The sequence below is a fragment of the Nomascus leucogenys genome, chromosome 12 (genome assembly GCF_006542625.1).
Source record: "Nomascus leucogenys isolate Asia chromosome 12, Asia_NLE_v1, whole genome shotgun sequence".
Classification (NCBI taxonomy): domain Eukaryota; kingdom Metazoa; phylum Chordata; class Mammalia; order Primates; family Hylobatidae; genus Nomascus; species Nomascus leucogenys.
In genome coordinates this window covers 69,453,461-69,525,549 of record NC_044392.1, presented here as the reverse complement: position 1 = coordinate 69,525,549, position 72,089 = coordinate 69,453,461, and positions in this window count along the sequence as shown.

The following is a 72,089-nucleotide window of genomic DNA, read 5'->3' as shown; positions in this document are numbered from 1 at the left end:
TAAAATAAAATAGAAATTTACACCTTTATGCCAGATGATGAATTTACCCTGAAAATATCTATTTTTTTCTATCAAAACCCAATATAAAATGTCAATCATTAATGCAAAAAAAGTCAGTTGACTCATTTTTTGCAGTATATATTATAATTTATAATTTTTTTCTGTTAGGTTTTATATTACGCATTGCAATAATTTAAGAAGCTTTAGATATTTAGTGATTTAATTTTGTTATTCTGTGTGCCTTACTTAAAATACTGAGATAAATTTCAATGGAAGTTTTTCTTTTAAAAGATTTCAAATCTTAATTTATGATCTTTTTAATCCCATTTTCTTCTCTTTTATTTTTTAAATTGACATTGGCACTTTGTCATAATCATTTTTTAAATAATCTTGATAACCTCAATGTACAATTGTAGGAAAATCATGACATTTACCTACTGTCTTTTCAGGACATGATAGTACCTTTAATATTTGTTGCACAGTTATTTTTTAGCTATTACATTTGTCACCAATCCCCTGCCTTTCTAAAATTCTTTTTTATTCTGTATGTAAGGTAGGATTTCATGTCCCTGGCTTTATAAACTTGTCAAAGACTATAGTAAACACTCTCTTTGAACACCCTAATTCTTACATTGCATTCCACCAGGAGCTCAAAGCATGAATGTAACAATTATAACTACTCACTGAAAAACTTTTTTTTTTTCCTTTGAGACAAGGTCTTCCTCTGTGACCCGAGGTGCAGTGCAGTGGCTCTGTTACAGCTCACTGCAGCCTCAACATCCCTGGCTCAAGCAATCTTCTCCCATCAAGCCCCTGAGTACCCGGGACCCAGGCAAAAACCACTACATCTGACTTGAAAAGTAAGTATGTCTTCCTATACGGTCTTTATTTCTGTATGTATATCACTATTTGTATTCATTATTTTTAGTAAGAAAAATGTAAAAGTTCACAATATAACAGTTGCATACATGATTCCAAGGTGAGTAGAACATATAGATTCTACTTAGAATAGACACACCTCTTACCCATGTGATTGCTATGACATCCTAGAAAAATAATTGGACTTTACTTTGATTCATGTTTGTGTTCTGACTTGTCTAATTACCAGCAAGATAATCTATTCTTACAACACATCTGTGGGTGATATTTTGTCAATGTTTGTGGTCCCCTACGTTTTTATGTTGAAACTTAATCACCAACGTGATGGTGTTGGGAGGTGGAGCCTTTGGGAAGATTATTAGATCATGGCAGTGGGTCCCTAATAAATGGTATTAGTACCCTTATGTGCCCTTGTAGAATAAACCCAAAGGAGCTGATTCACTCCTTTTACCATAGAAGAACACAGTAAGAAGGCTCCATCTATGAACTAGGAAATGGGCTCACACCAGACACTGAATCTGCTCCCTGCTAGATCTTGAATTTCCCCAGCCTTCAGATCTGTGAGAAATAAAATTCTGTTGTTTATAAGCTGCCAGTTTATGACATTTGTTAGAGCATCCATAACAGATTATGACAAGGGCTCAGACTTACTCGATTTCACAATACAGAAGCTCTGAGAAGTTGTTTATCCTGTTGGTAATTAGACAAATGAGAACACCAACACAAATCAAAGCAAAGTGCAATAATTTTTCTAGGATGCCATAGGAATTACGTAAGTAAGAGAAGGTGTGTCCATACTAAGTGGTATCTATATGTTCTACTCACCTTGGACTGTACTAATAAAAGTGTCTAGTGTATAGGAAGACCTCATAAATACTAAAAATTATAGCTGATACTAACTTAATTAGGTAATTAATATACTAATAAATTGTTAGATAAATAATAAGAAGCCCTTAAAACATGTAACCTAAGTCATTTTACAAAAGGGCCTTGTCATTATTTACTGAATATGCATGTAATTGATCCAAACACAGAAACGCACACTGCATATCTGAGAGCTTATGTCACGCTTTTACTCTTCACTTACATTGCCCTTAATTTACTGCCTTATGCTACTACTTCTTCAACGTAAGGTAATAATTTATATAAATCTATAATACAAAATGGACCCTTTTAGTGGTGCTGGTTATAACTAATATATGAAATATTAATATTGTTATTAGTCAAATAATTAACTTTCTTTTAGCCCCAGGAAATTACTGTACTTTTTTTCAGGATAGAGACTACTTTTAATTTATTGCAATCATTCTACTAAGGTATCAATATATATAGTACACTCTTTCTCCCTAATATTTTCCATATTCAATGGAATGAATAAATTCATTTTTTCTGTTGTATAAGTAATTAAAATAAGCTTTAATTTGAATAAAAATCTTAGACATTTAGAAAGCACTAAACAAAGAGTTATTTACTTATTTTCTCAATTTAATACTGGTTAAAAAATTACTTTCCATTTTATTCGTAAGACCTTATATATTAAGAAGAAAATGGACCAATTTCATTTTTCAGTTTGGAAGCTAAACTATGTTTATTAATCCTCAACTTTAATATATTTATTTCAACAGTATCATCTTTTGTTTTTATAATATTATTCACTGCAAGTGAGTAAAAATACCTTTTCATATCCTTATTTGAAATTAATGTTTCCCTGAGGATCATCCAATCTATTTGTCCATTTTGAGGTCTTTTATAACAGAAATTTATTTACTAATGTTGACTTAATGATTACTAGTGTTGGACATAGTAGAAGCTACCCAAGCAATGTCAACATTTAGGAGCAAATATTTGGAAATAATATTAATAAATATTATAGTATAATATGATTTTATATGTATAATTTTAAATATAGACAATATATAATTAGTTCCTACATGTCCATAATTTAAATGTCTCAATTACATATACAATTACATGAGCGGTCATTTTACAAATAAGTAATACTAATGGTAAATATATTTTTAAACATATTCAATCTTCTAAAAATGAACAGTGTTTATAATTTTTTCTTGCACACTTAATGCACACACGCATGCACAATCCCTCATCTTCCACATACACAGGCTCTTTATGTATATATATATATATAATTTTTTTTTTTTTTTTTTTGAGACGGAGTCTTGCTCTGTCCCCCAGGCTGGAGTGTGGGATGCAGTGGCGCGATCTCAGCTCACTACAACCTCCGCCTCCCTGGTTCAAGCAATTCTCTTGCCTCAGCCTCCTGAGTAGCTGGGACTATAGGTGCACGCCGCCACACCCAGCTAATTTTTTTGTATTTTTAGTAGAGACGGGGTTTCACCCTGTTGCCCAAGCTGATTTCGAACTCCTGAGCTCAGTCAGACTGCCCACCTCAGCCTCCCAAAGTGCTAGGATTACAGGCGTGAGCCTCCACGCCCGGCCCACACATTCTTAAAAAAGATGTTGAGATATACACTTTAACAAAGTTGAAGACCAACATGACAATATGTACAAAGAGTTTTAGAAATACTACTAATTTTAATTCTAGTAAAGCTACAAACTCATCCAATAAAAATAGTCTTAGCATAAATGCCTTCAAAGTATTAAAAATCCAATATGTTCAGTACTGTGTTATTTGTGATCATATAAGTAGCAAATAAGCTTAATGTTCAAGATAGAAGATAAATAAAACATTGTTTATGTATACAGCTTCAGATATCACATTTTCAAAACTGCCTAAAAAATAAGATATTGTACATAATCATAATATAATTGTAAGTAAAAAAGGCAGGAAGTAAAACTCTGTGAAGTAGAACACTAATTTTTCTAAATATGCATGTACATTTATGTCTAAATACGTAGACAATAAAAATACTACATTTTTTAGAGTAGATGCTACTAGGTGATATTCACATTTTTTAATTCACTAAATTGTATTTCTCTGTATGTATTACATTGATAATTAGAAAGAAATACATATTGCCAAAAAGACTAAAAAGGTATGTATTTTATATTCTAAAAGATAGTGACATGTAAAGTATAAATAAATAGAACAGTAAGAATTTTTGTTAAGCTGAATTTAAATCAGTTTTTAAAAGTAAACCTCTGCATAAAAGGTGTATATAAAATGAAAAGATAAAGTGGGAAACAAAAAAGAATAGGCAGTCCACCAAAGTTATACTTTAAATAACTATAGTATAAATAACTAGTAAAAATGAGGAAATTGTTCATAATTGTAAAAACTCAAAAAAATGTTAAATTTTTACCTCCAAATTTGACAAAGATTATGTAAAACATGCATACTACACTATGTTAAAGGGGTAAAATGAAATGGGAAGTCTAATGCACTACAGTTGAGAGCTAAAATAAGATGGTATTTCTATAGAAAAAAATTCAAAATGAAGAGTTTGCCTTTAAAAATAAAGATATGTATATACGTATGTATGTTTTCTATACATGGAGAGCTAGTTCATCATAGCGGTGAAGAGCATGATCTATGAAACCTGACATCTTTATCTCAAATCACAGCTCTTCATTGATGAGTTTTGGGTCCATGGGCAATCAATACTTTATTTGTTTCAGGTATCAAAGCTCTAAAATGAGAGTAATGATCATTCTTACCTAATAGTATTGCTGGGAAAATTAGCTGGATTTACATATGTAAAATTTTTAGAACAGTCCAGCAAATGTTGAGCACTCTATATGCGTTATTATTACTATTTTTCAGTAGCATTACTGGTATTATTAGAATTCTTTTTTTTTTTCCTTTTTACAGATAGAGTCTCACTCTGTTGCCCAGGTTGGAGTGCAGTGGTGCAATCTCAGCTCACTGCAGCCTCCACCTGCTGGGTTCAAGCGATTCTCCTGCCTCAGCCTCCCGAGTAGCTGGGACTACAGGTGTGTACCACCATGCCCTGCTAATTTTTTTGTATTTTTAGTAGAGATGGGGTTTCATCATGTTGGCCAGGCTGGTCTGGAACTCCTGACTTCAAATGGTCTTCTCACCTTGGCCTCTCAAAGTGCTGGGATTTCAGGAGTGAGCCACCATGTCTGGCCTTAGAATCCATTTTAAATGTAGAGGAAACAGATCTGTTTAAAGAAGGATCAAAATGCCCATGTAAGGAAGAACAGTTGGAAATGTAGACTGGCTTCATATCTCTAGAGTTTTAATATCTTACTAAAATCCACAATCAATCCCACTCTAGTCTTTGCTGAGCACTGTTTATCTTTTATTTGTTTAAAACCTATTTGCACGACCATTCATTGATTTTCCCATGACTGCACCAAAACTGTCCAGGTATATTTTGCACACTAGAGAGCAACAAAAACAAAATAAGTGAAGAATCTATGGAAATAATATGTAAAAATTGACATTTTTATTATGTCATTTTGTAAAAGATATTTATAGTTTAAAGAGATATCTCTCTCTTGCTTTTCTGTCTTACCTCCGGGAATTAGAATCTTCCTTTCCCTCAAGCACAACTATATTTTTTGAAGCAGAGGTTCAAAAGAATATTGCTTGGCAAATGTGTTCTCCTTGCAGTCTGTCCAGATTGTCCTCCTTCCTAAATCAGTTTCATGTTGGGGATTCCATTTATTCAAGAGAAGTCCACTCCCTATCTATAGAACTGTGAGTTTACTCTGTGACAACTTCATGGCAATTTATGAAAATATTGGACAAGAAGTCTAATATCTTAACATAAAAGGAATACACCAAAACCGGGTGTATTTTTATAGCCATGATCAAATATATTTATACAGTATTATTTACTGTGGTAAATAAACTGGAAACCAGCTAAATATCCAACAACAAAAAAATAAACTACCTGCAGCCATAAGATGAAATATCAATATATTAAAAATAAGTTTTTGAAGTTATAGTGCCAGAAGTTTTTTTAACAAGTATACTGTAAATGTATCTCTGCGTTATGAAATCTACTATACCATATAGGGTTGTTTGTGAGTATACAAAGGGAGAAATTGAATATGTCTTTGCATGTATAGGACCAAAATAGCTTTCAGAAAACATACTATATTTTTATGGGGGTTATATTTGGTGTCTGGAAATTATGAAAATTATGGAAAATTTGGTGTCTGCCTATATTTGGTGTCTGGAAATTATGGAAATTATGGAAAATTTGGTGTCTGCCTATATTTGGTGTCTGGAAATTATGGATTTTTTTCCTTACTATGTTTTTGCATTTTCTACATTATTTTTAATAAGGAAATATTCAGTAGCTTAAATTAGCTACTCATATTTCTGATATAAGGTTGAAAATTTTAAAATAGGCTTTGTGAAACTTAGGCATGAATAAAGTCAAAAATCTGTTGCCAAAATATGATTGTCAGTATCATTCATAATGAGACAATTACAAAAAGCATAAATATTATTATATTTTCAATCTGTCAAACTGAAAAGATTAAGAATATTCGTATTACCTTATATACATGAGGATGTGGGGCAAAAAAGCACACTCATATAAGTGCTGGGGACAGTTAATGGATGCAGCATTTTAGAAGGCAGGATGGTGAAAGCAAAACACTTCTGAATGTATATAATCTTTTGCCTAGAAATCCCAGTTTAAGGAATTTATAATTTTTCTAATTAAAAATTATGTATAAAGTGATTTACTAACTTTAAAGCTGTCACTAATCATAAAAATGTATAAAGATAAATATATATGAATCATCCCTGTGACATGTTTTCCCACTAGCAAAAATCTTACATAAAAACAATGCAATGCTTTGTACTTACAAAAATATATGTGAAGTAGTAGTTAAGTAAAGAGGTAGAATATCAACCAACATATTTTTTAAGAAAAACATCCGATTTCAGAATAAAAAGTAAAATTTAATTTCAATCTTTTATGTAAATTTTTTATCTGCATAGAAAATTAAGAATACACTAAAAATATTTTGACAGCAGCTATCCGAGTAGTATTGATTGAGGTCCAGAAATTTTTACTTTCTACTGTTTTGTTTCATGGCATATATATACTACCTTTAAAATAGTATTGTTATAGTTAATAATAAGAAGAAAACAAACATGGCAGCAGGGCACGGTGGCTCACGCCTGTAATCCCAGCACTTTGGGAGGCCGAGGCGGTCAGATCACGAGGTCAGGAGATCGAGACCATCCTGGCTAACACGGTGAAACACCGTCTCTAATAAAAATACAAAAAAAATAGCCAGCTGTGGTGGCGGGTGGCGCCTGTAGTCCCAGCTACTCGGGAGGCTGAGGCAGGAGAATCACTTGAACCCAGCAGGTGGAGGCTGCAGTGAGCCGAGATTGCAGCACTGCACTCCAGCCTGGGAGACAGACTAAGACTCCGTGCTTTTTTTTATGAAAGAAGGAAGGAAGGAAGGAAGGAAGGAAGGAAGGAAGGAAGGAAGGAAGGGAGAGAGAGAGAAGAAAGAAAGAAAGAAAGAGAAAGAAAGAAAGAGAGAGAGAGAGAGAGAAAGAAAGAAAAAGAAAGAGAAAGAAAGAAAGAAAGAAGAAAGAGAGAGAGAGAGAGGGAGAGAGGAAGGAAGGAAGGAAGGAAGGAAGCAGAGAAAGAGAAAGAAAGAAATCAAACATGACATATTTGCTGCCATTAAATTTAGAGCTGATTCATTTTTCTTAATTAGTATGCTGAGTATGTTATTGTGTTTTGAGACTGAAAAATTATAAATGCCATCTCTTTTTACCAAGGGAATAAACATTTACACATTCATAATAATGACCTGTTTTGTTCAGTCATACTATTTTACTCTTAGGCTGAGTTTCACTAAATCCTCCTGTGTAATCTGGATATTATACAGAATAATAAACATTTTATTGTATTTAATTATTTTGGCAATTGAAAGCTCACTCATGCTTTTCATTTTTACTTTCTTGCTTTTAAAAATAATGATTTTTATCAATCAGAGGGAATTCTTAAAAAGATTTAAGAAACACACCTAAAACACTCATATTCTGGAGGTAATCAGAATACTCAAAAGAAATTAATACTCTAACCATGGAAAACAAAGGGTCAGTGATGTTGGATAATAGTTAACATATTGGAGGTCAGCTTCAGATATCAGCAGCAATGATATCCAAAAACTAAATATAAAAATCCTCAGATTTCAATTGAGGGTCATAGGGTAATTATTATAATATTTTTGTTACATCAATTATTGCATAAAAAGAAAGCTGTACCAAATCCAGAGTAACATAAAAATTGCAATTATTGGCTACTCTTCGCCTCCACAACTAATTTCAAAATAGAAAATGTATGTGGCAAAATAGTATCTCACTGTATGTGAATATACTCTACAATTACTTCATTTTCTAAAGGAACTTTCAGGAACAGTATGATCCATTACTAAAAATAGGCAAATTAATGATACAACTTTATACTCTAGAAAATCCTAAACACACACACACACAAACACACACACAAACTCACCAATTCTTCACTTACGTCTCAAAGAAAAAAGGTTATCAATAAACCAGTGATTGTTTCTCCGAACTGAAATTTCCTTATTCAGTATCTTTGAATATTAACAGGAAACATTAGGTAAATTTGTTTTCACATGAGCTATAGGCACTGCACATAAAGGATAAAATAGGATGACTAAATTCAGTTCTCGAATTAAAGCTTTCCAATCAATCTAATTGTTCTCACTATAATCATTTCTAGAGTTCCCTTCACTCTGTCCCCTTATTGTAAAATGTAATTTGACTTCTATAATTTGATAACCCACTGCTCACCCTGCCCCTGCCCCTCCAACACACAGGTTCACAAAATAACTCTGTGTTAGATATGATTTATTTTAACATAAGCATATTATTTTGATGTTCAATTAACAGGACAAGAGGAGATCTAAAATAAGAAATAGTTGTGATGTAAACAGTTGCTTTTTATTTCTCACTGCTCTCTTGGGGAAACCCTGACTATTAAAAAAAAACGGCAACTGGAAATCATCATTCTCAGTAAACTATCACAAGGACAAAAAAACAAACACCGCATGTTCTCACTCATAGGTGGGAATTGAACAATGAGAACATATGGACACAGGAAGGGGAACATCACACTCCCGGTACGGTTGTGGGGTGGAGGTGGGGGGGAGTGGGGAGGGGGGAGGGATAGCATTAGGAGATACACCTAATGCTAAATGACGAGTTAATGGGTGCAGGACACCAACATGGCAGATGGATACATATGTAACAAACCTGCACATTGTGCGCATGTACCCTAAAACTTAAAGTACAATAAAAAAAAAGAAAAAAAGTGGCAAAAGAAGTGCCAATTATTTATTTACTATTTTTGCGGCAATTATTAAGACACAAAAGTACATCTTGTTGACATGAGAATCTCATCTTCTAACCGGGGCTCTAACCTACAGATTCACAAATGAGTAACTACATCATAGACTCTCGAAACACACGCAAATTGGAGTGTGTTTGCATGTGTATTTCCATGGGGGTCCTAAATATTCATTGACTGCAAAAAAGTGGGGAAACTCCTTCCACAAAAGAGGTAGTAACTGAATAAAGATCACAAATCATTCTTTATTATTATTTTTTCCTCACTGAAAGCAGAAACAATGGTTGCTAGGCTCCTTCTACAAGGAAAACAAATTGTTTTCATAGTAATCATCTACATCAGGTATTGATTTCGGAATAAGAGTCAATTCTGAAATTAATTGTATTGCTTAAAGATTTTTTAAGTTATTGAGCAAAAGTCATTATACATGCCAGCCTTTTATGCCTTTAAAAGAGAGTTAGGAAAAAATGAAAGCTTTTATTTTCATGTTCAATTAACAGGATGAGAAGGGATCTAAAATGAGAAATAGTTGCAACCTGAGAGTTGCTTTTTGTTCCTCAATTCTATTTTACTAGCTGAATATATTGTTTACAAAATAATAAAGTTAGACCCTAGTGCCTCATGTATTGTCTGGTGTTAAGATAGCAGCCCTAGAAGAGGAGCTCCTATTAAATATAGGTGTAATTTTTGTTCTGTATGCACTTCTTTCTTTTCCATACAATTTCCTGAGGGGTGTGAAAATAAACATACTGAAGAGATTTCACAAGAACTGTACTACTTTAAGGTGATATGCTGTAATTTGACCCCTCCTGCTATCATTTTTCCTCCAAAAGATATCAGAATATTTCTTATTGGGTCACTGAGGCTTATATTTATATATTGAGCTTTTAATCTACAATTGTGACTGTGTCCAGATCATACACACAATACATAGTATAAATGTATTTAAATGGAACACTAATCCATTTTTGTTAATTATAACATTTGAATTTCACTGAAGCTTTATACCACATATTACAGAAATAAAACTAGAAGTCCAATTAAACAGCAGTAAAGAACCCCTGCCACAAACAATAGTAAAGTACAGTTTGTGTCTTATAAGACATGCAGAATGTTTGTCTTAGATAGAACTTTAATATTATTTTATTGTTGGCTAATAACTATATTGAGTTATAATCAGGGAGTAAAATGTACATTAAATGATTCAATTTGAAACTGTTGTTTGAAAAGCCTTTATGACTTATTATACGGACATGAAGAAAATAGGTATCCTTTACTCCTCATGAACAAGATCTATCTATCTGTCTGTCTGTCTGTCTGTCTGTCTGTCTATCTATCATCTCCCTCTCTACCTACATACCTACCTATCTTTTGGACACTCAAAAAGATAGGATCTTTTCACTGTGCTGTGGACGCAGTCACAATTATGGATTAAAAGCTCAATATATGGCTGGGTGCAGTGGCTCATGCCTGTAATCTCAGCACTTTGGGAGGCCAAGGCAGGTGGATCACAAGGTCAGGAGTTCGAGATCAGACTGTCCAATATGGTGAAACCCCGTCTCTACTAAAAATACAAAATTAGCCAGTCGTGGTGGTAGACACCTGTAATCCCAGCTACTCAGGAGGCTGAGGCAGGAGAATCGCTTGAACCTGGGAGGCGGAGGTTGCAGTGAGCCAAAATCACGCCACTGCACTCCAGCCTGGGTGACAGAGAGAGACTCTGCCTCATAAAAAAAAAAAGCTCAGTATATAAATATAATTCATCATACATTCAATACATTTTATTTATTAATATAAATAAAACAAAATTTTTACTTTTTCTGTTCCATTCTTATATTTCTAATATTTTTAAGCATTACCTAATCATCTCATTTTATTTTTTGTTCAACTTTTCTATTACTTTAATAATTAATTAACTGCTTTATCAGTCTCTGAGAAAGTTGTGGGAAAATGTCTCACTGTCATTGTGGACTTGCTAGTTTCTCCTCTTAATTATTACTATTATTTTAGGTATTTCTAGTAGTGATTTTAGTAGACTTTCAGTGGACTTTTTTGCTATTAAACATTACTTCTATAATCATGCAAAGGAGGGATTACTAAAAATCAAAAAGGGAATACTTCCGTAAAATTTACATTTTACTGAAGTAGACAGAAAATAAATAATTAAAACTGATTATTTTGTAATGTTGGAGTTGATATTGTATATAAGAAAAAACAAAGCTAGATAAAATGATAGTGTGTAATGGCAAGACTCTTAGAGGAGGTGACTTTAGAACAGAGTCCTGAGGGTGCCCAATCGATCAAATAAATCGTGTCACAGTGTTCCAGGAAGTAACTGCAAAGGTCTAGAGAGGGAACCCTACAAGCAATGTTCAAGGATTAGAAACAAGGCTATAATCCTAGCACTTTGGGAAGCCAAGGCGGGTGGATCACATGAGCCCAGGAGTTTGAGACAGCCTGGACCACATAGTGAGACCTCATCTTTATAAAAAGACCAAAAGTAGCCAGGTGTCATGACATGCACCTGTAGCCTTAGCTGCTCAGGGGACCAAGATGGGAGGATCACTTGAGCCCAGGAGGTAGAGGTTGCAGTGCACCGAGATCCTGCCACTGTCTTGACTAATGTAAGCAATGGGGACAGTGGGATAAACCTGTGAGAGGGAAGAGGCAAGACATGCAGGGATTACATTTTGGTTTTATTCAATTTAGTACTGAAAGCTACCAGTCCGGCTTTAAATCTTCTCTAGTAGATTTATGTGTGTGACTAGGTGTGCTTTTTCCATTCTTTATGTTGACATAGCCTAAGTCATTTTGCTTTACATGTCTCTTCTAAAGAGCACCTTGCTGTATATTGTTGTTGTTGTTTTTATCTAACCTGTGATGGCCCATTTTTTCTTAAATAAGGAAACAGAATGGTGATCGACAAGGTATTCCCTGGATTCAGTTGTGTGAGCTTCAGCAAATTTATTTAAATTACCTAGGCTGTAGTTTCCTCTTGTATTAAATAAGAATCAGTATATACTTATATGAAGGGTTTGCTAGGAGAAGTAAAATATTTACTACATGTAAAGCCTTTAGAATAGTGACTAGTTTGTGGAAACTGCTGAATAACTGTTAGCATGTATGATTAAGTGGATTTATTTCATTCATACTTATTGTAATTACAAAATTCTTGCCCAATCCCACACTCTCTCACACACAATTATTTGTAATATCTTATTTCGAGTTTTATTTTGCTTTGCTAGTTTTATTTTAGCTTTATCTTAGATGAATAGATGTAACTATTTTATTTCCCCTTACTCACTCAGAAGCTACATATTGTATTTCTGTTCCATTTGTGGTTACTTAATAAAAATTTTCTTAAAATTCTACTGTTAGAAATAAGAGTGCGAGGTGTTTATGAACTACAAGCGTAATGAAAATGTATAAGCAAAATATCAGTGTCGCAGCACTCCTATCTCTATACTAGTATCTATTAGTAGTTAGTACACTCAATTGTTGTCTCACTCATCCTGATATAATAACCTCTTGTGACATGGACTACTAAAAATAATTCTTAAAACAAGAATTGGGAGAAGTCACAATAAGATATTCTTTTAATCACTGGCTTGAGATGTTTAAGTCAGTGGCTTAATGATTTGAAAGATGCTTTAAAAGTAAATTAATCCCCTTTGCTTCCTTTGTTAAAAAAATTGAAGTTGTAGACTCTATATTCTAACTTTGCCCGGAAGGACACATGTCCACAGTATTCTTTAAGGGAGGACACCTGGTCCAAGGAATTGTCCTATTTTGAGACCATGGATAAAACTGTTTATTTGTTTTGTTCTCCACAGGATTTACCAGTTGCAACTTTTTTTTAAGGTTTTAGTGTTGTCTGCTTTAGTTCATTGTCCTAAATGAACGGGGTAAATACATTGGAATACCCTGCTTCCTCTAGTGCTGAGGATCCTCCACGTAACTCTAGTTCCAAAAAGAAGAATGTCCAAAATCACTATTGTTAATTTTAGCCCAAAGCTTCATTTATTAAGGATAATAGTTTGCAAGTCAGAGAAACCCATTGAAACTATCTTAAATAAGAGAAAATAGTGTTTTTGATGGGATACAGGGAGAGTACATGAAACCATTATTTATTTTTGCTTCTCTCTCACCATCTGCTTCATTCTTCTCTGACTCCACGGACTGACTTTCTCTGTTTTTAAAATTATATGATGACATTTCCAGGCATTTACAGATTCTTTCTTCAAAAGGTAAGCACATATTGAACCTGAAATCTTTTTGTAATAATTCTAAATTCCCAGGGAATGGCTATAGGTGCTATCTCATTGTGGTTTTGATTTGCATTTATGTGATGATTAATGATGTCAAGCATGTTTTCATATACCTATTGGTCATTGGAATGTACTCTTCTCAGAAAAGCCTGCTCAGGTCCTTTGCCCATTTTAAAAACAGGTAGTTTATTATCTTGCTATTGAGTTGTTTGAGTTCCTTGTATAGTTAGGATATTAATCTCTTATTCAAATGTATGGTTAGCAAGTATTTCTTCCCATTCTGTGGGTTGTTCCTTTACTCTGTTGATAGGTTCCTTTGTGGTGCAAAAGATTTTTGGTTTGATTTAATTTATCTTTTTTTTTTATTTTTGCCTGTCATATTGTGTTCATTAATGGATGAATGAGTTTAAAAAATGTATTATATATACAAAGTTGAATACTATTCAGCCTTTAAAAAAGAAGAGAATCTTGTGGCAACATGGATGAACTTGGAGCACATCGTTAAGTGAAATAATCCAGGCACAGAAAGGCAAATACCTAATGATTTGAGTTGTATGTGGAATCTAAAAAGGTCAGACTCATAGAAGCCAACAGTAAAACAGTAATTACATGAGTCTGGGTTCTGGGGTGCAGGTTTTGGGAAGATGTTGGTCAAAGTATTCAAAATATCAGTTTGACTGGAGAAATAAGTTCAGGAGATTTGTACGACATAGTAACTTACAGCTAATAGCAATGGATTGTATACTTAAACATTGCTTACAAAGTAGATTTCAAGCATTCTCACTACAAAAAAACAATGGTAAGTATGTGAGGTAATGCATATGTTAATTAACTTGATTTAGCCACTTTACAATGTATACATATATCAAAATATTATGTTGTACACCATAAATATATACAAATTTAATTTTCCAATTAAAAAAGAAAGAACACTTACCTGAGAGGCTGGCTGAGACAGAAGAATCTCTTGAACCTGGGAGGTGGAGGTTGCAGTGAGCCAAGATCATGCCACTGCACTCATCACTTCTCAGGAAAATAAGAGTTAAAACTTATTTTCCCGTTAGTTTATCTTACTAACCAACCTAAAATTTCTCTGTTTCATTTTCTGGATTATTCATAGACTTTATCAAAACACCACAATTATAATTCACAACTATAATTCTTCCTGAGACCTATGCTGGTAAATAAACTGTCGCCAGGATCTGAATGTGCCCCTCTTAAATTTACGTATTGAAACTTAATTGCCAATATAATAATATTAGGAGGTGAGACATTTAGGAGGTAATTAAGTCATGAAGGGGAGGTCCTCATGCCTAGAATTAGGGCTGTTATGAAAGAGCTTGAGGACACGTGTTCTCTCTTTTGGCTTTTTCATCATGTGAAGACAGTATGTTTTTTCTTTTGCCCTTTTTACTCCTTCTGCCATGTAAAGGGTGCAGTAGGAAGGCCCTCAAGGGAAACATAATGGTGGCACCTTGATTTTGGACTTTTCAGCCTCCAGAATGGTGAGAAATAAATTTTGATTGCTTATAAGTCATCACTATCTGGTATTTTTTTTTTTTGTAGCACCAGAAGGATTAAATGAGTAATTGGTACTAAGAGTGGAGTGCTACAATAACAAATTCTTGAAAATGTGGAAGCATCTTTGGAACTGGGTAATAGCAGGGCAGGAAAAGTTTTGAAGTGCATGCTGCAAATCGCCTAGATTGCCAGGAATGGAAAGTTAAAAGCAATTCTGGTCAAGGCTCAGAAGAGAAAACTATAGAGAGATTCTTGGTCTTCTTAGAGATTATCTAAGTAGCCATGATCAGCAGTCTAGTGAGGTCTTAGATGGAAATAAGGCAATTCTGGTGAGGTCTTAGATGGAAATAAGAAATATCTTCTTGGAAACAGGAGGAAAGGTCATCCTGGTTACAAACTGGTAAAGAACTTGGCTGAATTGTGTCTGTTTGCTCGTACGTTGTGGAAGGCAGACTTTCAGAGCAATCAGTGAAGTGTATATTTGATGGAAGAAATACCTAAGCAAAACGCTGAAGGTGCTGCATGGCTTCCCTTAATTACTTACAGTAAAATTAAAAAAGGAGAGAAACAAATTAAAGGCAGAATTTATTATCAAAAAGGAAGCAGACTTTAAGATTTGGAAATTCTCAGCCTGGTTGTGTAAAGAATAATAAAGCATATTTCGTAGAGAATACCAAAGGTGTGGCCAAGCAAACGTTTGATAAGGACAATGGTATAGATAGAAGGAAGCCAGATTCTATCCAACAGGATAATGAAAGAATGACCCTGAAAGCATTTTGAAGATCATTGAGGCTGTTCCTCCTATCACTGGCCCAGAGTACCAGAAGTTTGAAGGAAGAACACTTTCAAGCGAGGGGCCAAGGATGTCCATGGGACTCCAGGGTTCTCTGCCCAGGACTGCCTCAAGTTTCTGCTCCATACATTCTAACACAGCTCTCCTTAACTGCACTACGTGGGGCTTGGGCCATCACTCCACAGGGCACAAGGGGAAACCTGGGTGGCATCCATATGGAGTTAACTCTGCAGATGCAGAGTTAACAGTACACAGTACACAAGCTGTGGCAACATGGTTACTTCCACCTAGATTTCAAAGAATGTTTCAGAGAGTCTCGGGAACCAGGAGGAGGAGTATTATGGGGCAGGGCTGCTGCAGAGATTCCCTAATAGCTATGGAAATGCCAAGTGGAGCTGTGAAAGTGGGACCACTGCAAAGAGTCCATACAAAGACAATGCCCTACAGAGCTGTGAGACTGGAGCCATGAGAGAGCCCTCACTGGGCAATGTTTAATGGGGACATGAGGGCAGAATTACTCTTGAGACCTTAGATACGTAGAGCCACTAGCACGCAATGCCAGCCTCAGAGAGCTTTAGGTGCCTGACAGCAATTCCTGATAGCTCTTGTGTGAACCACATCCCAGAAAGCCATAGGGTGGGGCTTTCCAGGGCCTTGGAGGTTCAACCTCCACAACAATGTGTTTCGAAGTCAGAACAAGGAGTAGAAGATTACTTTTAACACTTAATATTTAATATTGTTTGCCCTATTGAGTTTAGGGCTTACTTTGGAACTGTTACTACTTTTTTTCTTTCCTTCTACTTTCTTTTGAAATATGAACATCTATTTTCTGCCTTTTCACCATTGTATTTTGGAAGTACATAATTTGTTTTATCTTACGTGTTCACAGCTGGAGAGCAATTTTCTTCAGATAAATTTTAACTCAAGTCTCATCCATATCTGATTTAGTTGAGACTCTAGACTTCAGACTCTTGAGTTGGTGCGGGAATGAGTTAAGACTGTTGGGGCTGTTGGGATAGAATAAATATATTTTGCATGTTAAAAGGATATGAATTTGTTGAGGACAGGGTGAAATACTATGGGTAGGTATAGTTTAAATGTGTCCCCTCAAATTTATGGTGAGCCTCAATCACCACTATAATGGTATTAAGAGGTAAGGCCTTTAACAGGTGATAAAGTGATGAGGGCAGAGCCCTTATGGTTAGAATTATAGCCCTTTATAAAAGGGTTTGAGGGAGTGGGTTTTTCTCTCTTCTGCTTCTCTGCCATGTGAGGACACAGCGTTTGTTCCCTTTTGACTGTTTTACCCCTTCAGCCATGTAAGAAAGGCCCTCACCAGACACTAAATGCTAGTACCTTGATCTTAAACTTCCCAGCCTTCAGAACTGCAAATAATAAATTTCTATTGTTTAGAAATTACCCAGTCTCAAGTATTTTATTATAGCAGCATGAATTGACTAAGATACCCATAGATAAGAGTGGGAGATTACTAAACATTATAGTTTCCCAATAAAATATTTGAAAATGATTTTGAAAATAATTTAATAAAAAAACTAACTCTCCTTTTAACATTTATCTTATGTCTACAACTGAAAGTTTAGAGGGTGAAGAAGATATATTGCTCACAAAACTGTAAATTTTTACATATATTTAAAGAAGTTAAAGTGAAATAAAGAAGCTAAAAACCTTCCCAAGACTTAACTTTTATCATTAAGGACAATATTTTAAATTATGTTTAATGGACTCTTGTCTATAGTTAGAAAATTGAATATTTGTGGCCAGGTGCAGTGGCTCACGCCTGTATTCCCAGCACTTTGGGAGACTGAGGTGGGCAGATCACCTGAGGTCAGGAGTTGAAGACCAGCCGGATCAACATGGAGAAAACCCATCTCTACAAAAATACAAAATTAGCTGGGCATGGTGGTGCATGCCTGTAATCTGAGCTACTCAGGAGGCTGAAGCAGGATAATTGCTTGGACCCGTGAGATGGAAGTTGCGGTGAACCAAGATTGTGCCATTGCACTGTAGCCTGAGCAACAAGAGTAAAACTCCAGAAAAAAAAAAAAAAAAAAGAAAGAAAGAAAATTGAAATAATTATTTTTTCAAGACTACAACAGCAACAATGGCAAAACTTAATTTTACCATGCAAGCCTGGTCTCCACTGGTACTTTGTCATTTTCACACACACTCACCATGTAGCTTTCCTGCTACTATTTTATAGGTGGATTCAAAGTTTTTTGTTTGTTCTCATATCTCAATATAATATATTTATTGGTGGCAACATACATTGTTTCTACTAGCTAACTTGCATTGGAGGAGATGGCAGCACTGTTAATATTTATAGCCACAGAGCTCTGGATATTTTTGGTTTAGAGCAATTTGGTTGAAATCAAGTTGACCAACAAAAACAACAACAAAATATTTGAAATGACAATTAGAACATTCCCCCCGAAACTGTCTGTTTTTAGATATTTTTGTTCAAATTCTCCTAAATGTTGAACATCTAACTCCTTAATAGTATCCATAGCCGTCTCTGCAATTAGAAATAATTAATTATAAATTTACAGTTTTAAAGTAAATAAAAAGACTGAAACATTCATAAATGCTTGCAACTCCACATCCGGTTTGTTTACAAATGATGACTTAAGCCCAAGTTTTCTATGAATTAAAATACTCTCAACAAAATGGCACATAGCTCTATCATTCAGATTATTTCACTAGCTACTATGAATGTTGTACTATAATTTATTTTGAGATAAAAACATCTGTTTTCCCTACTTGTGAAGTAAATTTATATTCATAAAGATGTTGTGGCTCCTTATTAATAAACTAGGCATGAATTCAATGAGTTTGTTGCTGAGAAATAAAAACACACACATAATTATTTCCATCACAATAATACTTTTAAGCTGTTCATGTAGTGTAGGTTTAAAATTGAGGATGCTCAATGCTTTTTAAGAGGAATGATAGGGGGAGTATTTTGTAACTAAAAGTAGACAAATTTCTTCTTCCAAACATGAGGAATTATTTTCTTAGAAAGAAATTCCTCTTGTAGAAGCCACAGGAATATTTTCATGTTTTCACCTGAAATACTTTTCGCATTTATTTTGTGGAAATTCCATAGTTCTTGGAAAGTAAAGAAATGTCTTTAAACCATTGCTTATCTGAGCTGTTATATAATTCCTTTCCATTTTATTGGAAAATGAGTTTAACCTTCAGACATTCCAATAATTTATCTATATTTTATGACCAGCTGCTTCAAGAAATGCGTAACAGTTATTCCAAGAGCTATGATCAGTCACCAAGGCAGCACATATTTATTGAGTATCAAGTGCATAGACATAGCTATTTTAGGCATCGGCTTCGTAGTAGAGAACTTATATTTTAGGATCAAGTAAAAATATTCTCTCTGACTTTATATTCCCCTATTTTTAATTTCTTAGGAAAATAACAACATTATCAAAATGCATATGACTATATATTTAGTGAGATTGGTGGTAATTATGATGTGACTAAAAACATCTTTCTTGAAACACTGGCTGTTTAATGTTGACAGCATTCCTGGTGGATTTTACAATTAAGTCATTGTTTAGTAAACATATTTAAGAGGCTCAGCTAAATAGGAATAAACTAGCTGCTCATGAATATATATTAACATTTTTTAATTCTTCTTCCAAATTACTTTTAGCCTTCCAATGAAAAATTACAAGAATTTAAAAGTTAGTAAGTTTTTTTTATAAAAATTCATAAGTCTTGTATTTTTCAACCTTTATTGGAAATCCAGGCTTTTGTTTTGAAGAAAGAAGCTTCAGCCCAGGCTGTGACCCCATTCATGCATTAAGATGGCAATAGCAGGGCTCAGAAGCACATACTCACTGATTCCTTCTGGTCTCATTAGTGGGTAAGGAATATGTATGTCATAAACTCAGTTGAGGTACATCAGCAACACTACATTAAGCAGCATATACAATTTGCACATTTGTGGACTGATATGCTTAGCATTTATGAAGACTCATTTTTCTATTGCCTGAAAAGAAACAATACTAATAGTGTGTGCAATTAAGAGCTCACAAGAATAATGGAAAAATTAGTGACCTGTAACCACTTTTAGTACAATGTGCTGCCATGAAAGTATAATGAATTCCTCTCTGTTCTTTTTGCTGAGCATTGATACAGATAAATAATCTACAATACTTCATGAATAACCCAAGAGATGATGAAAGGATATTGGCCAAGGTAATCCCTAAATATGCAGATTTACTTCCCTGTACATCTGTCTGTTACCTACTTACTCTTCTTGATAAGTCAATTCAATTCTAAAAACATTTATTAACAATTTTCTTCTCTGATGAGTGATGTACAAATAAAAAGGAATTCTTTCTCTACAGTAATAATAAAGCATAATAATAAAAGGGACATATAAATGAAAAAGGTTAATAGTTCTATAGGGAAGTATAGTGTTAAGAAGCAAAATGAGTGACGAAAATAACATTTAAAGAATTCAAAGAAATATGCAATCAGAAAGTGACATAGAAAATGGAGAATCTTTACAATGGAGTAATAGCTTGTATTACACCAGTATATGGATAGGAAAGTGATATGTGTGTGTGAGAGAGAGATAGAAAGAACAGATGGCAAACGACTAAATGTAAGGAAGGTCAGGTTTCCTGGTCTCACTCTGAGGTTGCTTTATGTCCTAGTTTAGATGAATGAAAGTTTTTCAGAAACAAAAAATAAGTAGATCTCATTACTCTAAACAAAGGAGAAGAAGAAAAAACAGAAAGAATAAGTATTTTGGGGTTGGAGTAATACCTGGGTCAATCTTCAAATCATAGGGAACAGTACAGACATCAATGTTCTCTTTTACAGTTTACAGAAAACATTCACCAAGAAAGTGTCAGCCTGGTAACAGTACAAGTTTTCTTGTCTCTACAAATACTATTACCCACATAACTTCTTAGATCAAATACCTCTTTATTCTCCGAAGAAGGCACAGCTCTAAAGTAGTCATAAATTTGTAAGGGCATACATTTTCAACTCCTAATTATTAGAAAAAGTTCCATGGCCACAACTGGGCATTGTTTTATGTAGCGATTGCTTATGTTAATCAGTTAATTCTCTCCCATGGCTACCATTTCCTGTCCTGCATGCTCTGTGCACTTCCCTTGTTTTCACTTTAACCACACTCCGATATGGTCCTGACCGTCAGTCTTTTTTTTTTTTTTTTTTTTTTTTTTTTTTTTTTTTTTGAGATGGAGGCTTGCTCTATCGCCCAGGCTGGAGTGCAGTGGTGTGATCTCAGCTCACTGCAACCTCCACCTCCATCTCCCGGGTTCACGTCTTTCTCCTGCCTCAGCCTCCCAAGTAGCTGGGACCACAGGCGCCCACCACCATGCCTGGCTAATTTTTTGTATTTTTAGTAGAGGCGAGGTTTCACCGTGTCAGCCAGGATGGTCTCGATTTCCTGACCTCGTGATACTCCTGCCTGGGCCTCCCAAAGTGCCGGGATTACAGGCGTGAGCCACCCCCAGTGGCTCAGCCCGTCAGTCTCATGATGAATGTATTTTCTTTGGATTTATGAGTTCCCTTCTAGTTTTATATTCTTCTTTAATTAGGCAAAAATTGCTGTACTGTTTTATTAATTAGTCTTGTGAGCTTTCTCAAGTTCTTTTCTCTTTTGATTTTTCATATCTATAATCCTGGATCAATCTATTCAGTATCTCCATATCTACAAAGTTGCAAGTATGGCTGCCACAAGTGCAAATACATGTGAGATTCAATTTAAAATGGACCCAAAATATCTGTATTTTTACTCTATTTTCTGTTACCTCAGGTTTTTATACAAAGCTTACTTGATTTTAAGTACCTTGCTATACTATTAGATCATTTATTTCCAACAACTAACGTTATCTCCTACAGCATACAGAACAGTGAAATCATCAGGTAGGAGAATCCTCAGCTTAATGACCTGAGACCTATAGTTATCTATTAAATGCCTATTTTTACTTCTGTCCTTATTTATCAGGAATTGTACTGCCTTCAATTATCTTTTATTCTAACTCCATCTTCCTAGCTTTTTGCTTATCTTGGTCTATCAATTGTTTTCTATATTTTTAGAAGATTGTACTCTGAAAGCACCTTTTCTTCAACCTATTTATCTATTTCTTTCTTTTCTATTTATTTTAGATACTACATTCACTACACAAGAGATTGAACTTTTTTCTGAAATATCTACATAAACTTTTGAAAACGGGCAATTGAGGAATTAATAGCCTACCAACCAAAAAAAAAAAAAAAAGCCCGGACCAGAAGGATTCACAGTGGAAATCTACCATAGGTACAAAGAGGAGCTGTACCATTCCGTCTGAACGTGTTCCAAACAATAGAAAAAGAGGGACTCCTCCCTAACTCATTTTATAAGGCCAGCATCATCCTGATACCAAAATCTGACATAGACACAAGAAATAAAGAAAATCAGGCCAATATCCCTGATGAACATCAGTGGGAAAATACTCATTAAAATACTAGCAAACCAAATCCAGCAGCACATCCAAAAGCTTATCCACCATGATCAAGTGGGCTTCATCCCTGGGATGCAAAGCTGGTTTAACATACTTGAATCAATAAACATAATCCATCACATAAACAGAACTGATCACAAAAACCACATGATTATCTCAATAGATGCAGTAAAGGCCTTTGACAAAATTCAAGAACCCTTCATGCTAAAAACTCTCAATAAATTAGGTATTGATGGGTCGTATCTCAAAATAATAAGAGCTATCTATGACAAACCCACAGCCAATATCGTACTGAATGGGCAAAAACTGGAAGCATTCCCTTTTAAATCCTGTAAAAGCAATTCTTGCATGAACATATTGAGTAAATTCGAAAGGAAATTATTTGGTTTTTCTGTAAATTACACATTGGGAAAAAAGCACAAGAAGAATTTCTTCAGGAACTGACCTGCTTTGTAACAAATATTTTTAAAGGGTTCTATAAGTTTTATGAAAATCTCACCTCATGGTCAAACTGATTACGATTGGATAGATTTGTCTATAAGGTTTTATTTAAATAAATTTGGCTTGACATCAATAATAGACTAATGTAAGGGAAATTTGGCTTGCTCTCTCAAACAAGATTTTCATGTAATGTTAAAGATAATGAAAGATTTTTGTTAGCCTTGTGAATAAATGGCTGAAAAAAGAAGGAAAAGACAAGAGACAGATAATTTGGAAAGCTAAGTCTTCCTGCTTAAAGAGTAAAGTTTTTTGCTTTTTTAAAATTTCTTGAGTCATTATTTTGGTTAATAAATGACTTATCATAACTTGTAATTCTATTACATAATATCAAGTGTTTTAAACATTTAACATATTTGATAGGCTTTCCAAAATCAAATTTCAGCTTTAAAATTGTCTTTTAAAACCCCTAGCTTTTGGAAACTACAGAGGACCCTTGGAGTATCCAAAAGAGAAGTAAACAGGATTATTTTACATGTTTAGTTACATGGGTTTGCCAAAATAAAAATAATGGTTAGTCTTTTTTCAGGTTATATTTTAGTAAATAATATTAATATATGTTCCAAATTTGTATGGGATTTCTAAAATTCTAATGTCTGAGTATATGCTATCAATTACATTAACTTATTGTAAGCCACAGACAAAACCAAATTTCTTTGTCAATTGTGTTTTTGAAGTGACTACTCAAAGATATTTTGTCATTCACAATTGTCTTCTTTTGATCCTCTTGAAAAGATGGTACATATTCAGCTGTAGAAATTTGACAAGTGCTCTTAAATGCAGGTTTCTGATATCTTGGGAGATTTTGACATTCGAATAATGGAAAAATGTTCAGGACTCATGAAGAACTGAAATATTCGTGAATATCAAGCAGAATAAGAGCTAACTGAATGGACTGAACTAAAAGAAAACTAAAGTAATCTTTTCAAACATTTTGCTTAAAACATGGCTGATCCTTTTTGTTAAAGTCAGGAAAACTTTTATTTTGAGCTGTTGATAGCTTTTGACAATAGAGTAAGGTATACCTTTGTGAACAAAATTTGGAGCATATTTGTTTCTCTGCCTGGTTTCTTCAGAATTTGGAAACTATATGTGAATATTCTTAACTATGGCAACATAGTTATTTGCATAAGTGTAATAAGAATCCATTTTCTGAGCCGGGTGCAGTGGCTCATGCCTGTAATCCCAGCACTTTGGGAGGCTGAGATGGGCAGATCACAAGGTCAGGAGATCGAGACCATCCTGGCTAACATGGTGAAACTTCATCTCTACTAAAAATACAAAAAAATTAGCCAGGTGTGGTGGCAGGTGCCTGTAGTCCCAGCTACTCGGCAGGCTGAGGCAGGAGAATGATGTGAACCCAAGAGGTGGAGCTTGCAGTGAGCCGAGATCACGCCACTGCACTCCAGCCTGGGTGACAGAGCAAGACTCCGTCTCAAAAAAAAAAAAAAATCCATTTTCTTTTGCAACAGGATGCAATTGGAGAAACTGGTTGTTTTACCAAAGTTTTGCCTCAAAGAGTGTGCTTCCTTTTAAGGTATCAAGCTTAACTTGCAGAACCAATAAAAGGTCCTTGGGGAAACCGGCCCCATAGCCTGTGTACACTTTTCCCATACCCCACCTTGTTCCTAACCTTTGGTGTGTAAAGAATGTCACTTTCTAACAGGCCCTGGAACCCCAAGTTATCTTGGGACTTTGAGAAGAGAGGAATTTATTCAACTCATAGGTATTTGAGGGGAAAAACTCATTGATGGGCTAGGCTTTAAAAGGTCTTATCTGAGGTTCCTTTCAGAACAGAGTTCCATCAGAGCCAATTTAAAAAGCCAATATAAAATAATTATTCTTGTTTCACTTTACACAAATAATCAGGCCAAATATAAGACTAAAATTTAATATTCTGCAAACAAGTCAGTCCTATCATGATTTGTTTTTAATAAACATGAGGATTGGAGAGAGAAAAATTACACTTCAAAACTTATTATGCACTTGCCATTAAATTCTAGTCTCAAAGTATTTGTCTGCATTTTAGACTAACCCTGCTCATTTCTATGAACCAACCAGTGATCTCTAGTTGCAGCTCAGAAAAAACAAAATGGATGGGTAATGTAAAACTCTGGGCCGGGCACAGTGGCTCACACCTGTAATCCCAGCACTTTGGAAGGCTGAGGCGGGTGGATCACAAGGTCAGGAGATCGAGACCATCCTGGCTAAGATGGTGAAATCCCGTCTCTCCTAAAAATACAAAAAAATTAGCCGGGAATGGTGGCAGGTGCCTGTAGTCCCAGCTACTTGGGAGGCTGCAGCAGGACAATGCCATGAACCTGGGAGGCAGAGCTTGCAGTGAACCGAGATTGCGCCACTGCACTCTAGCCTGGGTGACAGAGCAAGACTCTGTTTCAAAACAAACAAACGAACAAACAAACAAAAAACAACTCTTGGTCAATACTGTAGTTCTGGGCAATTATCCTGCAAATCCTGCCAGGTGATAGGGGTAAATAGGGTGCCTGTACTTGAAGGTTTCTTTTTTGAGAAAGTAAGAACAAGAGAGCTTACCAAAACTAACCCCCTTGCACCCAAGTCTTAGCAGGCATAACTATAGCCACCAGTTATCTGGGCATGTCAGCAGCCTCAAGATTTTTGAGCTGTCCTTACCCCCTTATTTCATTTTGATATATGTGTTCTAATAACCCAGTTTGTCTCTTCTTGCCTTCAGGCCATCAAACTCCAAATTGTCATGCAAATGGAGTTTCAGACAATAGCTCCCTTTCACTGGGAACACTTAGATAGGCCTCTGAGAGAAGATCTGACTGCTGCTTTCACCAAAACAATGTCCCCTGTCAGCATGAAGCAATTAAGACAGTCATCATCCCTATTCTAACGGCAGTTAGATGTACCTCTTCAGAGTGGAGATCGATGGAATCAACAACTTATTTAGAGTGGCTGCTGTGGAGACACCAGCTGCAGAATTGGAGTGGGGCAGGAGTCACTGGGGCAGGAGCTGCATGCTCCCAGGCACAGCTGCAGCCACCTAGCCACAGCTCCAGATCCTGGAATCCCTGTGATCTCATGGGCTCAGGATGCTCCCCCTCCTCCTGCATGCTCAGTAGTGCCTGCTTTCACTCCTTGGCCTCTCCATGCTCCTGGCACTCTCTCCAGTGCAGAACAAAGTAGTAGCCAAGCCCAGGTGCTGTCATGACCTGGCTGAGTGTGCACATGCTTGGGGTAGTGGTGACCACTACAGCCCACTGCTGCCTTGACCCTCTCTGGGCTTCGAGGACTGATGAGCATGGGAGGTTGGCCAGAGAGGGGGCTGAAGGCCACTCAGCATGGGCCTCCAGGCACCCCTCAGTATGAACCGCCTGGACACTGTGGATGGCCTGTTGACGACAGGAGGCAGACAGGTTCCTGGGCAGAAAGGGGTGGGTCCCTGATAAAACCCCACCTTCAAGCCAGGAACAGCCAGAAGCCTGTGGGCCAGGCTTCTCGTTCTGGTTGGAGTCCATGGCCTGAAGTGAAAACTTATTGTACTTTTTCCAGGCCTGCCCATGGACCAATCAGCATGTACTTCCTCCCTTCTGAACCCATAAAAACCCTGTACTCAGCCAGATTCACACAAACCTCAGGACAACCAGCTGTGGGAAGGTGCTACCCACTTCTGGTTTCTTTGACTTGTTGGAATGACTTGCCTGTGGGGAAGGAGCTACTCACTACAGGTTCATCACTGCTGAGAGCTGGACATTCATCAACATTACCTGCCTGTGGGAAGGAGTTGCCCACTTTGGGTCTCCTGAGAACTAGCCTATCACTCAGTGAAGCTGCTGTCTACCTTTCTCACCCTCTTATGGTCTACATACCTCATTCATTCTGGACATGGGGCAAGAACTTGGGACCCACTGAATGGCAGGACTGAAAGAGATGTAACACAAACAGGGCTGAAACATGACCCCAACTTGCCACACTGTGGGTGATGAGAAGGAGAGAAGGGCTGTGACCCTTTGGGGACCCCAGTCCTAGGGGATCCCAGGGCCAAGGCTGTGACATCCTCTTTAGGGCTGTATAGTTTCTGGCATCTCCAGGCTTTCAGGCATGACTGTGTTCCCTGGTGCCCACAGCAGAAGCTGCTTGCGTTACCCATGATCCAGCCACAGCCTCGCATGGAGTCAGTGCCTGTACTAGTGCTTGGAGCTGCCCACCCCACCCCTGCTGGAACACATGGCTGTGCACAGTGGCTGGACCCCACACCCACTCACATACCCCTCACCACTTTGTGCCTGGCTCACCCTTGGCAGGTGTCGGATCCGGGCCAGTAGTGTGAGCTGAGCACTGTGGTCTGGGTCAAGTAGGTGGAATGAGCCCAGCGAGCCTGAGCAAAACTCAGACAAAGATGCCACCGCTACATAGGTTTCCAGCTGAAAAATTGATGCTCTAAGCATCCCGTGACACAAGACCATCAAAATAATTAACTAGCTAAATTTACCTTTGTATTACAAATTATCGAAGTATGAATGAATGCCTGGTCTATCATGGAGAATGCGGAGGGGGATGACAGAATACCCTGAGTCGAATTGCTGCAATGATTACTGAAATAAATTCATGTTACCACATTTTCAGGTAGCTGTTGATTACATTGAATAATATGTGTAGGGTGACTCATGTATGAATTGGCACCTAGAAATTCTGTGTATATTAGAAAAGTGTTTTTTTATAAGAAATATAAAAGCCATTCATTTTTGAAATGGTACAAATATTTTGTTTTATAAAATCTGAGAAAGTGATCTCGATATTCTATTTGTATCATGAAACATAAAAGAGATTCCAAGTCTGAAGAGCTAATAATTAATTTGGTTCTTTTCTTTCTGGAAGTGTAGAAAGCCAGGAGTTTATAATACAATATTTAATTAACTTGCATTTTATTTCCGCTTTTTCTCAAGTTTAAATCATATCTGTAAATTTTCTTGAAACTGTATAAAAAGTATTATTTTGCAACTTATAGAAAACTTTGTGTAGTACTCTTTGTGTAGGAAATCTAATTTCTCAAGGAAAAACAAATAGCCCTTGTACTACATTTTTTAAATATGTACTTTAAACACTGATACACAAAATGATTACATACATTCAAAAAATAGTTTTTTCTGTGTCTCCAGACGATCAGTAGGGTGTTAAATGCAATAATGCTTTTTGACATCTTATATTTACTTTATGACAAAAATATATACTTTTACATAAATATATATGCATGTGTCTTATAGTTAATACCAAAATAAATTCACAATATTACCACTTTTTCAAATTGGTGTTAACTTATTAACTTGAAGAATATATTTAGAGTGATAAATATATATGTAAATTCATGTATTTAAAATGGCCACTAAATAAAGAATTCATTTTAAGTAACCTGAAATCTAAAGCAGAAGTTAGATGAATATTATATTTCAAAATATATTTTCTCCAATAAATAAATAAATAGAAGCTTTGATTCAAGATAAACAAAAAGCATATATGATGTACATTCTCAAGTGTCATGGTTGACATTCTCAACTTTATCTTTCCAGTAATAGTATGAAGATATACCCTTTTTAATATTTTACATTAACATTGATCATCAATTGGCAGCAGATTATGAATTCAGAGTCATTTATACTAGTGCTATTGGCAGTTTAGTACACATTAATAGGAGTTGTTTAGATGAATGGTGGTTATGGAATAATTGTTAACTTTACATATTTTCCTTTAGCCCTGAATTTTTTGCAAATTTGGCATAATTTAAAAATCACACATACAACACCCACATTTCCACTGCAATAGTTAAGAGAAGTGATTATGTAGCATAGTATATTCCAAATTATGTTCCTCAGAAAACATGTTAACAGATGCTACAGGTTAAATTGTGCCCTCACAAAAATATACATCTTAAAGCCCTATAGCTTGGAAACCCAGAATATGACTTTGTTTGGAAATAAGTTATTTATAAATATAATCAGGCAAAAATGAAGGCATTAGAGTGAGCCATTTTCCAACACGACTGACGTCATTTTTTTAAAAAAAGGAAATTTGAAAACATATGAAGAAAGAGACAAACATTGGAGCTATGCTGCCACCAACCAAGGAACATCTGGGGCTACAAAAACCTGGAAGAGGCAAGGATGGACCTTTCTCTACAAGTTTCAGATGGAGCACGGCCCAGTCCACACCTTGATTTCAGATTTCTAGCCTTCAGGACTGTGAGACAATATATTTCTGTTGTTCAAAGCCACTCCATTTGTGGTATTTTGTTATGGCCCTAGAAAACTAATACAATAGATATTAAGGTGAGAAAAATAGTTTCATTGTCAAAATAATTTCTCCACAGCAAGTTCTAAGAGTGAACATACTTTTAAATGCAGCTGAATAAAAATGAAGAATGTCTCAGTGACTTTACTATATTAATGTCTATTTTGATGCTCCTAGAGGTGAACCGTAACATAAAATATTTTCATTTCTTAATTAGTTTTTGTTTGTTAGTTTTTGTTTTTTTAGATACAGGGCATTGTCCTGTTGCCCCAGATGGAAGAAAATGGTGCAATCATGTGCAATCACACCTCACTGCAGCTTCAACTTTCTGGGATCCAGTGATCCTCCTGCCTCAGCCTCCCATGTAGCTGAGAACACACATTTGCACCACAGCACCAGGCTAATATAAAAATGTTTGTTAGTGGAACAAAACATTTTCCATTCCGGTCATGTCACATAACTACTACTCAATGGAAGCTAATTTGGGAAATGCAGAATGTCAAAATTAAAATAATTACCATAATACCTAGAAAATTTAAAGCAAATTCTTATTTTCCTCCAGGCAAAGAGTCAATATACTTTTTGATTCTGCTTTATTTTTTGACCTTAAAATAAATTTTTACTAAAAGCTCTTTAAATGCCAGTTGTGCTCTTGAGGATGAATCTCAGCTTGTGAATTTTTCGTTACGAGCAGTTTACAAAACCAGATGTTCAGATTGTTAAGAACAGCTGTAAAAACATAATACTACATTCGTTTCAAGAATTCTCCTGCTAGGTAAACATAAAACAATAACAAATGCAACAATGCAGATATCTGGTCAGACAAGTTTCATAATAAACATGTATTTCTCCTTGAATTTTCTGTGGAATGAACAAGACAGCCACAATTATGTATTTGAAACCCTGAAACTTAGTTAAAAATTGTAATTGCTTAAAAAATTTATACTTATGCCTTCATAATGCATTGAACACTAATATGCATCACTAGATATTCAAATTTAAGCAGACATTCTAGGTTTATTTTGTCCTTTACATTGTTGGCTCTGTCAGACGTGTTATTTCTTTATCAAATCCATTTCCTTTTCTAACTAGACAGGTGGCTAATGTAGCCATCTGATTGAGTGCTAACTCATGGAATATGACTGGAAAATTTGAAAACCAATTCAAGGATAAGCCCTTAAAAGTGTTCTCAGAATGCTCTTATAATGAACACACCTCCCAAGATGATTTTGAAAACTGTATATGAAAATGGTTGATTCATGCTGTAGAAGGAGTCAGAATCCTTGAATCATCATTTAAGGAAGGACTGTTGACAGGGAACACATGTATCGAACTACTACTTATGCAAAGTTAATCTGCTAACAACTTAGGTATATCTAGTGCAGCAGCTGATGTTACATTATCTAAAACGTTTGTCATTTTTTTCTTGACAAATTGAGACCTACTTAAAATTTTGAGTTTTGTTTGTGAATTCACTTTTCAAAAATTTGTTTAATAAAGCTTATTGAACACTTACCATGAGCCAGATAAATGTCTGTACATAGAGCAATAAACAAAAGACAAAAAAGTAATCCTAAAGTTTTCACTGATTCACAGGTGTTTGTCAGATATGTTCCAGTGATAGAACAAGGAAAATAAGTATAAAAACATATAGTGATTAAGGGCTATAAAATATATTAGAAAAAATAAAATAATTCACAATGGAGAAAATATATTAGGAGGAAATATAGTTTCAAATAGATTGACCATGGAAAGTCTCATTGAAAACATGGAGTTGGGGGGAAACCATTTGAATATCTTGAGCACAAATTTTTGTAAAAAAATTAATAGCAGGGGCAAAGTTCCTAAGGAGAGTGAATGCTGATACGTTCAATGATTACCACAGGTGTATGGAGAGGGGAAACAGTAAGTTATCGTGCCAGCAGTTAAGAAATGAGAGGAAGAAAATTAAGTGGAAACATACCAGGAACGCATAGGCAATTGCAGGTTTAGGGCCATGGCTTGTACTCTGAAGAAAATAGAGAACAATAAGAATGTTTGAAAAGAAAAATTCATATATATACTATCTGACAATATTAAATATATTGACTGCTTTGCTGAGGTTAATGCCAATAGGGTAAGCATATAAGAGGGGAAGCCACTTGCATATCTATATGATTCTAGTGAAATGTTCAAGCAGGAGATGTTGGTGACTTGGGCCATAATCTTAACAGTGGTTTAATAGTCAAATTTTGGTTATATTTTGAAGGTGAAAAGAATAAGATTTTCTTATATTTCAGATATGGTATAGGCAAAAAAAGGAGTCCTATATAACTACAAAAAATGTGCCTGAGTAATTGAATGATGGACTTGCCATTTTCTAAATAAATCAAACTTATGGAAAGTCAAATTTGATGGAAGATTATGAGTTTCCTGTCATTTATAAGACATCCCAATGGTAGAGTAGAAGGCATTTGGAAACAGGAATTGCTGTTCAGAGGAAAAGTTGGAGCTGGAGATAAAAATGTGCAAGATTTTAGTGCATAGAGATATTCAAAAACATGTGACTGAAGCGTGGGCAGCAAGTTTTAAGTGCAAAATTAGGAGACTAAGGTGTAGTCAATATACCTGGAATATTTGACACCTGGAGTGGATAATTTTTTAACACTCATTTCTTTACACGACAAAATTATTTTTAGTATGAATTATGAAATGAAGAAAAAAATATTATGGCCAGACATTGAAAGTACAGACAGTTAATTTTTTTATTTTGTTAAATGTAAAATATATGTTACAGGTTGAATTGTATTCCTCATCTCCATCTGACACACAATATATATTGAGTGCTAACCCCCAGTTCCTCAGAATGTGACGTTTTTCAGAGATACAGTCTCTACAGAGTTAATCAAGTTAGAATGAGTTCATTATAGTGGGCCGTAATTCAATGTAACTGGTATTATTATAAAATGAGGAAATTTGATAAAAGAGATGTATACACATTGAGGGTAGATAATGTGAAAAGCCCAGAGAGAAGACAGCTATCAAAAGCCAAAAAAAAAACAGAAAAAAAAAACAGTTCTGGAATAGTTCCTTCCCTCATAATCCTCAGAAGGAACCCACTTTGTCGACACCTTAATTCTAGACTTTCAGCTTCCAGAACTGTCAGACAATACATTTCTGTTTTTTAAGCCAGCCAATTTCAACAAAAAAAAAATACAAAAATAATTTCATAGTGCAAATAATGAATTAGTATGTTGTCACACTAATCTGTAATAAAATTGCAGTTTCTAATCTCCTCATTATTTTTAAAACAAACAACAGCTAAAACAATACTAAATTGCCATTTAAAAATATAATTCCAATTCAATAGAATATTTCATGTATGCCCTACAGCATACAACAAAGAAAAACATTACACATTGCAGTTCACTCTGTATTTATTTGTGTATTCCATACACAAATAAAAAATCCAAGTTTAACATAGAATAACAGAATTGAATTAAGTCATAATCTGTCCATCTTTATACTCCCTGGTGCATCACTCTTATTTGAACCCATTGTTCAAGTGCTGGATCCACAGGGATTGAAGATACAAACCACTTTGGAAAGGAGCTTAAACAATTGCAAATTGTCACAAACATACTCTGAGAAGGAAAGCTTCCAGCTGATTCTGTGTGGATCAAAGGCTAAAAAAGTGCTACCATGGAGATTAAATATAAATTATTAAAATTTTACAGCAACTACAATTCCTGAAAAAAAAAACATAACAAAAAGGCATATTTTCCCCTAGGAAATAGTATTGCCAGCTAATGGTGACAATAAAAACAAAGCATTTTTAGTAAGTCATGTTATCATTTTCCACTTCTCTGTAGACAATGAATAAACTTTCTGACTGCACTTGGGGCAAACACCCTACTCTTGGAAACAATAGGTGATGTGTTATGAAAGTCAAATGTAGAGATTATTTTAAAGAGGAGATAGCAGTCAACTATTCTCATGAGTCGTGCTGATGGTTGCTTAAAATGAGCTCCAGGTGAGCTCTGAGAATTAACAACTGTAGCTGACAACGATGATGTTATTGACGGCCTTGATTCGGGCAGGTTAAGCTGAGGAAAGCTTGACCAAAGATGTTCAAGAGAGTGCAAAGAAAAGGAATTGCCTCTGTAAGCATCAGCAACTTCTGAGGAGTACTTACTCTAGAGGGAAGAAAATAAATTAATAGAAAGAGAAAATGTAGAGTGGGGAAATCGTTTTTCAAAATAGGAGAAAGAGCATGTTTCCATGTCTGTGAGAAGTCATTCATTAGGGAAACATAAAGAAAGAGGAATAAATACAACAGGAGAAAAAGAATGAGCAAAATGATAGATTAATTGGTTGGTCTCTTGGACAACGGGGTGGACTGAGTTAGCAGAGCTGGGTTTAACAAAAGTGGGCTTTTACCAACAGAGGTAATTAGATAAAAGATGTAGGGTTTTCAGGCTGTGTTCCTGAAAAGTGGACATAAGGGGAGTAGAGACAAGGAAAAAGTAGTAGAATCCACAAATAAATGAATGGTGTACACATTTAGACTTGTTTAAAATATTTTTATAAACTTCAAGATTAAAATAGTGATGGAGGTAAATCTCTAAATTAGAGAACACATAGAAATAAAAGTATGTAGTTTATTTCCTGTAACAACCTTTTTATGTGGGAAAAAGTTACTATTGTGAAATGAGTTCAACTTTAAATTATGGAGGAAAAGCTTATTCTCTTTTTAAGAAGCATTAGACAGCAAATTCCATTAATGTATTTATTTAATTATATATTAATTAATTAATTAATATAAGCCTGCTGCATTTTAGCAAGTGTGCTATACATTGGAGACAAAAAGACAATTGAGACACTGTTACGACATGTTAAATAAGTAATTAGTCTTACATTTCAAGTAAAAGGTGCTAGGATAATAGACTACACTAGGTGGTATGAGAGCACAAAGAAGAGACATCTGAATTTATCAGATTATAGCATTCAAAGAAGGACTCCTGGAAAAACTGAAGTGTGGTCCAGCCGAGGAGGCAAAGAAGGATGAGAATGTCCCAGGAAGAGGAACAGCATGAGTAAATCCATGATAGTGTGAAAGCCTATAGTAAACATGGAGAACGACTTCAGGGTGAATGGTGGGAGGGACCCCACAGGTGAACAATAGGTCAAGGAGCTAGCCAGCAGAGAGATGTCTCAGACACCATTATGCACAAATTAGAGAAAATCACTTTGCATCTGGAAATTATGGATAATGTTTACGCATTTCTTATCTACTGTTACACGGGCCAATACATACGAGAAGGATAAATTATTTCTTCTGAAGGAAGTATCCTTACCTTCATTTAGTAGATCAAAACTAAAACCTAATGAATGCCACAACATGTATATTTTTTTTTCTGAAATTGCAACCAACAAATAGATTATTACTTAAAAAAATACAATGAGGCCACATACTATTTTCATGGAGATTATAAAGCTTATGAATTTATTGCTAAGGGGACGTAAAATAACCTTCTCATTCCTTGATTTCACTGACGAAAGGTCAGTTTCTGTCAGCATATTCTCCATCCAGCTGAGAAAGGCAGAATTAAACATTCCTAATATGTTGGAAATAAAGGCAATGTCCTGATTTTACCTGCTAGCAGCCAAAGTCCTTCAGTAGATTGGTGTTTGTCTTCTCTTGGGAAATCACCGAATGCAACTGCCCTCATCAATGTTCCTTTCCTGCTCCTGTTTCCTACTGCCATGGCTTAGTGACAGGCCTCCTGAAAGATGGTAATGTAACCGGACTGCTACAGAATTAGAGTCCAGGCTGTTTCAGGAAAGCAATGTATTTAGTTAGATGTCCTGCCTGCTGCAGTAAAATAACTTAGAAACAAAACACTGATGTTATAGGAAACACTCAAAATTGATAGGCCAAAAAGCCAAGATGTTATAACTTTGCTAACATAATATTCTTTCATTAAAAAGAATATGAAAATATTGTTAATATTTCTTTAAAATGAAATATACGATGACTCTAATAATTTATCTTATATAAATTGTTGCAATTTTTATTTTGGTCTTTTAAAATTGATATTATTTTTACTGTAATAATCAGTACAATACTAGGTAAAATGCACAAGGTATAATAGAACAAAAAAGCACCCTAAAAACAACCCTGACTTTTAAGAACATGTACTTATTAAAAGGTTATGAGTTCAATGAATGAGAATCTGAAATGCTAAATTGCTCCTGATGACTAATTGTATTCATATGCATGCTTCAACCATAAATCATGCTCATTAGATATTAAAAATAAATAAATAAAGACACTTTAGAATGAATCCCACATTGTTCTCTTTGGTTTTGTTTCAAATCTGTATGGAAGTCCTGGAAAACAGTGTCTGATCATTTGTCTGTCCACATTCATGCATCTGAATCCCAAACCCTGGGAATGATTAAAAAGTCTCTCCCTCTGAAAATATTTCATAGATAAGTGATGTATATGAGAAAGTAAAGACAATAAACTGGGTCACCTTATACCATTAAATACTTCTCGATTCTCATATATTCACTCTGTAGACTCAGCGCTTGCATTTCCTGTGTGTATCCTTTTTTTTTTTTCCTTTTGTCAGTACTTGGAGAATTACCCTGAGGATCTCTCAGGAAGTTAGAAATGTAAATATAAGTTGAAAATATATGCATCCTCTAAAGTTATACTGTAAAAATAATACATTAATATCTAAGCAAACTTTTCCTTAAGAAGCTATCTCTCAGGCTTATGAAAATTGATCATATATTTGTTGGGTTTACATAACTTATGTAAAAAATAGTAGGGAAAAGGAGAGAGGTTGGGCAAGTTGATCAACTTTGAACCTATAGAAGGAGAGTAAGTAAAGTAAAAGTTGAAAGTGCTCAACTAAGGCCTGCGGGGGTGTGGGGGGGTGGGGGGTGGGGGGCGGGCAGGAGCCAAAGCTGACTGAAAGAACAGACTAGAGGCTCTATTGCTGATGGTATGGCTCTGAGTGGTGTGGTAACATGGGAGGCTGTGAGCATTTTGAATATTTCCAGTATGGTTGATTAGGTCAATTCAAAGTTAAATAGTTTACAGGGCTGCCCTATTTAATTTAATTTGTTCTGATAATATTCTGACCAAAAAATCTTCTGATTATGCTATATTTCTACATTGATTTAATTCAGTATTTTCATCTATGTGACACATTTATTTAAGACATCTATATAACACATTTATTTAAGACATAAATGCATACAACTTCTGGTTTTATCTATTACTCTCTTGGAAACCCCTGAAATGAGTCTATTTTAGCAAGACAACTGTCACTAAGTTTCCAAAGTTGAAAGGTAGACCATGGGTAAGATAAATAAGTTCTGTGATAGGATACCTAACATAAGGTAAAATGTGGGCTAAAATAAGTAATCAAGGTAAATAATCCGAATTAAAAGTACTCCTTATAACATTATCCTAGGCTTCTCAGCAACAACTTCACTGTGTAGGAATCCAGGTATTAAATTTGTATTTAAATGGATTGCCTTCAAATCTCATTCAAAAAAATGAGGTTTTATGATTCTATGGACAGAGAGTAAAATAAATTATTTTAGTTACGAAAATTTCATTAGAAAATTATCAATAAAAGAAAAATATATTTCACAAGAAGTAAAATATTTTCAACTATCACCAACCATTTGCCCATATAAGATCTTTCTAATAATACTGATGCTCAATTAATTCAAAATTTTAACATTTGCATATTTTTGGTTTAGATGAATTGTGCAACAGATCACACTGATCAATTAATATTTTGGGCATGTCCTTTTTTCAAAGGATTTTCAAATTTATAAATAAATGCCAATTCCATTTGTAGCCTAAGAAATTGAATTTATATCATAGAAAATTTTAAAATTACTTACGTCTCTCAAAGAAAAGATTCCTGCTAGATTACATTATGTTCCAAATTTCTTGGAATTCTGAAACATACAAATGTTTCTCTTTCTGCTTTATTGGATTATATCATATATATTTCAAATATTTGTCTTCAATTTTCTGAAGTAAAGAGTATAAAAGGTGTCAGGAATAAATTTCTTAAAAGTTTTTGGAATATACATGCAAATGCTATGAACATTAACAGTTTTTGGAACCACTGAAAGAAAAAAAATTAATGATCTTGTGTCTGTTGCAAATGTTTACTGGCTGAATTGTGAAGAGTCTTACAAAGATTCCACTGTTATTTCAAAGTCAAGATTATTCATGAAACAAAATAAATGCTTACCAATTATTCAATAATCAAAAACAAAAAGTGACAGTATGGTTGATGTTTTCTCACTGATACCACACTGCATATCAATGAAAAAATTTGAAGCACCAATGAAAATGAAAGGAAAAATTTATTGTGACCTAGTTAAATAGGTTGAGTTGTGTAAAATAAGAGACAGTGTTGAAACTGAAGCGGTACATATACAGATGTGAGTCTGCCTTTTTCTATCATGAGCCAACATTTTTTTTTTTTTAATAATCCACAAAGTCATATGCTTTGCCTGAAAAAGAGAAGAAAAATCTGAAAGGAGCTTTTTAGATATTAATAAAGTTATAATTACTCTTCAATTCAGGCAATGTTCATTTCAATTTGATGAAACTAACACTGAGCAAACAAAATAACTAAAGAAGTTGTGCAATTTAAAACATCTGTAAATTTTAATGCAGATGCTTTTATTTGAAAACCAAATTATAAATTATAAAGAAACATTGTTTTCTATCAAATGCAGATTTTAAAAACATTATTTTGGTACTCGATATACACTTTTTTTTTTTTTTTTTTTTATGAGACGGAGTATCGCTCTGTTGCCCAGGCTGGAGTGCAGTGGCCAGATCACTGCTCACTGCAAGCTCCGCCTCCCGGGCTCACGCCATTCTTCTGCCTGGCACCTGCCACCACGCCAGGCTAATTATTTTTTATTTTTTATTTTTATACATATATATTTTAAGTAGAGACGGGGTTTCATCGTGATTTGATCTCCTGACCTCGTGATCCGCCCGCCTCGGTCTCACAAAGTGCTGGGATTACAGGCGTGAGCCACCGCGCCCGGCCACACATTTTTAAAAAAAGATAATTTTGAAAAACCATGGTTAGAAGAAACTACTTGAACTCTACATTTTATGATATCTATAGCTAGATGTCATATTTGCAATGAAAATTCAGACCCTAAATTGAGATACGCTGTAAGCACAAAATAAACATTAAATTTTGAAAACTTTATAATGAAAAACACAAGGTAATATGTCTCAATAATTTTTATGTTGTTGAAATAATAATCATTTGTATATATTGTAATAAATAATGCTAATAAAGTTAATTTTACTTATTTTTGTTTTTACTTTTTACATGTGGCCACTAGAAAAAAATTAAATTATATGAATGATTTACATTAAAATTCTATTAGACAGAACTGATATACTATTGTTTTAAACCAATTGTGTACATTTTATATAATGCAGCCAAATTTTTGGCATTTTTGCAGTTTTTATCTCCAAATAGATTACGAACTCATGAAAGTCAGGGATTCACTTCTCCTTAAAACTATGCATAATTTGCATATTCAAAAGATATTTGCTGAACTGATTTGGATAATGCATGTGGCTATCAGCAGTAGGAAGAGGGTCAAATTTAATTTTTGATGGAAAACTTTTACCTCTACCAAGTATAGACAATGCCAGGGTGCCAAACATTTAATGGATCCATTGCCTTTATACATCAAACAAATATTTATCACAGGTTACTATTTTCCAAATTTTGAATATATTTAAATATTTTTCATTCATAATATCATCCCTCAATAAATGTTTCTGTAGTAGAGGAAAGCGACAAATTATCAAGTAAATATAATACCGTTTGATAAATAATTTTAAGAGTATGAAAAAGGCACTATTGAATCACTCACACATATATGCACAAATGAAACCTAATTTATTCTGAGCACAATTAATTGAGAACCCTGGGAATGCCTGATTTAAAGGGAGACAGAGGAAAATAAATCTATGAAGAAGACAAAGAAGTAATGGTGTATGAGGATTGAGGAAAACCAGATGGTGTAAAGAAAGCCGAGTGAAGAAAGTGTTTAAGTGAGAACTGACAAGGTATACATGGATGAAGCTAGGGCAAGTATAAGAATTACAGTATTCTCAATAAAATTAATAGCAATGAGAATCATGTATGTTACTGGAAACGTTTGCATAAAATGATAGGGACAGAGCTAGATGGCAGTAGACTGAGGATAAAGAAAGAAGAAGTATAAACATATGGACAGTTTGTAAGGATAACTTAGTCAACAAACAATACAAAATAACATGAAGGAGAGAAAGAGTACTAGTTAGGATGCAGCAAGAGGTTGAGAAAGGACTTTCTTAAATTAGAAGCATTTAACCTGTGAAGCAATGTCAGCAAAACAGCAAAAAATCAGAAACGAAGAGAAAAAAAATGTGGGACAGAATTCCTGAAATTTTTGAATATTTTGATATATAGGCATTCAGGTCAGAAAAGGAAATGACAGGGAGAGATATAAATAAGAGAGTTCACAAGTAGATGATATTTGGATTTATAAGACTTCTGTAGTGAATGAAGAAAGAATAAGATTACAGAGGGACCAAGACCCAAACGGGAGTACCTCTAAAGCATTGCAGCATAGGATAAATCAACAAAGAAGAGGGGATAAAAACATCTAATGAAATAAGAAAATAATGAGGATACTGTGGACTAACGGAAGTCAACAAATAGTTTTAACAGGAGAGTAAACACAGCTGAAAAGGTAACTATTGCATTGGAATATATATTAAAAGACAAGAAGACAAAAGTAAATACAGAAGAGAGGGAAAGACACGTAAATATTACCATGAGGAAATCTAACATAAATGTTATTAGAAGCCTAGATACCAAAATATATCTGTGATTATATTAGATATAAATAGACAAAATACAAATATGTCTGCCTTGATTTCTTAAAAACTCAACTATGACACAACATACAAGAAGAAAGAAATATCAAAAGTAAAATCATGGAAAAAAGATATATCACTAAATAACTGATCAAAATAAAGCTACTGTAGTTATATTAAAATTAGATTTTAAAGCAACAAGTATTGTGAGAAATAAAGAATATTTCATAGTAATACAAGGTTAATATCATCAGGAAGATTTGAGATTTATAAATTTGCATACAAGTAAGCACAGCCTCAAAATAAATAAAAAACTGACCCAAATAAAAGAGAAAATGGATAAATCTACATTCATAATGGGAAGTTTAAAGCACCTCATGAAAAGCTGCACAAAACAATTACATAAAATTAGTAAGGATATAGAAGTTTAGAGAAGCATGATTAACAAAAGAGAAATACAGTGCACTGCTTCCCAGAAGTCAGAATGCATGTTCTTTTCAACTATACTTGAAACATTTTCATAAATTAAGCATATCTTGGACCATTAATCAAGTCTTTAAAAATTTCAAAGGATTAAATTATACAAAGTGTGCTTTTGAACTACAGTAGAAATAAGTAAGAAGCAGTAACAAAAAGATAACAATAAAATTACCCTTAATACTTTCAGAAGAAATTACACAATGAGTGTTGGGACATATTTTGAATTGAGTAACAATATAAATAATGTGTTAAAATGTCTTTAATTTGAAAAGGATAATTTTATAAGGAAATATAATCTTATATGTTAGGAAATAAGAGATTTTTAAAATAACCAATAAATAACAGTTCTAATAAATTGGAAATATAGCAGCAGGAATTAAGGTTATTGAATCAGCATTCTACTCATTTAGAAGTTAGATACTTTAATGTATTTAATTTGGGCAGTGCCTATTTGATCTCAGCTAGTCTTCCCAAAGTTCACTAAAACACTAGTCTATTTGGTATTTGGAAAAAATAATCAAAATGTTTAGAATTCTCAAGAATACACTCTTCATTGAGGTGGTGTTGATAGATAATCTGTCTATCGCAGAAAATATATTACTAACTTTTCTAAATACTCTCCCTTGACATACTGGAAAATTGTGCATAATTCTTATGAGCATTTGGAACGGTCTCAAAGGATATTGACAGAATTTTTGTCCTCTATGTGCTATGAGTGTGTTCAAGATGCTTATGAAGTGCACTAGTCAATGATGCTTTACATTGTAGTGATTTAAAACATATCTGACAACAAGGTAATGGATTTCTTTCTTATAAAACAATTATAACATTCTTCATATATTTTAACTAATCATTAGATACCTAAAATTGTTTTAATGAAAGAATTATTAATTTGAGCAGCTTTTACAAAGAACCATAACATATTGTGAAAAACTTGACACTAGAAAATACCAGTGAACATTATTGGGTATTAGAATAACAAAGTCTCCTAGGAAAGTTTATAGCATTACACAGAATCACATGTCAAAACTGTCAATTTAAAGCTTTATTTTGTTTCCAAACTTTTTATTTTCTTTTATGGAACATCATACATAAGATTTCTGTAGAGTATATATGCTCGTTAACATTAATTTTATTTGCAAGAATGACATAGCCTTATGAGTAAATAGAGTCACACTTATACTAATATTTTATAGCAAGGACTTTAAGAAACACTGACTGATTTGATATTGATAGCTTTTCATACTATGCTCCCAAAAATGACAACCTCAACTTTTCACAGAAAACAAGAACAAGAAATAGAAACATTTTCAGCTTGTCTTCAATGAATTCCTTTAATCAGTAAAGCCTTTTTGCTGACAGTTAAGCTTTAATTCATTCAAGAATATTCAACTTTCTTGGCATTTTTTCAAATTTTGTGACTGATTTTTTAATGAGTTAGATTACGGAAAGGTAAATACGTTAGTGAGAAAGGCAATACTGTCAATTCAAATGATTTTGGGTAGTGGTGGGCAGAAAGCTTCAGTGTGGTACCTGTGGCATGGGTCTCTCGCTCTGGTTTAAGAGGTTGTCAAGTTTGATGGGTTCACAGTCTTGAGGCCATGTCAGCCTAGTACCACACATTGAGGAAAGTCAACATCAAGAAAAAGTAGGAGAAAGAGGGATTTCCCCTAGAACACAAATCAGAGCTAGTCTCATCTGCCCATCACCATCTTTCTTAAGTGAGAGGCTCTCTGCATTACCTCAGACCAAAGGATTAGGGATCACAAGTTCCAAGTGACTATTCAAAGAATGATGCCTTCCCCACAGAAATTAGAGCGTGTAAACACTCCATTGCCATACTAAAAGCTGCTGTCCATATCGCTGAAGCCTAATCAATGTTCTTGCCTATATTTTGTGTGGCCACTTTTCTGTTTCTTGACATTGCTTTGGACATGTGAACTTCATGAATTACCTTGCATCCATGAGCTTTATAAATTATCTCTTAGATATTGCCCCCAGATCCAATTAGTGAGAGCATATTTTCATTTGAGTTTGCCAGTGACCATGTTATATAGTAAACTAAATAACATTCTATTTGGTTATCTTTGACATTATGCCTGAGGATGTTATCCATTCAAGCTCACTTAGCAAAGTAACAAAACTGACGCCTTGCTCTGTCTCCATTATAAAAACCCACAGATAACATTTCAAAAATGAGGAAGAAAGAAAGCAGTTTGCAATGTGAATTGAAACAAAAATAAATGAAAAATAAAAATAAAAATATCCTGGTCTCCTTGACTGTTTCTCATCACCCCCCCCAAAATAAAATAAAATAAAATAAAAATACATGTTTTCCCTGTAAGTTACACATTTCCTACAAAACAAAATTTTATCTGTGAATTTTGGTACAGCGATATCTGGAGATAAGCAACAACATTTGCAGACATAATAATTCAATGAAAAACATTCTGCTTTTCTTTCTGGAACAGCTGTTAAGAATATTTCTTAATCTTTTGGAGTTTCTGATTTTGGTACAAATACCTGTTTCATTTATATTTATCTGTTAGTCAAAGCTGAACAGTCTTGTTTTTTTAAAAAAACATAAAGAAGACTTCTGAAAATGCTTATATCTCTCAGTCTGTTTTTATACTACAAAAGCTGTTATAATATGCATAATATAGCAGGGTAGCTCCAAAATACAAAAGTAGAAGCAGAAAACTTCTTCCTTCTCACGAAAATAGACTGTATACCTATTATCATTACAAATATGAAGTCTGTGAAATCAGATTGGCTTGGTTTAAATCTTAACTCTGCTAATTCCTAGCTCTGTATTCTTTAGCAAATTACTTCAGTCAACCTCATTATCTTCATCAGTAACATTGAGTTAATAATAGTACCTTGTTTATGAGGCCTTTGAAAGTATTGAAGAAAATAGTATATGTAAAGAACTTAGCTTAGAGGCTGGTATATTAAGCAGCCAATATATTTTAGCTATAATTACAATTAACCACGAATTCAGATTCTCATGTGAAAAAAAATAATTCTCTCACATATACTTTTTCATAATTCTCACCCCTCAGGAATATTTTAAGAAAACTGAAATTTACCGGTGGGAAGCCATATAGAAACTCATTTAGGGCCAAGCACAGTGGCTCATGCCTGTAATCCCAGTCCTTTGGGAGCCCAAGGAGACGGATCACTGGAGGTCAGGAGTTTGAGACCAGCCTGGCCAACATGGTGAAACCCCACCTCTACTAAAAATAAAGAAAATTAGCCAGGCAAGGTGGCACATGCCTGTAGTTCCAAGCACTTGGGAGGCAGATGCAGGAGAATGGCTTGAACCTGGGAGGCAGAGGTTGCAGTGAACCGAGATCGCATCACTGTACTCCAGCCTGGGCTGCAGAGCGAGACTCTGTCTCAAAATAATAATAAAAATAATTAAGAAATTTAAAGAAATCTTTATTTATTCAATAAAAATTTATTGCCTGGAAGAAATGCAGCTACTTCAATGAGGTATTCAATGAGCTTATAGCTTACTAATTAATGTATCCCACATTATTGCTACCAAAATCTAAACTGAATATATATGGCATAGAAATGATGATTATGAAATATGTTCATAAAATTATACCACAGATGAGTGTATCACTATTAAATAAGAATAAATTTTAAAATAGACTAGGTTTCCATCTGGGATATGGTCTATATTTCTAATAAAACACATTATATAAGATACAGGTAGAAAAATAAATTTAACATTTTAATACAGACAACAAATATAATTTAGTAAATTCCAGTTTTAATAAAGACAACGAAATCTTCAGAAAAGGGGAGCTATTTTTTAAGTAAGATTGCAATGCTATGCAATCAGAACTTTAAAAGTAACATAGATGGTTGCTGTCTCTAAATGATTTCAAATCGGACAATAATGGAAAGAATTAAACTTTAAAAACTCTTACCTTGAATGGTGAGTTTACCAAAGAGAGTCCATTACACTCCAACAACCTCTAGATATTTCCCTGGAGTAGATATTTGTTGTCTTATTTAACATTTTCTGAGTATTTAAATATTAAATAAAAATATAGGGATTCTAGTCTTTGTAATATCCCTGTAGATAATATAGATTTCATAAAATGAAGAAGTGTCATTGAAAGCAAGTTTATTTTCCTCTCTCACTAAATAAAATTATCTAATGTTGAAATTATTGAGCATATTTGGTAGAAATCCTATGAATGCCACACAAGTATAAGAAAGAGTTTCAGAAAATATCAGAATTCAGAAAGCCTTTTAAAAAGTTATTTTTTTTAAAAATTTAATTATCTCTGTCTTTCAATGAAGTTTTCATAACAGCAAAGAGTAAAAAATGATTAAAACTACTTTTATGGTCAAGATGGAGTAGCACAGACTAGAATTATTGCTAGTATGAATGTAAAATAGTGCAACTTTAGAAGACATAGCCGTTTCTTAAAAGACTAAACATATACTTACCTACCATATGATCCAGCCATTCCACTGCAAAGTATTTCCTTCAGATAAATAAAAGCATAGGCCCACAAAAAGACATCTAGAGAGATGTCCATAGCAGCTTTATTAATTATAGCCCAGATATAGTTTGACTGTGTCGCCACCCAAATCTCATCTTGAATTCCTTGTGTTGTGGGAAGGACAATGTGGAAAATAATTGAATCATGGGGGCAGGTCTTCCCTGTGCTGTTCTCAGGATCGTGAATAAGTCTCATGAGATCTGGAGGTTTTATAAGGGGGTGTTTCCCTGCACAAGCTTTCTCTTCCCTTGTCTGCCACCATGTGAGATGTGCCTTTTACCTTCTGCCATGGTTTTTAGCCTTCCCAGTCACATGGAACTGTAAGTCCATTAAACCTCTTTCTTTCGTAAATTGCCCAGTCTCAGATATGTCTTTTCCAGCAGTGTGAAAACAGATTAATACAAGCCCCATACTAGAAACAACATAGTACCCCTTAGTAGGTGAATGGATAAAAAACATTGTGATATTTATATAGAGTGGAATACACTTCAGTAATAAAAAGTCTTAAGTAACTAATACTCAATGACATGACTATATCTCAAAATAATTATGCTTAATGAAAAAAGCTAGATACAACAGTACATACCATACCACATAAATCCATATTTATAATGCAAAGTAATCTGTAGTGACAGAAAGCATGTCAGTGATTTTATGGGGATGATGTGGTGGAATGAACTGGAGAGATCGATATCAGAAGGAAAGAGATTTTAAAGTCAGATAGTTGTCTCTAGGAAAAATATCTGTGCTTTTGAATGAGATGCCAGTTTCATAGTTTCACAGAATATTATTTTTATTTGAAAGAAGATAAATTGTGATTATTCAGATTTCAGTTTTAAGTGGATATAATCTGGAGAATAAGGAAAACCTGTCAATTTAAGAAAATTAATTGATATTATTTTTGTCAATGATACAATTGACTCTCAAGTGAAAAATTATAATTTAGGAAAACTTTTATTAGCCAGTGTGAGCTTGACTTCTTCCGAATACTTAAGGTTTCTTATGATGAGATTAATGAGATTAATGATAACAACAAATGTGACCTTCTGATACTGTAAATGAAATGTATCTATACTTTTGAAAAATCTAAATAAATCATCGAACCAATATTTTCCAAATGATCAATGCATCATTTTATAAAATTAATCATACATGGGATAAAATACTCATGCAAAGTGCAAGAGCAACCATTGAGTACTAAATGAGTAAAATTTCACTGAACTGCTTAGGTACCATGAACTGGGCTATTGACCACACACATAAGGTGTACTTCCTTTGGCAGTAAATACCATCTAATTCTAAATTTTATCTTTAGGTTACACATGCAAAAAGAAGTGAATACAATGATTGAAAAGCATCAATTTTAAAATGATTAAACTTGTCTAACCACAATATTTACCATAGCCAACTGGATTCACGTTCAAATCTACCACTGTAATGAAATTGTCATGAAGGCCAGGGGTGTCAGTAAGGAATTTATTAACATACAAAGAAGCCACTGATGCTCACAAAATCTGTACTACTTGAAAATTACCTAGGCATGTGCTTTTGAGCAAGTCCAAAATGGCTAATGAGAACAAATATTCTAACCTATTCAATGACAACCCTTATGGGTGTCTGTCAAATATCATGACTATTTTTTCAAGTTGAATATTGCCATACCCAATAAAGGCTCTTCTATTTTAAGCAAATTCCTAGGCAAACTTGGAAGGATACAGGGAAGAAAAAGTTCATGTGATTTGTTGGGGTTGTAATGTTTCTAAATCCTAATACAGCAGGCCCTAGAATAACATTGTTTTGTTCAATGTTGTCTCATTTAACGTTGATGAGCTAAAAAAAATAGATTGCTGACTGGGGCCACTGTCTCTGTAGAGTTTGCATGTTCTCCTATGTTCACATGGATTTTTTTCCAAATACACCAGTTTTCTTCCACATCCTAAATATGTACATGTTAGGTTAATTGGCAGGTCTGAATTGTTCCAGTCCTAGTGATTGTGAGTGCCTGTGTGAGTGTGCCCTGTGATAGGGTGGCATCCTTTCCACAGTGGGTCCCGCCTGGTGCCCTGAGCTGCCAGGAGAGGCTTTGACTACTTGCAACCCTGAACCAGAATACTTGGGTAAATAATCACTTTACTTGTTTTTATTACTCGTTCTTAAATGTATGTATACCTCACATTTATTTCAATGTTTAATATTAGAACTGTTTTGGTCTTCACATAGAAGTTTAAAAATATTTTTTTGACAAAAATATGCCATAAGAACTTAACTATTGTTTTTGTAAAATAGCCTATGATCAAATTGGTCATTTTACACAAAGTCACAGTTTCTAAGAACCTATCAGTGACGTTAAATGAGGACTCACTGTTCTCTGTCTCTCTTTCTCTCTCTTAATTTACTTTGATTTCAGTAGATGGTAGAGAGGTTCTAATTGCTCGAATTGATAACAGTTAGAAGAACACAAATTTTTGGTGTTCTTTAGCCTTCAGGACAATACATAATGGCCATGATCTCCAGAGAAATAATTCTCTATTCTTGCCAAGAGTAATGGCAAGCTTTTCTCAGACATAGTTCTTCTGAGATTGGAGGATGTTGTAGTAGTTCTTATGCGCATGCAATTGAATCTTTCTACTTTGCAGCCACACTCACCTGAGACTGGGGTCATTTTCATGGCTAATGTAGGTTTCCTGAAAAGCTTAATGCTCAAAGGAAAGGACAAACAGGCTCATACTGAAGAGAATACTAGAGCAAAGATTATCTTAAAATTCTCCCATTTAAGAAAATTATTGATGCTCAGAACAAACCTCCTGCCTATTTTTCTGTTTATAATTTTGCTTATCAAAATTGCTGTGAGGCCAGTTATATTTGGTTAATGCATTAGATAAAATCAAGTGCATAGATTTCATTATACTAGGAATAGTTTCATCATCGTGGACCTCATCAAACATTTTAAAAATAAATAGTTTGTTTTATAAGGCTAAATGACTAAGATTCTGTTAGCCTAAATCTTTCTTGATCTTTCTGGAAAAAATAAACAAACTGTAGTTATAAAATAAAGAAATCTAAATACACAGATGCCGAACATTACTCAGCCCTATAGAAATGTATACCCTAAGTAGTATAAATAAATGCCTGAGTGCATTGTATTCAGAAAAGTCCAGGTTTATTTCCTGACTCTGTCAGTAAGTTGTCTGTCTTGGAATGTTGTTGTTTTTTTTTTCTTTAATCCACCCTGAGTTTTAATTTTCTCATCTAAAGAATGGAAATGATCATATTGACTGGAAAAGTTGTAAATATCACAGTACCTATCACGTGACAAATATTCAATAGATGTGAGTCCCATTTCCACCCATTCTTTTAATAAGAGTTGGTGTAATTGTCTGAACAGCCTTATAGATATCTTTTAATTTGATTGTATTTATTAAAATAAAACTGCTCCCGTTAAGACTATTGATCTAAGTCCACAAATCTACATTATTCATTCATTGTTACATGACATTGTAACAGAGGTAGATCCATCGTGTAGCGAGTAAAGGCTATCAGTAATTGGTCATCATTCTTTCACTCATACATCCAGATTTAAATCTGTCATGCTTTACTCCTCAAAAAAGCTGTGAATAATGAAAATTCCAATAATAACGTGTGCTACTTTGTTGAGAGGTACAACTCATTTGTAGCCGGAATGATAAGAAACTGTAATTCCATTGCCATTACAATTGGAGTTCTGCCAGGATACATCCTTTCTCAAATATTTTTTCCTTTATTCTTGAAGTGATGTGAAAAGGCATTTTGAGATGTGTTCCGTAGCTAACAACCACATGAAGAAGCAAATAACTAGAAAGCTGTTTCGCAAAGGAGTCTGTGGTTCATTTATACCAGTATTGTTTTAATTGTTTTTAAAATACAGATTCCAAGGCTTTATTCCATAACAATTGAATCAGAACTGGGGGGGAGTGGGTATTCCCAGAAATATACATTTTAAAGACATACTTCCAGTTCTAAAGAACAATGATGAAACATGAAGAATAATTTTCTATCATGCATATCCTACAATAATTGTGGTGCCACTTCAGGGGGAAACCCAAGCTGTTAAAAATCTTAAGGAAGTGCCTAAGCTACAAACACTACTTGAATGCTTGGGTATGTGAACTTCATGATTTCATTCAGCCTCATATGCTGTGATACTATGCTCATATCTAGCTTCAATTACAATTGGGGATTTCATTTAGTCATTTTTGGATGTGCTCAAGTATGTTAATTGAGAAGTTACAAAAGAAATAAATTGAATGGCGGGCATTACAAGGAAAAATAAAACACATATCTCAAAACTTATGATAAAGAAGAAAAGAAAAACTGCAAACAATAGTAATGTAAATTAAAATAGTGTCTTAGCCTGCTTGGGCTGCCATGACAAAATATCATAGACTGTATGGCTTCAAGAACATAAATTTATTATCTTACAGTTTGGTGGGGGGACAACAGGTGTGAGTTCAGGATGCCAGCGTAGCTGGGCTCTGGGGAGGACTCTTCCTGACTCGTAGATGGGTGCCTTCTCTCTGTGTCCTTACCTGACCTTTACTTGGTATTCGTGTATAGAGATAAATCTCTCTCCCCGCTACCCCCTTTCTCTTTCTCTCTCTTCCTGTTGTTACAAGACCACAATCCTATTAGATTAGGACTTCACTCCTATTTGCCTCACTTAACCTTAAGTGCCTCCTAAAAGCTCTAGCTCCAGTTACATTGGGTGTTAGGGCTTCAATATGAATTTGGGAAAGGGGAGAAACACAATTCATTCCATAGCATATAGATTTCAGAAAAATGGTAAAACTAGCATGTAATTATACAGAGAAGAAAGGTTCAAATTCAAAAGGATAAAGGGCCATCAAGAACATCTCTTATGGTGAATGTGATATTAGATTTACACCTTGAGTTGCTAGACCATGAGATGATAATACTAGATGTTTGGAGAACAGAAAAAGGATTAAATTACCCTCAATATGAATTCTTGAAGTACCCTGTTTTCAGGTCATTTTTTCCTTCTTTCTATTATATCCTTAGCTGAGGTTTTTGGATGTCACTTATATTTTCTCACTGTAATGTTGGTATCCAAAAAATGCCTGGGGATGAGTTGTTGGTCTAAAGATTGTAGGCATTTTCTTTCTTAAGTAAAACTATCACGTATCAGATTCAGAAAAAGAGAAATCTTTATAGATCTTAAGTTTAAAACTTAAAAGTATTAGCAAATTCTTTATCTAAGGATCAAAAATCTTTTGAAGGACTGTGAGTAAAGCACAACTGAGACTGCATGCTTCAGGGAGCAGAACCCTGTCAGTGGCTGATCATTATTGTTTCATTCGTATATCCAGATTTAAATCTATCACATTTTTCTTTATAAATAGCAGCTATAACTTATATTTTATATAAACACTAAATACCTCATTTAAAAAAAAATTCTATATTCTACCTACAATAATTTGAGGAGCATCTGTATGTTCCTAAAAATGCATTTCTAGAAACAACAACTAACTGGTGTTGTTGAAACCACTTGAACAAGCAATTTACATTCTCCAGTCCATTTGCATAAACTATATTCTAAGAAAAAATACACAAATACGAATAGGACTAAAGTATAGCGATTAATTTTATGGATGTTCAAGTGGAGAGATGATTTAAATGCTGAGAAAGATGGAAAAATATGTAAAAACAAAACTATCTCATGTACATAACGACAGTAAATTTATAATATGGGAATTGCACTCACCAACTAGTAAAGCTGTAAACCATTAAAGCCTTCAGTTTCTTAAATAAATAAGTTTATAATCTTTTGTAGAAGAATTACAGAGGTAGCCAGTCTAAGGTTAATATGGTGGTTTCACAAACCCTTGAAGGACTTGCAGTCCTTCTGTCTTTCTGAGCACCATAATTTCTATCTATCTTCAAAGACAGGAAATGGTTATTGGAACTTTTATCATTAGGTTCAAGTTGCAGGAAGCACAGAGGGTGTTTTTTCAGTTGAGAAAATCCTTTTCAAATGATTTTTCAGGCATTTCAGTTACATCTCATTGTCCAATCAATGTGAAACAATGGCATGGAGAAAGAATTTTTGTTTGTTTGATCTTATTAATCTAATTTTGTTTCTCCATCCAAATAAGATCAAGAAGGGAAACAGGATGAATGCATACTAGATATTCCATCATAAGAAAGTTAAAAGTTTATTTTTTTTAATCTACAAGATAGTTATCCTACTGTTATTGAACTAGTTGGAAAAGACGTCAAAGACTTGTCTTTTTGTAAAAAAAGAATAAAAAGCACTGCTCAGACATTCACCATGCCAAATCAGGACTAGTTCCAGCTGTGACATGTCTAAAAATGTGTTCTCTGGCTATGCTTTAAATTTAGTTGAAAATGTCTTTGTTCTTGATATTTTACCAACATATTTTTGTTACTTTACTTGTTCCAGGACACGTGGATCACATCTAAAATGTAAAACATCACTTGAAATGTTCACAGTATGTATCTCTCAATTTCTAGCCAAGAAATGACTATATAGGTTATATATCTCACTAAAAATACAAGAAATAAGATTACATTGAAGAAGAACACTTACAGAATTGCTTTAAGCCAAAATGTGTCACAGTAAAAACAAAACTTCTTGCTACAAAACGTAATTTAGAATAACATGATTATAATGAATTAAGGCAAAAATTAACTCTTATAGAGACTGGTATAAAGCAGGGTGAAAAAGGAGGCAGTTAATTTTTCTACAGTTACCTTATAATCACATTTTTTCTTGTGGCCATGATCACAGGCTAGTCACATAGAAATATTGTAAAGTACACAGTTTGTAAATAACTTGCCTCAGATCACATGTCCACTCATCAGATATATTAAGTTATTTAACTCGTTTCTTAGTAATGTCTGTTTCTATAAATGACCCAGGAGAAAAAAAAATTAAGAAATTAATATACATACAGTTTTTGTAACACAGGCAGATCATTCCACATCTTATCACTGAGAATGAATTGAGCCATGAAATATTAGTGATAGCATGGGGTTAGCACCAGATACCTACATTGTTGTTTAAAGAACACCGGAGGTTTTACAATATAAAACATGTGGTTTAATATTAAATCTCAACTTCTTAGTAGAAATATTTTGTTTGCCTGTCAATCATGTTTTTAGGAAAGAGTTGTCCTCCAATTTATTTCTTAAGTTGTACTTAGTATGACTGACTTCTAGTTTAAAGTTTACAGCAGAGATCAAAACCTGGTCAATCATAATTGCTACTTCACGGGTCACAGAGTTTAATCCAGGCATTCATGTCACAAAGTAAACTGATCTACGTCCTTTTGTGGGGACCACTATAGATTCTGAATAGAGTTTTTCCTCTTTATAAGGTAATAGCAAATAAAACCCACAATGTTATTAGCTATACATAAAAAATTTAAAAGCCCTCAGCCTGACAAATAATAGGCAGATAAATTGGTTGACAGACAAATAAAAATCCTTAAACTTGTAAGATTGACAATAGATTGATATTTTTATTTTATACCTGAAAAGAACATAGATCCTTATAAGAAAGTTCAGGTAATACAGGGTAATAGAAAGAATACAAAATATTAATTTTGAAACTCTACCCATCACTAAGTATATATATTTATGCAAATTCCTTAATATCTAGGTCATGTTATCATCTGAAAAATAAGTTTAATACTTTTGAAAACTTATTTGGTTAATGCATGTAGTCAGAAATGACTATAGAATTTGTGGTGCCTTGTATAAAAAGAAAATGTGGGTTCCTTGTTTTAAAAGTATTAAAAATGGAAACACAGTGATGCAGAGAATTAATCTAAGTGTAGGGTCCTATGTAACTAGACAGATCATATGTCCATGAAGCAGGCCCTGTTTGTGATGGATTAAATATGGTCATCATTCTTTACAAATTATCCCATATAGCTTCAATTTTCCCTTCTCTTGAAATGGAATTGGCCCTGTAACTTGCACTGATTATTATAATATGGGGAGAATGATGCTGAAGCATTGTACATTCACCATTCTCAAAACTATGGGTGAAGTTTGAAAATTCTGAGACCATCATACCATGAGAAAGCCAAGGCTAACCATCTAGACGAGAGAAAGGCCATGTAAATGAGCATCAAGGTGAGAAACATGTGAATGAAGTTTTAGTTCCCCCTCACCAGACAAGGCACCCACTGAATGCAGCCAAGTTATTGAATCCAGCAAACCCCACCACCCAAATTCTTGACCTACAGAATCATGAGGACATAAAGTGATATGGTTTTAAACCATTAAGTACAGGGAAGTTTGTAATGGAGCAATAAATAGCCAAATAAATTGTATTGAATATTTTTATAAACTTTCAGTAATATTAATAAAGTAACATTACTTTACTATTATTCTCTCTGGGTTGAAGCAAACAGTCTGGATTTGTTATGAGCTATTTTTGATCTGTACTGGGCTCCTGAAATTAAAAGTATTTTGCATGATAGTATCAGTACAGTTGTAGATTACATAGTATGATAGGCAAAATAATGACCTTCAAAGGTCTGCAAATCATATTTTACAGAACCTGTGGATATGTTACTTTATATAGTACCTTAGTTTTTAGGACTGTCATATAAAAAATGACCACAAAGTTAATATCTTTAAATAACTGAAACTTTTTGTCTCATAGTTCTGGAGGCCAGAAATCTGAAATCAAAGTATTGGTAGGGCAACTTCCACTGAAGTTTCTAGGGGAGATTCTTCCTTGCCTCTTCCAGCTTCTGGGGGCTTCATGCATTCTAATATGGTTTGTCTGTGTCCCCAACCAAATTTCATCTTCAATTGTAGCTCACATAATCCCCACACGTTGTGGGAGGGACTCGGTGGGAGGTAATTGAATCATAGGGGTAGGTTTTCTCCTGCTGTTCTCATGATAGAGAGTAAGTCTCATGAGATCTGATGGTTTTGTAAAGGGCAGTTCCCTTGCACACACTCTTGTTTGCCAGCATGTAAGACATGCCTTTACTATTCCTTCACCCTCCACCATGATTGTGAGGCTTCCTCAGCCAAGTGGAACTGTGAGTTCATTAAAGTTCTTTATCTTTAAACATCACCCAGTCTCAGGTGGGCCTTTATTAGTAGTGTGAGAATGGACTAATACAGTAAATTGGAACCGAGAGTGAGGTGCTACTGTAAGGATACCCAGAAATGTAGAAGTGACTTTGGAACAGGCAGAGGTTAGAACAGTTTGGAGAGCTCATAAGGAAATATAGAAATGTGGATATGTTTGGAACTTCCTAGAAACTTGGAGGGCTAAGAAGACAGGAAGATGTGGGAATGTTTGGAACTTTTTAGAGACTTGTTGAACAGTTTTGACCAAAATGCTGACAGCGATAAGGACAATAAAGTCCAGCCTGAGGTGGCCTCAGATAGAGATGAGGAACTTATTGGGAACTGGAGGAAAGGTGATTCTTGCTATGCTTTAGCAAAGAAACTGGTGGCATTTTGCCACTGCCCTAGAGATCTGTGGAACTTTGAACTTGAGAGAGATTATTTAGGGTATCTGGCAGAAGAAATTTCTAAGCAGCAGAGCCGTCAAGATGTGACTTGTGTGCTCTTAAAAGCACTGTTTTATTCATTTACAAACATATAATTTGGATTGGAACTTATGTTTAAAAGGGAAGCATAGCACAAAAGTTTGAAAAATTTGCAGCCTGATGATGCAACAGTTAAGAAAAGTCCATTTTCTGAGGAGAAATTCAAGCTGCCTGCAGAAATTTGTATGAGTAACAAGGAGCCAAATGTTAATTACCAAGACAATGGGGAAAATGTCTCCAGGGTACCTCAGAGACCTTCACAGCAGCCCCTCCCATCACAGGTTATAGGAGGGAAAAATGGCTTTATGGGCTGGGCCCAGGGCCTGGCTGCTTTGTGCAGTCTTGGGACTTGATGCCCTCCATCCCACCCATGACTAAAAAGGGCCAATGTACAGCACAGCCTGTTGCTTCAGAGGGTGCAAGCCCCAAGCCTTGGCAGCTTACACGTGGTGTTGGACCTGTGGGTGCATAAAAGTCAAGAATTTAGGTTTGTGAAGCACTAGCTAGATTTCAGAGGATGTATGGAAATGCCTGGATGTCCAGGCAGAAGTGTGCTGCAGCAATGGCACACCCACTGTGGCACTGCCTAGTGGAGCACTATCCTGCAGACCCCAGAATGGAAGATCTACCAACAGCTTGAAACATGCGCCTGGAAAAGCTGCAGACACTCAATGACAGCCTGTGAAAGTAGCCAGAAGGGAGGTTGTACCCTGAAAAGCCAAAAGGATGGAGCTGACCAAGGCTGTGGGAGCCCACCTTTTGCATCAACATAATCTAGATATGAGACATGGAGTCAAAGGAGATCATTTTGGATCTTTAAGGTTTAATGACTGCCCTATTGAATTTTGGATTTGCATGGGGCCTGTAGCCCCTTTGTTTTGGCCAATTTCTCCTATTTTAAATAGATGTATTTATCCAATGTCTGTACCCCCATTTTATCTAGGAAGTAACAGGTCTACAAGTCAAGGAATGCAGACGGCATCTGGTTGCTTTAGATTTTACAGCCTTGTAAGCAGAAGGGACTTGCCTTCTCTCAGATGAGACTTTGGACTGTCTACTTTTGAGATAATGCTGAAATGAATTAAGACTTTGGGGGACTGTTGGGAAGACATGATTGGTTTAAAATGTGAGGACATGAGATTTGGGAGCGGCCCAGGGAAAAATAATATGGTTTGGCTGTGTTCCTATCCAAATCTCATCTTGAATTGTAGCTTCCATAATCCCCATGTGTCATGGGAGGGGCCCAGTGGGAGGTAATTAAATCATGAGGGTGGGTTTTCTTTTGCTTCTCACATGATAATGAATAAGTCTCATGGGATCTGATGGTTTTATAAAGGGCAGTTCCCCTGCACATGCTCTCTTGCCTGCCACCACGTAAGAGATGCCTTTGTTCCTCCTTCACCTTCCACCATGATTGTGAGGCCTCCCCAGCCATGTGGAATTATGAGTCAATTAAACCTCTTTTTTAAAATAAATTATCCAGTCTCAGGTATGTCTTTTTTAGCAGCATGAGAATAAACTAATACACATTCCTTGGATTGATGAACCCATATAAGTCCAAACTGTGTCTCTGTCTTCACACAGGCTATTCTTCCTTCTATTGTATTATAAAGACATTTGTCACAAATCTAGGGTCCACCGTAATCCAGAAAGGTCTTATCTCAAGAGCCTTAGCAACATTTGCAAAGACCATTTTCCAAACAAAGTCACATTTGTGGGTAGCGGCTGGACAGATCATTTGGAGCTACCTACCACTCACCCTGCTACATATAACAAAAGGAAATTAAGGTTGTAGTTCAAATTACAGTTGTTAATCCGCTGACATTAAAATGGGGAGAATGTCCTGTATTATCTGGACAGGCCCACTGTAATCATAAGGTTTCTTAAAAATAAAATAAACAACAGAAGAGTAGGTCAGAGAATATTAAGTACAATGTGTAAAGGAATTAACTGAATATTTCTGTCTTTGAACATGGAAGAACGGGTCTACAAGTCAAGAAATGCAGACAGCCTCTAGTTGCTGGAAAAGATAAGGAAACTTCTGTTGAGACTTCTAAAAGAATATAGCTCTTTGACCTACAGAATTGCAAGATAATACATTTTCGTTGTTTTAAGTCATTAAGTTTGTGGTAATTTGTTTCAGCAGCAGTAGTAAATTAATACATATAATTATTTGATTTTACCTAGAAGTTGACAAGTATACATCAATGGTATGGGAAAGCATCATCCACTCACAGTAAACCATAGCAATGAGAAAAATAAATGTAACATTTTTTATGTGACAGTTGTAAGAATTAAGAAAATGTGTTAATAAATTTATATATAATATAAAGCATATTGAATAAAAACACAAAAATTCATTAAAAACTAATAAACAGAACAATACATTAGTGCTAAAATTAAATAACTGTAACAATCTTAAATTGAAAACTTGAAGATTGCGAAAGACCTCAGAATACCAAATTCAACACACAGTTCTCAAGTCCATTTGCTCTCACTTTATACCGTCAACTCTGTCCTTACAATATTTTACTCTCTTCATTTCTGTAACAATTGATGGTGTTTTACTGTTTTGATTTTTTTCATTCACTAAATCTTTGTCTGCTAACTCTAGAATTTTTAAAATTTTGTTGTGACTGATGTTGAGCACCTTTCTTAGAGTGAATAGAATAGAAAACCCAGAAAAAAGTAAGATATGTTTAACCACATGTGTTATTAAAACTGTGTCTAAATTTGAATATCAGGGAAAAAATAATAGTAGTTTAAACATACTAGAAGCTTATTCTGGAATTAAGAAGTCCACAGTTTGTATGGTGGCTTTGCTCCATGAAACTCACCACTCATCCATTCTTTAAAATATTAGTCTTAATTTTTAAATATGCATATGCATTTTAGCAATACAATGAAGAAATTGATAATGAAAAACGGAATGAGCATGCAAAATTGTCTTTAAGGGAAGTTTCTGTAAGCTACACATGATATCCAAGTTACATTCTATTGTCCAAATCTTAGATGCACGTCCACCATTAACTACAAGAGGAGCTGAGAAGTGTAGTGTTTTTCCTTGTCTTGGTGCATAGCTGAAAAATTTGTTACTATGGGAGAAGTAGAGAAGTGCTGTTGGGGCCACACAACCTCTAAAACACTAATTAAAATTTAAACAATAATTTAAAATGCCATAAACCATATTAAAATTGGGAAATACTGCAATTTATAGACAGCGAGTAGAAAGCACAGTACAAATTCATACTAGTTAATAAAAATGATGGAAAACTCTACTAACAAATACAAATAAGGGACAAAAAGATGCAAAATGAACGATCAGAGGAAAACAATCTATGAAAGAAATTTCACCATTCAATAAATTAAAAGGATTCAAATAAAAATAAGAGCTTTGTTTGTTTACATTTTGCTCTAATATTCCAACTAGGAATGCCAGAAACACAACTTTCACAATATTGGAATAAAGGACAAAAGCCTCTAAAGGAGAGTTAACTGTGGGAAAACAGATTTTTGTCAATACTAGGACATTATCCTCTTTCATTAATAGAAGGGAACTCTCAACCTTAGGTTAATCACACAGGGGTATGAATGAGAATCCAAAGGGTAATAGGCCCCTTGACTGGTAGAGTATCTAGACTTGAATTCCTTTTGGTCAGATCAGAATAAAAGGAATCATGCCCAAACAGATTCTGCATTTGCCAGTGACATTTTATTCATGTACTAAACAGCCTCAGATTGTTTGGGTATTACTATAATTCCCAAATGAAGAATGATAATTTGGGAACTACTTTTGTTCGAAGCAAATAGTTATCCTTTTGTCTTGTGGGACAAGACAGTGAAGAATAAAATTACATGTATATTAAAGTGAAAGGGAATACAGCTTCTATTGAACAAGTTAACATTTTTCACATGCAAAATTATAACCTTTTCCCTATAGTATTTCAAACGTATTTTCTATAATGTACATCATGCATAATTATGATTTATTGGGTATTTACGGTAAGATTTCTGCTTATCTTGCCAGCTTCAGCACACTCCATGCCAAACACTATTCTATAGCCATACTGAATGTTTTCCCCAACATGGCATCAAGTCTCCAGCCTCTGAGCCTTTGCACTTGCTGTTCTTTCTACCTGCATTGTTCTCTAATCACCTTCCCCTATGTTACTGTCAGGGTTGCACAGATAAGTAGGCAGTGTGGGGTTGGGGGAAGATTAAACAAACAAACAAACAAACAAACAAACAAAAAAGCCCTATTTTTCATTCTGCGCTATTTCACGGTACCAACTCAATGTCACAGATCCCAGATTTGGAAGGCAATGAACACAGCATGCTCTCACTAGCTAGTAATAGCTGTCCCTGTGCATCAGGGCCTCAATGTCTCTTTTTAACTGTTTTATTCCTGCTTGTTTTCCCCATCTGAGACTTTTTGTCCTTTTCTTCAAAAAGTCTTTTTAACCTCCCCTCCCAAGTTTGATTATTGACTCTCCCTTATACTGACATTGCACTGCATAATGAGCCTATCTTAACTCTTTCAGCATATGTCATTATTGCCAGTATACATCATTAGATCATAAGCTATTGGAGGGCGAAGACTTCTAGAAGCATGTCCAGTACCTGACCCATAGTAGATGTCCAATAAATATTCGTTAAAGTAGCACATGCATGTGAGAACACAGTTATGAAATAATTTGTGAAATAAAAAAATTAATTAGTTTATAAGCAGTAAGTCAGTTCTAGGGTCACAGTATTTATGACCTAAGAACATGAATCATATGCAAATGAATCTCAAGAGAAAAAAAAGGAGTACATATTATATGATAGAACTCATAGAATTTTTTATAAGTATTTATGGAACACTCACTTTGTGCCAGCTACTCTTCTAATGCATGGGACATTTGTCAAGACAACACTTAATGTTCCCTTCTATCCAAATAATACAGTAATATAGTCTTCATAAACTAAGATGCAGCACCAGACTCACTGTTTTAAGCAAGTGTTTAAAATGACATATGCATTATTTAAATTTTACATTACCATATTTATTCGTGTTATTTAGAGACATTTAAGGAATATGGTTTAAATTGAGCCTAAATTTCCTTTAATAAATGCACTATTTTAAGTTAATCAGTTGATAAATTTGCAGAGAACACATTTAAATCCTGATGTCTTGCTAATAAAATCTAGAAATGACTTAGATGGTAAATTACTAAAAACTTTAAGGCTGTTAAGAGGTGCTTAAAATTGCCAGTCTGCCATTTGGCACAGCTACCTAATGTCACTTGCCATACTCTTTCTGTTTTAGGCATTATATTACCTCTCTCGCCAATGTGTGTTTCTTAAACTTCCGTATTATGATGAAACCAAAACAATTATTAAGTATTGCTGCTCATAGGACCCAAATTGTGGCAAAAAGAAATAGTGGCAGTTTTATGTCATTGCCTCTGATCCACAATGGATAAATTAAACTTTCAAAAATCTGAAGAATATGATGAGAAAGTAGAAAAAGAGTGAATTCACCAACATAGAAATATCAGATACATATGTATACGTATAACTGTGTAGTTATATCCCTAAGGAATCTAGACCTTCGGGAAAAAAGGGGGTTGTTAACTCTATTGGGAAGATGCTTTTGAAGATATCAGGCAATTATTGTATGAAGGGCTGAGATGAGTAAACACTGCTGCTAGAAATCCCCAGAAAATTCATCATTAGGTATATAAAGAAACAGAGCAGTGAAATGTCTGCTTGGAAACATCTTGTGACTAATTTCAAGGGCAAGGACCCTGACAGAGTAAGTAGCTTATAAGGAATGAAAATTAAAGTGTATCTGAGAAACCAAAGACTTAAGTTTGAAACTACAGTTTGGTGTTTATTTCTGATATCCAGAGTGTTACTCACAGAATCACATGATATTCAGAAGCAAAAATACAATTTAGCCCATGAACAAACAACAATAACTTTCAAAGAAATAAAGCAATCAAATTAATAGAAATCTAATATGTATATCCAGTCTATACTTTCATACAAATATATGTGTAAACATAAATATAAATGCATACAATATGTTAATGATATATAGTATGAATATTTATGTATGTTTTATTTATTGATTTATTTATCACACATCTACTACATTGGAGCATACAATCTGAGAAAATTGAATATGCATAATATGCATATTGGAGGCTAGGCCATACATAAGACAGCCTATAATGAAGTAACAGGTTAAAATATCACAAAGAAAGAAGCTAATTCTTAGGAAAATTCACAATCTCTTGTGTTACACATGGCAGGAGTACCTGGGTCATCTATTTCAGAGATGTCATCATTACAACTAAAGAAATGAACTGTTTTGAGCACTCTACATGTATTTATTCATTTTATTTCCACAAAACCTTATGAAATAAATACTATAATTGTGCACATTTTACTGATTAGGAAACAGAGCCCAGTGTAGTTGAGTAGTACACCAAGGTTACATAGCCAATAGGTTGTAAAATCAAAATTTGAAAATACGCAGACTTATGTGGAAGACTGGAGCTCTTCTAAACCATTATAGCCCACAGCCTCAGAGAATGTAGTGAGTTAAATCTGATTAAAATAAATGTACCAACTATGTAAATTTAAAAAAACAGGAGGAGAGAAGATTCAGTCTCACTTTAGATTAAGCATAATGCAAGCATTAATACTTCAATGCAAGTTCAAATTTGAAGTGCCACAGGAAAAAAAATTGTAATCTCTGGAACCATTTTTCTTCAGAAATCATTAAGTCTAATATCTCACTTTGACCCCAAATTCTTACCCTTTTACCACTTTAATTTCTTTATTCAATTTTTCTTTTTATTCAAGCTTATTGACCATACTAACTTCATTTTCTCAGTCTTTGGATGTATGTTATGTGTTTATGAAAAATGAGTGAGTGGAATATATGAATGAGGGAACAGCATAATAAATGCTGCAGAAGTAGGAATGAGCTCTGTTAAAAATTTTGAATTAACCCTTTGTTTCACTCAAAGTCAAAACTGAAGCACTTAAAATCCTCTGTAAGGCTCATGATGAGCTTCTTCCTCACCTCTATGTCTATGACCTTTCTCCTCCAATGCTCCCTTGCTCCAGTCATATTGACATCCTTTTTTCTTCAACTACTATATACTACAAACTAAGCTGCTGCCTCAAGGCTTTGTTCAATCCTGCTCACTGCTTGAAACGCTATCTTATTTCTTCAAGACTCTGTTCTTATCCTACCTTGTCAATAAGGCTGGCTCCATAGTTTAATGTTATCATCTGTCTCCATGACCCATCCAGAACATCGAACCACCCTTACTTTACGATGCTTTTGTTTTTCTTTAAGCATGTATCACACTGTAACATGATATATTAAATGTTTTATGTATTATGTTTATTGTTTGTGTCTCCTTGTTATAATGTAAGCTCCACAAGATTGGAAATCTTCTATCCACTAATATATCTCCTCCATAAATATATGTTGTGTAAATGCCTACCAGCAATGTATGGTATAAATATATCTCTTTACAGGGCAACACGTGATTCACCATGGGAGGTAGCAGCACTAAAATTTGGCTTGGAGGGCATTATCCCCTAAGTTCCACTAAACCCTTTAAACCAACCTGAAATATGTAAGGGCAATTTGCTATACAAATGCAGCTTGAAAATTGGTAATCTGGCTTACCTTTACAAGCAAGAGTTCCACTCTAAGTGTCCTCTAGTTTGAAATTTAGGAAGATCTTCTATTGCTGAGTTAGGATAGAAGACTGTTGCAATTTGTAGATTTTTAGAATATTTCACATTTATTCAGCCATCAAATCAAAATTGCTTACACAGGGGAGATGAAGATGAAAGTGTGTGATTCCTTGCTAAACTGGTCAGGGTACTGCATAAATGTTTCATGAATGCTGAATGAATGCATTTACAGAGGGCACTGAATGCTCTGGTGTAAAAATCACTTAATCTCCCTGGGGTTTATTTCTTCATGTGCAAAATGAGAATAAAGGATAAAATTTAAGGTGTATCTTCTATAAATCCATGATTTGAAGATTATAAGGCTTCTATAAGTCCATGATTTGATTCAATGAAGAACAACAAACTACCAAAAATCATTAGGTATAAAGATGTCAGAAACTGATATTTGATAAGGATTACTTTTGACAAGGATTTGCAAGGTGAATCAAAGAGGCAGAGACAGAAAAGACAAGCAGAGTAAAACCGAAATAGATACATATGTACAGAAACTGAAAGCTGAGAAAACAGAAAGAGCTTAAAGAGTCATTAAGACCAAGCCTCTGGTATTGAATCTTAGAGAGAAAAATACAAATGTAACAGTGTTTTAAGGGAGAGATCAACAGCAGTTGGTTTCCATATCGGTAAGTGAGAATTCTGAGATGTGTATGCAAACTTCTTAATCATCTGTAACTCTGCTCAGCAACTGATTTTGAGCAAATATATATATATATATAATATATAATAAATAAAACATATTTTATATATATATGAAATATATAATAAATAAAATATATTATATATAAAATATATAATAAATAACATATTTTATATATAATATATAATTAAATATATATATATATATATATATATATATATATATATATATTTTAGACAGAGTCTCGTGCTGTTGCCCAGGCTGGAGTGCAGTGGAGTGGGGTGACCTCAGCTCACTACAACCTTCAACTTCCACATTCAATCCTTCATCTTCCTGCCTCAGCCTCCTGAGTAGCTGGGATTACAGGCATGCACCACCACACCCAGCTAATTTTCGTATTTTCAGCAGAGACTGGGTTTCAACATATTGGCCAGACTGGTCTTGAACTCCTGATCTCACGTGATCAGCCCGCCTCAACCTCCCAAAGTGCTAGGAATACAGGCATGAGTCACCACATCTGGCACAACATTTTAAAGATTAAGAAAAAGATCTTAAAACAAAAATGAAGCTAAAGAGGTACAGTCCAAAAAGCATGAGTGGAGAAAATAAAGTGGAGGGAAAAATTATAATTAATACATAGTTTTATATATTATATAAAGTACAATTAACTTTCAAAATTTTCATTACATTCCAAATGTTGTGGTGATAGAATGAACTATTATGCACTTTGTATATCTGAAGACACAATAAATATATTAGTCGAATGAATGTTTGTTGTCTGAATTCGTCCTGAATTATTCTCTTGCTGTTTGGCATGAATTTAGAAAGAGAAAAAGAGGTGGAAATATTCAAAAGAAGAGTGGGATCTTGATAAATGAAAATGTTCCCATGCATAAACTGACTCTACTAGAGATTTTATGAACCAAATGAATTGAATACAAGATAATTTGAAATTTCTCTGTTAGACAACCTGGAAAAGAAGTCAAGTGACTTGCAGATTTTGCTAAGGAAAATAACACCTTAGATGACTGCTAATATCCAATCCCAATGAACAAGTAATTTCTAAACTCTATGACTTTCACATTTTGTGGAAGACACAGTTAATTAACTGCAAATAGGTTGACTTTACAAGATATGTAATTTATCTCAACATTCCAGCTCAAAACTGTTTCATCTACATGAACACTATTAAAGGGATGAAAATGTTAAGAATGGCATATATTGTTGCGGGAAGTCAGAGACTCTGAACGGAGGGACCTGGACCTGCTGAAGCCGTGACCGAAGAAGTTTTATCTGGGCTACTTGCCAAACAAGGGAAGGCACGGCCCATGTTAAAAAAAAAAACATCTGTATTCTTGCTTTGCAGTTATGGGGCTTCCATACCAAATAAAGACAGACAATGCTCCTGTATATGTTAGTAAGGCTTTTGATTTATTTACGCAACAGTGAGGAATTTCCCGTATTACTAGAATCCCTTACAATCCTCGAGGACAGGCTGTGGTGAAACGGGCCAATCGCACTTTAAAAACCCAATTGTCCATACAGTCTGAACAACAAAAACATAATGTAACTACCCCCCACTCCCAATTACATTTGGCATTGTTTACTTTAAATTTTTTAAATGTTCCGAAAGATAATAATCTAACTGCAGCCAAACACCATTATACAGGCAAAAAATTCTCCCTAAACAAAGGCAAGCCAGTGTTATGGAAAAACTCCCAAACCAATACCTAGGAACCTGGCACAATTATAACGTGGGGAAGAAGATATGCTTGTGTTTCACCAGGAGATCATCAATCCCCCGTCTGGGTACCCACCAGGAGACTCAAGCTTCCGGTGAATACTGACAATGAAAACCACATGGAAAAGACGTCCATGTCAGAGACCACCCTCAGATGTGGTGAGATCTATGCCAACTCTTTAGAAGCTGGCACACCAAATCACAATGGGAGGATTCAATCCTCCCTGATGGTGATGGAGACCCATCTAACTAATCCTACTTCTCCTGATTACCTTCTTTTTTCTCCTTACAAACCTAAAAATCTCAACATGTCTATTAGCCCGAAAATAACATCCCTTTGTTCTTCTCTTCCTCCTTCAGCACGGAATCTCGCTTACACTAGGTTTTATTTAATGATTCTCTTCTTTATACTTTCTGTCTCACAGAACAACAGACAGAATAGTGTCCCCTTCCCATACTCGCAGTCCAGACATGGCAATAGCCAATTTCCAAAGTTCTTGGTGTTCTGTTGTCCCCAATACCGTCCCTCTCCCTCAGTATCAGCGTAGATCCAGACATTCTGTTTTACTTACCTCCAACCTGACTGTTCCCATGCAGATTTATGTTAAGCCTCCTTACATGCTGTTAGTGGGAAATATCAAAATTTGGACGAACAATCAAACTGTCATTAATTGTCATTTATACACTTGTATTAACTCCCATTTTGACTCCAGGAAAAGTGTAATATTGGTTCGAGCTCAAGAAGGAATCTGGATTCCGGTAACTTTTCCCAGACCTTGGGAATCCTCCCCATCAATACATTTAATTAATGAAGTGTTATAGCGAATTCTAAAAAGATCTAAGAGATTTGTTTTCACTTTAATCACTGTGATCATAGGCCTAATTACAGTCACTGCACTGGCCACCACTGCCGGAATGGCATTACATCAATCTATTCAAACGGCTCATTTTGTTAATGATTGGCAAGCCAATTCCACCCAAATGTGGAATTCTCAACAAGGCATTGATCAAAAATTGGCTAATCAAATTAATTATTTAAGACAGTCTGTTATTTGGCTTGCAGATAGGGTAATGAGTCCTGAACATCGCATGCAAATGCAGTGAGATTGGAACACTTTGGATTTCTGTATCACCCCGTATTCCTATGACAAGACTGATCATTCATGGGAAATGGTCAAAGGACACCTTCTGGGTAGGGAAGATAATTTGTCATTGGACATAACTAAATTAAAGAAAGAGATTTTTGAAGCCTCTCAACCTCATTTATCCATTGTGCCTGGAGCTGAGGCGTTAGATCAGGTGGCAGAAAATCTTTCTGGACTAAACCCCACAACTTAGATTAAGTCGATTGGGGGCTCCACTGTAGTAAATTTTGGAATTATGTTTCTCTGTTTAATCGGCTTGTCTTTAGTGCACCAGACCAGTCAAATAATCCTGCATCAAAATTGAGAGAATGAACAAGCTTCCACTGCCATGGCATATTTATATATAAAAAAAAGGGAGAGATGTTGCGGGAAGTCAAGGACCACAAACAGAGGGACCTGCTGAAGCCACGACAGAAGAACATAAATTATGAAGATTTCATGGGCATTTATCACTTCCCCAATCAATATTCTTATAATTTCCTATGCCTGTCTTTACTTTACTCTCTTAATCTGGTCATCTTAGTAAGCTGAGGATGTATGTCGCCTTAGGACCCTGTGATGATTGTGTTAACTGCACAAATTGTTTGTAAAGCATGTGTGTTTGAACAATATGAAATCTGGGCACCTTGAAAAAAGAACAGGATAACAGCGATGTTCAGGGAACAAGGGAGATAACCATTAGGTTTGCCTGACTGGGAGCCAGGCAGGACAGAGCCATATTTCTCTATTACCGAAAATGGGTAAGAGAAATATCGCTGAACTCTTTCCCCAGTAAGGAATATTAATAATTAGCAGCCCTGGGAAAAGAATGCATTCCCGGGGGGGCCTCTAAAATGGCCACTCTGAGGTTGTCTGCCTTATGCAGTTGCAGATAAGGGATGAAACACAGCCTGGCCTCCTGCAGCGCCCCCAGGCTTGTTGGGATTAGGAAATTCCAGCCTGACAAATTCTAGTTAGACCATTCTCTGCTCTTGAACCCTGTTAAGATGTTTTTCAATGGCAATGTGTGCACAGCAGGACATGGAACTTCATTAGTAATTCTAGTTTCAAGCTGACCTTGTTATGTTGCCCTGACCTTCTGCCTTGTGATCTTTTGTTGCCCTTGAAGCATGTGATCTCTGTGATGGACACCCTATTCATACACTCCCCGCCTTTGAAAATTGCTAATAAAAACTTGCTGGTTTTACGGCTCAGGGGGTGTCACGGAACCTGCTGACATGTGATGTCTCCCCTGGACACCCAGCTTTAAAATGTCTTTCTATTGTTCTCTTTCCCTTTATTTCTCAGACCGGCTGACACATAGGGAAAACAGAAAAGAACCTATGTAGAAATATTGGGGGCTCGTTCCCCTGATAATATATACATATAAAAGACAAACAAGAAAAAGTAAGTATGTGGTGGATATGTTGAGTTGCCATAGTTTCCTTTGATTGTGACTTCCTGGATGCTACAGCTTTGTGAGCTGCCTTATTCCTCTAATTTGGTGCACTCATATGAGACTTGAAATTCATAAAAGGGGGATATAAGGCTTTGAAATTTGTTGATGATGTATACAAACATTGAAATATTCAATGTTCTTCAGCTGTGTTCCAGTCATTAGTCTTGTGGAAGTTTGAGGATATAGAGGTGGTTTAGTTTCCAGACTTGGGACAGTGGGACTGACTCAGTGGAGGTCCCATGAAGCCTGGATTTCTAGTAGCAGTTCTCTTAGTGCACCTTGTGGACCACTGGAGTAATTTCTGGAAAGCCAATATAGCATGCTTCTTCGTGTCCACCAAAGATTTTGTAAGAAATAAACTCCCTGTACTTAACCCCTCTCCATTAAGATGGATAGAATGGTTTCAGTTTCCTGCAGCTGAATTTGGCTGGGTCTATCAGTGATTTGATAACCAATATGAAGAATATAAAACTGTGAAAATTTTAATATTTATTTAAAAAATCATTTTGTTCTTTTCTTTTTGCTCTGTTTACGTACTTCCAAACTCAAAATTATCTGTTTATGGACTTCCAAACTCAAAATCATCATATATCTTTATAGTCTAGGGAGAACACAAGTACTTTTGAAAATAGGTGCTAACTCATATGAGGTTCTTATATGCCTCAGAGTCTGCCGATACACCTTACTAAATGTCCACTGAGAAATAATGTTAAATAAAGGGAAGGAGGAAGATCTACCAAGCAAATGGAAAACAAAAAAAGGCAGGGGTTACAATCTAGTCTCTGATAAAACAGACCTTAAACCAACAAAGATCAAAAGAGACAAAGAAGGCCATTACATAATGGTAAAGGGATCAATTCAACAAGAAGAGCTAGCAATCCTAAATATATATGCACCCAATACAGGAGCACCCAGATTCAGATAGCAAGTCCTTAGAGACCTACAAAGAGACTTAGACTCCCACACAATAATAATGGGAGATTTTAACACCCCACTGTCAACATTAGACAGATCAACGAGACAGAAAGTTAACAAGGATATCCAGGAATAGAACTCAGCTCTGCACCAAGTGAACCTAATAGGCATCTACAGAACTCTCCACCCCAAATCAACAGAATATACATTCTTTTCAGCACCACACCACACCTATTTCAAAACTGACCACATAGTTGGAAGTAAAGCACTCCTCAGCAAATGTAAAAGAACGAAAATTATAACAAACTGTCTCTCAGACCACAGTGCAATCAAACTAGAACTCAGGATCAAGAAACTCACTCAAAACCACTCAACTACATGGAAACTGAACAACCTGCTCCTGAATGACTACTGGGTACATAATGAAATGAAGGCAGAAATAAAGATGTTCTTTGAAACCAATGAGAACAAAGACACAACATACCAGAATCTCTGGGACACAATCAAAGCAGTGTGTGGAGGGTAATTTATAGCACTAAATGCCCACAAGAGAAAGCAGGAAAGATCTAAAATTGACACCCTAACATCACAATTAAAAGAACTAGAGAAGCAAGAACAAACACATTCCAAAGCTAACAGAAGGCAAGAAATAACTAAGATCAGAGCAGAACTGAAGGAAACAGGGACACAAAAATCCCTTCAAAAAATCAATGAATCCAGGAGCTGGTTTTTTGAAAAGATCAACAAAATCGATAGACTGCTAGCAAGACTAATAAAGAAGAAAATAGATGCAATAAAAAATGAAAAAGGGGATACCACCACCGATCCCACAGAAATACGAACTACCATCAGAGAATACTATAAACACCTCTACACAAATAAACTAGAAAATCTAGAAGAAAAGGATTAATTCCTCGATGCATACACCTTCCCAACACTAAACCAGGAAGAAGTTGAATCTCTGAATAGACCAATAACAGGCTGTGAAATCAAGGCAATAATCAATAGCTTACCAACCAAAAAAAGTCCAGGACCAGATGGATTCACAGCCGAATTCTACCAGAGGTACAAGGAGGAGATGGTACCATTCCTTCTGAAACTATTCCAATCAACAGAAAAAGAGGGAATCCTCCCTAACACATTTTATGAGGCCAGCATCATCCTGATACCAAAGCCTGGCAGAGACACAACGAAAAAAGAGAATTTTAGACCAATATCCCTGATGAACATTGTTGCAAAAATCCTCAATAAAATACTGACAAACCGAATCCAGTAGCACATCAAAAAGCTTATCCAGCATGATCAAGTGGGCTTCATCCCTGGGATGCAAGGCAGGTTCAACATACACAAATCAATAAACATAATCCAGCACATAAACAGAACCAAAGACAAAAACCACATGATTATCTCAACAGATGCAGAAAAGGCCTTTGACAAAATTCAACAACCCTTCATGCTAAAAACTCTCAATAAATTAGGTATTGATGGGACGTATCTCAAAATAATAAGAGCTATCTGTGACAAACCCACAGCCAATATCATACTGAATGGGCAAAAACTGGAAGCATTCCCTTTGAAAACTGGCACAAGAGAGGGATGCGCTCTCTCACCACTCCTATTCAACATAGTGTTGGAAGTACTGGCCAGGGCAATCAGGCAGAAGAAGGAAATGAAGGGTATTCAATTAAGAAAAGAGGAAGTCAAATTGTCCCTGTTTGCAGATGACATGATTCTATATCTAGAAAATCCCATCGTCTCAGCCCAAAATCTCCTTAAGCTGATAAGCAACTTCGGCAAAGTCTCAGGATACAAAATCAATGTGCAAAAATCACAAGCATTCTTATACACCAATAACAGACAAACAGAGAGCCAAATCATGAGTGAACTCCCAATCACAATTGCTTCAAAGAGAATCAAATACCTAGGAATCCAGCTTACAAAGGATATGAAGGACCTCTTCAAGGAGAACTGCAAACCACTGCTCAATGAAATAAAAGAAGATACAAACAAATAGAAGAACATTCTATGCTCATGGGTAGGAAGAATCAATATTGTGAAAATGGCCATACTGCCCAAGGTATAGATTCAGTGCCATCCCCATCAAGTTATGAATGACTTTCTTGCAGAATTGGAAAAAACTGCTTTAAAGTTCATATGGAACCAAAAAAGGGCCTGCAGTGCCAAGTCAATCCTAAGCCAAAAGAACAAAGCGGGAGGCATCACGCTACCTGACTTCAAACTATACTACAAGGCTACAGTAACCAAAACAGCATGGTACTGGTACCAAAACAGAGATATAGACCAATGGAACAGAACAGAGCCCTCAGAAATAATGCCACAAATCTACAACTATCTGATCTTTGACAAACCTGACAAAAACAAGAAATGGGGAAAGGATTCCCTATTTAATAAATGGTGCTGAGAAAACTGGCTAGTCATATGCAGAAAGCTGAAACTGGATCCCTTCCTTATACCTTATACAAAAATTAATTCAAGATGGATTAAAGAGTTAAACGTTAGACCTAAAACCATAAAAACCTTAGAAGAAAACCTAGGCAATACCATTCAGGACATAGGCATGGGCAAGGACTTCATGTATAAAACACCGAAAGCAATGGCAACAAAAGCCAAAATTGACAAATAGGATCTAATTAAACCAAAGAACTTCTGCACAGCAAAAGAAACTACCATCAAAGTGAACAGGCAACCTACAGAATGAGAGAAAATTTTTGCAACCTACTCATCTGACAAAGGGCTAATATCCAGAATCTACAATGAACTCAAACAAATTTACAAGAAAAAAACAAACAACTCCATCAACAACTGGGCGAAGGATATGAACAGACACTTCTCAAAAGAAGACATTTATGCAGCCAAAATACACATGAAAAAATGCTCATCATCACTGGCCATCAGAGAAATGCAAATCAAAACCACAGTGAGATACCATCTCACACCAGTTAGAATGGCCATCATTAAAAATTCAGGAAACAACAGGTGCTGGAGAGGATGTGAAGAAATAGGAACACTTTTACACTGTTGGTGGGACTGTAAACTAGTTCAACCATTGTGGAAGTCAGTGTGGCGATTCCTCAGGGATCTAGAACTAGAAATACCATTTGATCCAGCCATCCTATTACAGGGTATATACCCAAAGGATTATAAATCATGTGGCTATAAAGACATGTGCACACGTATATTTATTGCAGCACTATTCACAATAGCAAAGACTTGGAACCAAGCCAAATGTCCAATAATGAGATACTAGATTAAGAAAATGTGGCACATATACACCATGGAATACTATGCAGCCATAAAAAATGATGAATTCATGTCTTTTGTAGGGACATGGATGAAGCTGGAAACCATAATTCTCAGCAAACTATCACAAGGACAAAAAACCAAACACCACATGTTCTCACTCATAGGTGGGAATTGAACAATGAGAACACATGGACACAGGAAGGGAAACATCACACACCAAAGCCTGTTGTCAGGTAGGGGGACAGGGAAGGGATAGCATTAAGAGATATACCTAATGTCAAATGACAAGTTAATGGGTGCAGCACACCAACATGGCAGATGTATACATATGTAACAAACCTGCACGCTGTGCACATGTACCCTAATACTTAAAGTATAATAAAAAAATTAAATAAATAAATAAATAAAAAGAAATCAACATATTACTATAATGACAGAAAAAATCAGTAACACAAACTAAAATTGCAATTCTGTATCAGCAACTTGAACAAGATTTTGATAAATATTTATTTATTTATTTATTTATTTTCTGAAACAGGGTTTCATTCTGTTGCCCAGGCTGAAGTGCATTGCTGTGATCATGGCTCACTGCAGCCT